Genomic DNA, 71,873 nt, shown 5'->3' with positions numbered 1-71,873 from the left:
TAAACGCCCAACTGCTGCATGTTTTGGGCGTTTAACGCCCACTTGGTGCTTGGTCTGGGCGTTTAACGCCCAGCTGTTGCTTCCAGCTGGCGTTAAACGCCAGAAACTCCTTTGTTACTGGGCGTTTTTCTGAACGCCCAGGATGCTGTAAATCTGGCATTAAACGCCCAGAAGCTGCTTCTTTCTGGCGTTTAACGCCCAGATGGCTATCTCTACTGGCGTTAAACGCCCAGTAGATGCTCCTTTTGGGCGTTTAACGCCCAATTGTGCCTCTTACTGGCGTTTTCTTGCCAGTGAGCTCCTTTTTCCTGTTTTGTGCTCTGAATCCTTCTGTAGCCCTGTGAACTTATGCAATTGATTCTTTACCTTGTTAATATTGAACTTATATGCTTTAAAAACAAATAAAATGAAGAATAGAAAAAAATAAAATAACAGAAAGAGTTTTGCTAATGGCTGGGTTGCCTCCCAGCAAGCGCTTCTTTATTGTCTTTCGCTAGACCTTGCTGAGCTTTTTAATCTAGCCTCAGCCTTGAGCATTCTTGCTCAACATTGCCTTCAAGATAATGTTTGATTCTCTGTCTATTAACAATGAACTTCTTATTAGAATCAATGTCTTGAAGCTCCACATAGCCATATGGTGACACACTTGTAATCACATATGGTCCCCTCCACCGGGATTTCAGTTTCCCGGGGAATAGCCTGAGCCTAGAGTTAAACAGCAGAACCTTCTGTCCTGGTTCAAAGACTCTAGATGACAGCTTTCTGTCATGCCATCTTTTTGCTTTCTCCTTGTAGAGTTTGGCATTTTCGAAAGCAGTGAGTCTGAATTCCTCTAGCTCATTCAGCTGGAGTAATCTTTTTTCTTCAGCTAATTTGGCATCAAAATTTAGGAATCTGGTTGCCCAGTAGGCTTTGTATTCCAGTTCCACAGGCAGATGACAGGCCTTACCATACACAAGCTGGTATGGAGAGGTCCCTATAGGAGTCTTAAATGCTGTTCTGTAGGCCCACAGAGCATCATCCAAGCTTCTTGCCCAATCCTTTCTACGGGTACTTATAGTCTATTCCAGGATTCTTTTCAGTTCTCTGTTAGAGACTTCAGCTTGTCCATTTGTCTGTGGATGATATGGAGTTGCCACTTTGTGGCTAATTCCATACCGGACCATGGCAGAGTAAAGCTGTTTGTTGCAGAAGTGAGTGCCCCATCACTGATTAGTACTCTAGGGACACCAAACCTGCTAAAGATATATTTTTGGAGGAACTTCAGCACTGTCTTAGTATCATTAGTGGGTGTGGCAATGGCCTCTACCCATTTAGATACATAGTCGACTGCAACCAGAATATAAGTGTTTGAGTATGATGGTGGGAAAGGCCCCACGAAGTCAATGCCCCATACATCAAACAACTCAATCTCCAAGATCCCTTGTTGAGGCATGGCATAACCATGAGGCAGATTACCAGCTCGCTGGCAACTGTCACAGTTACGTACAAACTCTCGGGAATCTTTATAAAGAGTAGGCCAGTAAAAACCACATTGGAGGACCTTGGTGGCTGTTCGCTCACTTCCGAAATGACCTCCATATTGTGACCCATGGCAATGCCATAAGATCTTCTGTGCTTCTTCTCTAGGCACACACCTACGGATTATTCCGTCTGCACATCTCTTAAAGAGATAAGGTTCATCTCACAAGTAGTACTTTGCATTAGTAATTAATTTTTTCTTTTGTTGCCTGCTGTACTCCTTGGGTATGAACCTTGCAGCTTTATAGTTTGCTATGTCTGCAAACCATGGTGTTTTCTGAATGGCAAATAAATGCTCATCCGAAAAGGTTTCAGAGATCTCAATAGGGGGGAAGAACGCCCCTTCTACTGGTTCTATTCGGGACAGGTGATCAGCCACTTGGTTTTCTGTCCCCTTTCTGTCTCTTATTTCTATATCAAACTCTTGCAGAAGCAACACCCATCTTATGAGCCTGGATTTTGAATCCTGCTTTGTAAGTAGATATTTAAGAGCAGCATGGTCAGTGTACACAATCACTTTTGATCCTACTAAGTATGATCTAAACTTGTCAATGGCATAAACCACTGCAAGCAATTCTTTTTCTGTGGTTGTGTAATTTTTTTGGACATCATTTAAAACACGGCTAGCATAATAAATGACATGCAGAAGCTTGTCATGCCTCTGCCCCAATACTGCACCAATGGCATGATCACTGGCATCACACATCAATTCGAATGGTAATGTCCAGTCTGGTGCAGAAATAAATGGTGCTGTGACCAGCTTAGTTTTCAGAGTTTCAAACACCTACAGACACTCTGTGTCAAACACAAATGGCGTGTCAACAGCTAGCAGATTGCTCAGAGGTTTTGCGATTTTTGAAAAATCCTTTATAAACCTCCTATAGAATCCTGCATGCCCCAGAAAGCTTCTGATTGCCTTAACATTGGCAGGTGGTGGTAATTTTTCAATTACTTCCACTTTAGCTTGATCCACCTCTATTCCCTTGTTTGAAATTTTATGCCCAAGGACAATCCCTTCAGTTACTATAAAGTGACATTTTTCCTAGTTTAAAACCAGGTTAGTCTCTTGGCATCTTTTCAGAACTAGTGTCAGGTGATCAAGACAGGAGCTGAATGAGTCTCCATATACTGAGAAGTCATCCATGAAGACTTCCAGAAATTTTTCCACCATATCAGAGAAAATAGAGAGCATGCATCTCTGAAAGGTTGCAGGTGCATTACACAGCCCAAATGGCATCCTTCTGTAGGCAAATACTCCAGATGGACATGTAAATGTAGTTTTCTCTTGATCCTGGGGATCTACTGCAATTTGGTTGTAACTTGAATAGCCATCCAAAAAGCAGTAAAAATCATGACCTGCTAGTCTCTCTAGCATCTGGTCTATGAATGGTAAAGGAAAATGATCCTTTCTGGTGGCTGTATTGAGCCTTCTGTAGTCAATACACATGCGCCACCCTGTAACTGTTCTTGTAGGAACCAGTTCATTTTTTTCATTATGAACCACTGTCATGCCTCCCTTTTTGGGGACAACTTGAACAGGGCTCACCTAGGGACTATCAGAAATAGGATAAATAATCCCAGCCTCCAGTAACTTGGTGACCTCTTTCTGCACTACTTCCTTCATGGCTGGATTTAACCACCTCTGTGGTTGAACCACTGGCTTAGCATCATCCTCCAATAGGATCTTGTGCATGCATCTAGCTGGGCTTATGCCCTTAAGGTCACTTATGGACCACCCAATAGCTGTCTTGTGTGTCCTTAGCACTTGAAGTAGTGCTTCCTCTTCCTGTGAATTCAAAGCAGAGCTTATGATCACTGGAAAAGTGTCACCTTCTCTCAGAAATGCATATTTTAGGGATGGTGGTAATAGTTTGAGCTCGGGTTTAGGAGGTTTTTCCTCTTCCTGAGGAATTTCCATAGGCTCTTTCAATTCCTCTGAATCCCCCAGATCAGGATGAACATCTTTAAAGATGTCTTCCAGCTCTGATTCGAGACTCGCAGTCATGTTGATCTCCTCTACTAAAGAGTCAATAAGATCAATTTTTATGCAGTCTTTTGGTGTGTCTGGATGCTGCATGGCTTTGACAGCATTCAACTTAAAATCATCCTCATTGACTCTCAGGGTTACTTCCCCCTTTTGGACATCAATAAGAGTTCATCCAGTTGCTAGGAAGGGTCTTCCTAGAATGAGAGTAGCACTCTTGTGCTCCTCCATTTCTAGCACTATAAAGTCAGTGGGAAAGGCGAATGGCCCAACCCTGACAATCATGTCTTCAATCACGCCTGATGGGTATTTAATGGAGCCATCAGCAAGTTGGAGACATATCCGGATTGGTTTGACTTCTTCAGTTAAACCAAGCTTTCTGATAGTGGATGCAGGTATTAGATTGATACTTGCCCCAAGATCACATAGAGCTGTCTTGGTGCAATTACCCTCTAATGTACATGGTATCATGAAGCTCCCGGGATCTTTAAGCTTTTCTGGAAAGTTTTTCAGAATGACTGCACTGCATTCTTCAGTGAGGAGAACTCTTTCAGTTTCTCTCCAATCCTTCTTATGACTCAAGATCTCTTTCAGGAACTTGGCATAAGAAGGTATTTGCTCAAGTACCTCTGCAAACGGAATCTTTATTTTAAGAGTCCTGAGATAGTCTGCAAAGCGAGCAAATTGCTTATCCTGCTTCTCTTGGCGGAGTTTTTGAGGATAAGGCATCTTGGCTTTGTATTCCTCAACCTTGGTTGCTGCAGGTTTATTTCCTACAGAGGTGGTTGGGGAAGCCTTTTTAGAGGGGTTGTTATCAGCACTTGTGTGTGTCTGATCCCTCACTGGCGTTTGAATGCCAGGGGTGGAAGCTGGATTGGCGTTGGACGCCAACTCCTTACCTGTTCCTGGCATTTGAACGCCAGAACTGAGCTTCCTTTGGGCGTTTAACGCCAGCTCTCCATCCTTTTCTGGCGTTTGAGTGCCAGAATCATTCCTCTCGGGGCTCTTACTGTCCTCAGAGGAATTTTGGATGATATTTTGCTCATCCTCTCTCAGTTGTTCTTTCCTTGGCTTTCTGCTGTTCTGAAGCGAGGTATTTAATGTTTTCCCACTTCTTAATTGAGCTGCCTGGCACTCTTCTGTTATCTGCTTTGATAACTGCTGTTTTGTCTGATTTAATTGTGCCTCCATATTTTTATTAGCATTTTTAGTGTCTTGTAGCATTTCCTTGAATTCTGCTAGCTGTTTTGTTAGAAAGCACAATTATTGATTGAGTTCAGCAACTTGTTCTGGAGGACCAAGTTCAGTAGACACTGCTTTGGCTTCTTCTTTTATGGAGGACCCATTACTTATGTACAGATGCTGGTTTCTGGCAACTATATCAATAAGCTCTTAAGCCTCATCAATAGTTTTCCTCATGTGTATAGATCCACCAGCTAAGTGGTCTAGGGAGATCTGAGCTCCTTCTGTAAGCCCATAGTAGAAGATGTCTAATTGCACCCATTCTGAAAACATTTCAGAGGGGCATTTCCTTAGCATCCCTCTGTACCTCTCCCAGGCTTTATAAAGGGATTCATCATCCTCTTGTTTAAAGCCTTGGATATCCAGCCTTAGCTGTGTTATCCTTTTTGGAGGGAAATATTGATTCAGGAATTTGTCTGATAACTATTTCCATCTCCTTATGCTTGCTGTGGGTTGGTTATTTAACCACCTTTTAGCTTAATCTTTTACAGCAAACGGAAATAGTAACAGTCTGTATACATCCTTATCTACCTCCTTGTCACGTACTGTGTCAAAAATTTGCAAGAATTGTGCCAGAAACTCAGTAGGTTCTCCTTGTAGAAGACTGGAATATTGGCAGTTTTGCTGCACCATGACAATGAGCTGACGATTTAGCTCAAAACTGCCTGCTTTGATGGAGGGTATACAGATACTACTCCCATATGCAGCAGTAGTGGGGTTAGCATATGACCCCAGAGTCCTTCTGGACTGTTCATTTCCACTTGGATCCATGACGGAGAAAGGAAGATGATGTGAATTGCAAGTAAAATATATTTTTATAAATTTTTTTTGTTTTATTTAATTAAAAATAACCGAAAAAATGAAATAAAATAAAGTAAAATAATTAGAAAATAAAATATAGATTTCGAAAATTAAAAGAAAAAGAAAATAAAAAGAAATTTGAATGTTGAATTGACTAATTAATTGAAAAGATTTGAAAAATTTTTGAATATGATTTTTGAATAAGATTTTGAATTTTGAAAAGATTTGATTTTTAAAATAAAAATCTGAATTTTTAAAGGTAATTTTCGAAAAATCAGTTAAAATAAAGGGAAAAGATATTTTTGAATTCAATGAGAAAAGAGAAAAACAATAAAAAGACACAAAACTTAAAATTTTTAGATCCAATGCTCCTTATTTTCGAAACTTTTGGAGGGAAAACACCAAGGAACACTGATGAGCGGATAATTTATACACTTTTTGGCATTGTTTTTAGTATGTTTTTAGTAGAATCTAGTTACTTTTAGGGATGTTTTCATTATTTTTTATGTTAAATTCACATTTCTGGACTTTACTATGAGTTTGTATGTTTTTCTGTGATTTTAGGTATTTTCTGGCTGAAATTGAGGGACTTGAGCAAAAATCAGATTCAGAGGTTGAAGAAGGACTGCTGATGCTGTTGGATTCTGACCTCCCTGCACTCAAAGTGGATTTTCTGGAGCTACAGAACTCGAAATGGCGCGCTTCCAATTGCGTTGGAAAGTAGACATCTAGGGCTTTCCAGCAATGTATAATAGTCCATACTTTGCCCAAGTTTAGACGACGCAAACTGGCGTTCAGCGCCAGCTCTCTGCCCAATTCTGGCGTCCAGCGCCAGAAACAAGTTGCAAAGTGGAGTTCAACGCCCAAAATGGCACAAAAGGTGGCGTTCAACTCCAAGAAGGACCTCTACACGTGCAACACTCAAAGCTCAGCCCAAGCACACACTAAGTGGGCCCCGGAAGTGGATTTATGCATCAATTACTTACTTCTGTAAACTCTAGTAGCTAGTTTATTATAAATAGGACCTTTTACTATTGTATTAGACATCCTGGATTGTAATTTGATCCTGTGATCACGTTTTGGGGGCTGGCCTCTCGGCCATGCCTGGACCTTTCACTTATATATTTTCAACGGTAGAGTTTCTGCACTCCATAGATTAAGGTGTGGAGCTCTGCTGTTCCTCAAAGATTAATGCAAAGTACTACTGTTTTCTATTCAATTCATCTTATTTCGCTTCCAAGATATTCATTCGCACTTCAATCTGAATGTGATGAACGTGACAATCATCATCATTCCCTATGAACACGTGCCTGACAACCACTTCCGTTCAACATTAGATTGAATGAGTATCTCTTAGATCTCTTAATCGGAATCTTCGTGGTGTAAGCTAGAATGATGGCGGCATTCAAGAGAATCCGGAAAGTCTAAACCTTGTCTGTGGTATTCCGAGTAGGATTCAATGATTGAATGACTGTGACGAGCTTCAAACTCGCGATTGCTGGGCGTAGTGACAGACGCAAAAGGATAGTAAATCCTATTCCAGCATGATCGAGAACCGACAGATGAATAGCCGTGCCGTGACAGGGTGCATTGACCATATTCACTGAGAGGATAGGATGCAACCATTGACAAGGGTGATGCCTCCAGACGATTAGCCGTGTCGTGACAGGGTATTTGGATCATTTTCCTGAGAGAAGACCGAAAGTAGCCATTGACAATGGTGATGCATTACATAAAGCCAGCCATGGAAAGGAGTAAGACTGATTGGATGAAGATAGCAGGAAAGCAGAGGTTCAGAGGAACGAAAGCATCTCTATTCGCTTGTCTGAAATTCTCACCAATGATTTACATAAGTATTTCTATCCTTCTTTTATTAATTATTTTCGAAAACCCCATTACTATTTTATATCCGCATGACTGAGATTTACAAGGTGACCATAGCTTGCTTCATACCAACAATCTCCGTGGGATTCGACCCTTACTCACGTAAGGTATTACTTGGACGACCCAGTGCACTTGCTGGTTAGTTGTGCGAAGTTGTGAACCATGGTATTGGCATCATGTTTTTGGCGCCATTACCAGGGAAAGAAAGAGCGATGAATTTTACATAATCAAAGTGTAATCACAATTTCTGCGCACCAAACACCAAACTTAAAAATTTTAAGATCAAAATACAAAGAAGAGTCAAGAACACCTTGAAGACTCACAAGAATAACAAGAACAAGATTCAAAGTTTCAAGAACATAAAAGGGAACATCAAACTTAAAACTTTTAGAAAACTAAGAATAGCTTTTCGAAAATTAAAGAAAAATAACAAGAAAACACCAAACTTAAAAGTTTGGCACCAGATTTAATCAAAGAAAAATTATTTTTGAAAAAATTTTAAAAGGAAAATTCCTAATTACCAGGAACATAAACACAACGCTCTAGCCAATTGAGTTATAATTTTAAAGTGTTTTAATAAGGTATTAATGTATAAAATATTTATTTTTTTTTTTTTTGAAAACTGATATTTTGAAAAAGCACAAAAAAACAAGAAAAATCACAAAACAAGAAAAACTAAAGATCAAACAAGGAAAATAAACAAGAACAACTTGAAGATTAAGAAAGAATAATGAATATAAATTCGAAAATTTAAAAAAAAATAAAAACATGAAATTGACACCAAACTTAAAATATGAAACTAAACTCAAACAGGAAAACTCAATTATTAGTTTGTAAAAATTTTTGAAAAATTTAAAAAGAGAAAATAAGAAGTTAAAAAATATTCAACCAAAAACAATGATAGAAGACTCTAAACCAAAAAAAGAAAAAATTTTCCTAATCTAAGCAACAACATAAACCGTCAGTTGTCCAAACTCAAACAATCCCCGGCAACGGCGCCAAAAACTTGGTGCACGAATTGTAAATCACACTTTTCACAACTCGTACCACTAACCAGCAAGTGCACTGGGTCGTCCAAGTAATACCTTACGTGAGTAAGGGTCGAATCCCACGGAGATTGTTGGCTTGAAGCAATCTATGGTTATCTTATAATTCTTAGTCAGGATATCAATTATAATTATCAGTTTGGATTGCAAAAAATAAAAGAGCATGAATTAAATACTTGTTATGCAGTAATGGAGAATATGTTGGAGTTTTGGAGATGCTTTGTCTTCTGAATCTCTGCTTTCCCCCTGTCTTCTTCTTCACGCATGCAAGGTTCCTCCTATGGCAAGCTGTGTGTTGGTGGATTACCGTTGTCAATGGCTACCATCCGTCCTCTCAGTGAAAATGGTCCAGATGCGCTGTCACCGCACGGCTAATCATCTGTCGGTTCTCACTCATGCTGGAATAGGATCCATTGAACCTTTTGCGTCTGTCACTACGCCCAACCCTTGTGAGTTTGAAACTCGTCACAGTCATTCAATCCCTGAATCCTACTCGGAATACCACAGACAAGGTTTAGACTTTCCAGATTCTCAAGAATGCTGCCAATGGATTCTAGCGTATACCACGAAGATTCTGATTAAGGAATCCAAGAGATACTCATTCAATCGAAGGTAGAATGGAGGTGGTTGTCAGGCACACGTTCATAGGTTGAGAATGGTGATGAGTGTCACGGATCATCATATCCATCATATTGAAGTGCGAATGAACATCTTAGATAGAAACAAGCGTGTTTGAATAGAAAACAGAAATAATTGCATTAATTCATCGGGACACAGCAGAGCTCCTCACCCGCAACAATGGAGTTTAGAGACGCATGCCGTCAAAGAGCACAAAGTTCAGATCTGAAATGTCATGAGGTACAAAATAAATCTCTAAAAGTTGTTTAAATACTAAACTAGTAACCTAGGTTTACAGAAAATGAGTAAACTAAGATAGATAGTGCAGAAATCCACTTCTGGGGCCCACTTGGTGTGTGCTGGGGCTGAGACTTGAGCTTTACACGTGCCTAGGCTGTTTCCAGAGTTAAACGCCAGGTTGTAACCTGTTTCTAAAGTTTAACTCCAACTTGAAACCTGTTTCTGGCGTTTAACGCCAGAATACAACATGGAACTGGCGTTGAACGCCAGTTTACGTCGTTTATCCTTGAGCAAAGTATGGACTATTATATATTGCTGGAAAGCCCTGGATGTTTACTTTCCAACGCAATTAAGAGCGTGCCATTTGGACTTCTGTAGCTCCAGAAAATCCATTTCGAGTGCAGGGAGGTCAGAATCCAATAGCATCTGCAGTCCTTTTTCAACCTAAATCAGATTTTTGCTCAGCTCCCTCAATTTCAGCCAGAAAATACCTGAAATCATAGAAAAACACACAAGCTCATAGTAAAGTCTAGAAATATGAATTTTTCCTAGAAACTAATAAAAATATACTAAAAACTAACTAAAACATACTAAAAACTACATGAAATTACCCTCAAAAAGCGTATAAAATATCCGCTCATCAAGGACTCGACCCCACGTTACCAAAACTCATATTCATTAATCAAATACAACAGAATACTAACGCGAGACTTTTCGAAACATAATTACTTACCGAAATAACAAAATGAAGCAGCTGCGATTCCGAATCGACCCGGCAATAGCTCCACTAATAACCCTAAGTGACAGTCGCGAGCGAAAACCCTGGTGACGGCGACTGTAACAACCACGCGGCGTTAAAAACCTTTCCGGAACCCAAAAATAATAGAAGCCAAACTTAAAACCCTTACCGGCAGCGGCCATTGACGACAGCAGTGGCGTTCTCCGGTGGCCGAGCCTCGCAGCAACTCCCGTGGTTCAGCAACAGCAGCGATGGCTCTCCGCCTCCTCTTCCGTTTGCATTTCCTCTCCCTCAGACCAGATCGGGGCAGACCTCCAGCAGTGGCGATGCAGCAGCTTCAAACGGCAAGCAACGGCGGTGGAGGACATCAGCGGTGGTGGAAGGGCAACGGAGGACCCGCGACGGCGGAGGCACGCCCGCAGAACAGGAACCCCTTCCGCCGATCTTTCTTCTCTCTTCGGACCTCCATGGATGACGAGGACTCAGACTCCGCGGTGAGGATAATATAGTAATTGAAATCCAAATTAAATTCAACACTAATTGTATATAGAAAAATTTTTCAATAAAATGTTCAAATCCAAGAATTAGAAATAATATAATTAATTTCTTTATTTTACAAAACAGCAGTACTAATATTTTAAAATATTAATTATTTAGTCCAAATCATATAAAATTCTTATTATTTCATAACTACCAATTTTTTAATTTAAATATAGAAAATAATTCAGTAATTGTAAAATTGGATAATAATCTTAATTTATTTCAAATTCAATTAATCAAAACTTGCTTTAATTATCTTTAATAAAGAAATTTCTGAAATTAAAGCTACAAAAATATTGAATTTGAAATTATATCATGATAAACCTTTTTCAAAAGTTCTAGGTCTTACATGATAGACTAGACTTAGAGGTGCAAAAATCCACTTTTCGGGGGCCCACTTGGTGAGTGTTTGGGCTGAGATAGGGGTATCTCCACGAGCTAGTACTCCTTAGGGGCGATGAATGCTGGCTTGGGACTCCCTTTTGGGCGTTGGATGCCAGCTACTCCCATTTGGGCATCCAACGCCAGGTATGGGGTAAGTGGCTAGCATTGAATGCCAATTTTGGGCCTTCATTTTCAAAGCAAAGTATAGACTATTATATATTTCTGGAAAGCCCTGGATGTTAGCTTTCTATATCCATTGAGAGCGCGCTATTTGGACTTCTGTAGCTCAATAAAAACTCCTTCGAGTGCACGGAGATCAGATCCTGACATCATCTGCAGTCCTTTCTCTGTCTCTGAATCAAACTTTTGCTCAAGCTCCTCAATTTCAGCCAGAAAATACCTGAAATTACCATAAAATACACAAACTCAAAGTAGAATCCAAAAATATGAATTTATCACTAAAATCTATGAAAACATAATAAAACTTACACAAAACATAATGAAAACTATATGAAAATGGTGTCAAAAAGCGTATAAAATATCCGCTCATCAGTACTTAAATTAGTTATTCAGTAAAAATTTGTCTAATAACTCATAAATATATATACAATGTTATTTATATTTTTAATTTAATAATCTCTAATTTAGTTACCTATTGACTTGTAATATTTAATCTAGTATTTAGATCTTTTTTAAGAAATTAAAATACATTTTTTCATGACCAAATTTTACTATTTATTAAATTCTTAATTGGATAAAGATTTTATAATAAAAAAGATCCATATAATTTGTACAATATATTTTTAAATATGAGATAAAATATAAATATTTTTGTACTATTTTTTAATCGTTGTTTTTGTGTTTAAGTTAGTTCTTTTCTAGTTTTACTCTTAAATTTTAAAATATATATTATTACTAAAATTTTATTACAAAGTTATTATTATTATTAGTCTTATAAATATATTGTCTATTCTAAATTTTTTATTTGTTAATTATTTATTTTATTTTTTATTATACAATTCATTATTTTGTTTGTCATTAGACGTTTTATATAGTGCACAGTAACAAATCTTTTAATTTATTCAATACAAAAAATATTTTAAATGAATATTATATGATAAAGATACAATATTAAAGATATAAATAGAATACTAACAATTTATATTTGCATGGCTTCTAGCATTGTTTATAGTTGGTTCATTATAAGAAATTGATTGAGCTATTGAATTAGTAGCAATGGTGTCTCGACCTATGCTTATACAAAAAAAATACAAACTTTATATGTTCTAAATATTTTTAAAAGAATTAAAAATTAGTGCTTAGAATAAAATAATTGTGTAAATTAAGTTAATTAATTTTGTTAATCTTCTATATTAAGAAGATTAAATGTGTAGGCAAAATAATTCAAATCGACGTTGTTACATGTTTTAAGCATATATGGTACGAACCAGTTAGGTCATCACTACGTCTGTTACTTGGACCAATTCTATTATCATGTGTTTTTAGACCTATATTTTTAAAGAGCAATATAGATAATAAACATAATTTGAATTCATAAGAAAAAAATTAATTATCATAATAAAATTAACTTTTATATTATGTAAAATAAAATACAGATAATTTTAATTATTTTAAATTTGTTTAATTTTAATATGTTTAATAGGATAGATCTTTATTCTGAAACAAGAGTATGTATTTTTAGAATGATACACTTTTATCATATTTTTTCTATTGATTTTTTTTAAAGGTTTGAATCTCATCTATTAATTTGTGACCTCTTTTAATTTAATTTTTTAATTTATTATGATAAATTGATAATATGATGAGTATTTGTGCACCCATTCTATTTGTTAAAGAATTATGTATCATTTCTATTGTAAATGAAATAAATAATACGACATAAAATTATAAATAATAAACTATTATTTCTATTTATGAAAGATGAAAGTACTGAATTGAAGGGAGGAGAAGAGAGAAAAATCATTCGAGTACTCCTCGTCCTTTGTCTCTCTTATTTGATGCGGTTGTTACAACGACTTCCAACCTCGTCGGTATCGCGTCACGTCTTCGATCTCCCTCTTCTTTCTCTTAGTTTGGAGTCAGTGCTATCGATGATGATGGTGGTGGTGGAGGGTATAAGTATGATGGCACTGTACATTATAGTGGTGTTGAAGATTTAGATAGGGTGTATATATGTGTGCGTAGGATAATTTGGGTTTTTCAAATAATTTTTTAGGGTTTGAATAGTTTTGTCACAAGAAATTGATTTTTCATAGGTATAACTTTAATTTTCATTTTTCATGAGTAGAAATATCAACGTTTTTATCTTTTATAGATAAAAATAATAATTTATTCAAATTATAAATTATATTTAAATTATTTATACTAATAAATAAAATATTAAAAATATTTATTAAAAATTTTTTTTTCTTTCTCAGGACTTGTGTGGAGCCTAAAGCATTCGACATAAAAAGTTCTTAATAAAATATGGGGGAATATTTTTTATTTTTTGGTTCTTTTCCTTTTATTAATAAGATTCTCAAAATCAAATCAACGGTATTAGATATTTAAAAATTTAAATAAAGTTTTAATGCCAAAAAAAATTAAGTAAAATTTAATTGAAGTTAAATCAGATATAATAAAATAATATATTTATATATAATATATATTTTTTAACAATAATTGTTTATTTTCTTATTATAAATTAGATCAATTTGATCCATTAATCGATTTTGACTAATTTTTTATGAATTAATTTTTAATGTATATCAAATTAATTTAGTGTCTAATTCTCAATAAATTCGGTTGAACTGATCAATATGATTCAATTCTTAAAATTATATTTTTTTTATTTTATTTTATATATTACGATCGTAAGACTTATATATTATATCTTTTGTTAAGTTTAAAAAGTTATAAAAGATAAAAAAAAATATTGTTATAATTTTCCTAAAATTTAAAAACTCTCCTTGGTAATAGTATCTTATGCTGTCGACGGTTTAATAAGGTATTATGTGCAATAATCTAGAATTTAGTAATATATATATCTCATTGATCACTAAAATTAATTATTAATATAAAATTTATCCACCTAAATTTCTAATCTCAACAAAAATCTTCTTTAAGCTTACGTACATTCCTATAATTATACTAGATATATATATATCTGATTGATCACTAAAATTAATTATTAATATAAAATACATAATAAAATATAAAATATATATTAAAGTTAAATAAAATTAAATTAAATGTATATTTAGTATTTTTTATTTTTATTATTTTAAAAAATTAAAAAATATTAAAAATTATTAACTTTTATTATCATTTAATTATTAGTTAAATTCTTTAATCTAATAATTCAATAATATACTTGTTCGTTACCTGAAGATCTCGGGTGCTCGATGGATCAGATGCCGATGAGGGGAAGAGGGGTAGAGACCCTGAGTCGACTTGGGCCTGAAAGGGGTGTGAACTGCGAGTTGGGAGCGCCGGAGGTAATGCGACGAAGGGGGGGAGGCCACCTGCAAGGACACTCCAACGATCAAGTAGAGTCCGTACGAAGTGATAGCCGAATTAGGTAAAAGCGTGACGTACCTTGGGGAGAGTTGTCCTCTCCCCTTATATACTGTGTTGGGCGGGTCTAGCGATGACCTAGCCCATTGGTTAAGGAGCTTGTGAGCTGTCCTAATCCACGTGGGAGGGGGTAGGTCGTCCCGGATGTAGGGTCGGGGCTTCGGACGCTGCCCCGAGGATACAGACCCGGACGATGGCATGGTTCGTACGGGTGGTAGGTCGGGCGTGCCTTGGGTCGGGTATTAGGAGCCGACCCGTTGAACTCCTTTCTGTTGAGGAGGTTTGGGCCTGGGTCGGAGGTGGTGCCCCGACTCGGCAGCTAGTTGGGCTGGACTCGACGATCCGTAACAGTGCCCCCAACGCGCCAGCCTTGAGGTTTGGAGCTCGTGGCTGGGCGCGTTTGTCCTACTCGCCGAGGTGGGATATGTTCTTCTTCTTCGGGAGCTCATCGATGGCGTTTCATGTTTCTCACGCGTGGTCACCTCAACCCTGACGCTACTTTCTTTGCTCCTGTGCTGGGCATTAAATGCCCATCATTTCATTGATTCGAAATTTGAGTGAAATGGCGATTATGCCCTGCCTTTTGGTGCTCTTCCTTGGCGGTTACGCTTTTTCCTTATTTTTGTTTCGTAACCCCTCACAACTCTACTTTTCTTTTCCTTCTCCTTCTTGCTCTCTCGCACTGTTGTTGCTTCTGCTTCTTGCTCTCGCTGCATCGATTCTCTTTTTGCTTCCAGTGCCCTTTCTTCCTCTTGGATTCTTCGTTCCTGTTCACCATTTTTGCGGAGTCTGCCTTTCTGGTATGTTTTTTATGGTTTTTCTTTTGATTACTTCTTCCTTTTAGTTTTCGCGTATTCCTCTTTGTGCCTTCCCTCTATGCATACCTGGGTTTCTGTTTTGTTCTTGTTGCTTTTTCTTCTAGAGGGGGCGCCACTGGGTTTTTCATGGGTTTTTGCTTGCATTCTGGGTTAGTGTAGGGGTGTCTAGAGGGTGATTTGGGGAGTTGTAGTTTTTGCTTTTACTATTTTGAGGGTTCACGACCTCCCGTCTTGACTAAGTGGTGCCCCCGCTGTAGGTATGGCCGAGCGCCTCGTTCTCCCGGATCAGGCTCAGCGCCCGCTAGCCGACTTTGTTGACCATTACGCCTGGGTTTCCTCCAACGTGAAGGATACCCTTTCCAAGGTCACGAAGGAGGGCCTCCAGGATCTGCGCCAGTCAGGGCTCTTATGTGGAGGTGGTCCCGAGGAAGCGTTCTACCAAGTTTACGTTCTTGCTGGTCGGGAGCGTGTATGTCAGAAGAACTTGGCCTCCCCTCGAGTTGTTGACTGGTTGTGGGTTTATGAACCCATGTTCACGACTTTGGGGGTTCGTTTACCCTTCTCCCCCTTCGTCATGGGTTTGTTGAACCGTTGTGACGTTGCTCCGTCGCAACTTCATCCGAACAGCTGGGCTGCCATCCAATGCTTCGAGATGGTTTGCGAATATCTGGAGCTCCCGACTTCGGTGAACGTTTTTCTCTATCTCTTCCTGCTTACGAACCCTTCTCGCCAGAAGAAGGCGAAGAAGGGATATATGTTCTTTAGGGCCCAACAAGGCCGTAGGATTTTTGGCCTTTTTGAGGACTCCTTCCACGGCTTCAAGTCTACTTTCTTTAAGGTTAGGCCAATTGAAGGTCATCAACCTTTCTGGCTTACTGCCGAGGGGGAAAGGCGGATCCCGACCTACTGGAGCTTCGGGGCGGGATCCGACTATTTGATAAAAATATCTTATGATTGGCTGAGTCCGGAAGATCGCAATATTGCCGATATTTTGTTGGCGATTTTTGGCGAAAAAAATCTTAACCCTCGCATGGTTATGGGGGATCAGGAGGCCGGCCGGTCGTATGTTGGTGAGTTCTTTATTTTTGTATTTTTAGTATTTTGTTCTTCTATTACTTACGCCTTTGTCTTTTTGTTTGTAATTTCCATGGCTGGTGGGAAGAAGACTTTGGCTGACCTGATGAATCTCATCCAAGGGGATGATGAGGTTGGTGATGACTCCTCGACGACCCCTTCGATGAGTCAGGACAAGGGGGATGTCGGGGAGGGCAATGGTCGGGTTGACGGGGCCGACCAAGTTCAGCTAGAGAAGGTTGAGGTTCCTCCTGAGAACACCTCGGGGAATTGGAGTGTGGAAACGGAAGCTCCTTTCGACAAGGAGGATATGGGTTTTGGTGACAATGACTTAAAGGTCGTTAGCAACCCTAAGAAGAGGAAACGGGATTCCGGGAAGGCGCTCTCAGTTATGGAGAAGAATTTCGATGCTGGGGGCTTTATTGAACCCCAGTTGCTCCCGAACACCGAAGAATTTTTCCATGATGCCGACCTTTCTGGGCAGGCGAGGTGGATCTACCGCAGTCTTCTTTGAGCTGCAGCTATTGCCAAGAAGGTGGAGCCTGTCTTGGGCAATTATCACGCTATGGAAGTGAAGTTTCGGGACTCCCAAAAAGATCTGACAGATTCGAGATCTCGGGAGGAGTCTTTGAAGACTAAATTGTTTGAGCAGGAGAAGAAGGTTGAGGATCATGCCAATGAGATCAATAGGCTAGTGGATCAAGACCTTGCCTTGATGAAAGATTTTAATACTGCTCGTGGTAAGGCTACTGCCGCTGGGAAGAAAGCCAAAGAATTTGAGGAAAAGCTGAAGTTGGCGGAGGACTTGGCAGAGGCCCCTTGCCAGGAGATAGCTTCTTTGAAGAAGAAAAACAAGGAGCTGGCAAAGGGGGCCCGGGAGGCCATGAAGCTGACCGAGGAGGGGATTAAGCTCCAGGTGGCCGTGCTGGCTCCCGACCTCGATCTTTCTTAAGTTGGGGCTTTGAAGACGGTCGAAGGCGGGAAGATCGTTGATATTTTCAAGTCTTGAGATGGATACTTCTCCCAACCTTTTCTTTATCTTTTATAACTTACTTTTATTCTGCGGCCTATTTTAAGGCGCCCTTTATTTGTAACGAACACTTTGGCTCTTTTATCTTAATTAGGCCGTTTTCTTGGTTATTTCCTGTTTTCTCAGGCCGTCGCGGCTTTGCTTTTACTATTTGTTTTGTTTACTCAGGCCGTCGCGGCCTTTTGGTTTACCGTTTTTATGGTATTTACCGTTTTTGTTTCTTGTCGCTGAGCCATTTTGCTTTTGGTCCCTTTGGTTCCCGGGGTGATCAGTCCCAGGTTCCCATTAGGTCGACCGTTCGTTATTTTTCGTCGTTTTGTTATTTCGACGTGAATCTTGCAAAAGGACAAACTTATCATATTGTTAGAACTTTGAAGCAAGGAAGTGATGCAATGCGTAATTAAGTGAAAGATAGTAAAAGTGGAATGTAAAAGAAATGTAAAAAAGGGGGGATTTGGGGTCGTCAGGTCATGTGGTCGCTTCTTCTTATGAGTAGAACCTCCTCAGGTTTGCCATGTTCCATGTTCTTGGTACCTCGCTTCCATCCAACTTCTCTAGCTTGTAACCTCCTTTGCCGAGGACCTCTCTTACCCTGTAAGGGCCTTCCCAGTTTGCGGCTAACTTGCCTTCTCCTGGGGTTGGTAGCCCTATGTCGTTGCGTCGCAAGACCAAGTCGCCTTCTTCCAGGCTTCTTTTTAGCACTTTGCCATTGTACCTTAGGGCTATCCTTTGTTTTATTTCTGTCACTTCTAGGTGCGCCATTTGTCTTGTCTTGTCGACTAGATCTTTTTCAATTGCTTCACTTCCTCCTCCGAGAAGTAACCTTGGGCTCGGTTCCCCGACCTCAACTGGGATGACTACGTCGACCCCGTATGTGAGTCGGAAGGGGGTTTTGCCAGTGGATGATTGGGGAGTGGTCCTGTAAGACCATAGGACCAAAGCTAGCTCGTCTGCCCATGAGCCCTTCTTTCCCTCAAGTCGCTTCTTTAACCCTTTTAGGATAACTTTGTTAGCTGCCTCCACCTGGCCGTTGGTTTGGGGGTGTTCGACTGAGGAGAACCTTTGCTTGATCTTTAATCCTGCTAGGAACCCTTTGAACTTCTTGTCGGTGAACTGTGTCCCGTTATCCGATATGACGGTTTCTGGAATTCCAAACTTGGTAACCACTTGCCTCCACATGAACTTTTGGCAATTCGCTGAAGATATGCTAGCCAGTGGTTCTGCTTCTACCCATTTGGTGTAATAGTCTATGGCTACTATCAAGTATTTCACTTGTCCAGGCCCAGGTGGGAATGGTCCTAAGAGGTCGACTCCCCATTGGGCGAAAGGTCGGGGGGCCATCATTAGGTTGAGTTCTTCAGGTGGTGCTTTGTGGAAGTTGGCATTTTCTTGGCATTTTTTGTATTTTTTAACGAACTCCTGGGCGTCCGACATCATTGTGGGCCAGTAATATCCTGCTCGGATAATCTTTCTTGCCAGCAATCTTCCCCCGATGTGGTGACCACAACACCCCTCGTGGACTTCACTTAGGATGTAGTCCGTCTGGTCGGGGCGCAGGCATTTGAGTAATGGTTGGTGGAGCCCTCGCTTGTACAACTGCCCTTGTATGATTATGTATTTGGGGGCTTCCCTCTTGGTGGCTCGTGCTTCTTTCTCATTTTGGGGTGTTTCTCCATGCTCTAGGTATTGGAAGATAGGGTCTATCCATGAGGGGGTTTGGCATCTGGGCTGCGCACATGATGATCGCAGGTTCGGTTGCTACCCTTGGATTAGGGATCTGTTTCCCGTCCCGGGTTTGGTGCTTGCTAGTTTAGAGAGGAGGTCGGCTCAGGCGTTTCTTTCTCTGGGGACGTGCTGAATTGTGACTTCCTCGAAGCTTTTGCATAGCTCCTTTACCTTTTCCAGGTATTTTTGTAGTAGTGCGTCCCTAGCTTGGTAGCTGCCGTTTATCTGGGAGGTGACGATCTTGGAGTCACTGCTGACTTCCATCCTTGATGCTCCGACTTCTTTGGCTAATACCAATCCTCCTATCAAGGCCTCGTATTCTGCCTGGTTGTTGGTGACCAGGAAGTCAAACTTGATGGATTGCTCATAGGCTACTCCTGCCGAATTTTTGAGAATGATTCTGGCCCCTCCGAACGTTTGGTTGGATGCTCCATCAACGTGGAGCTTCCACCGTGTGTTCGGTGTGTCGAGGGCCTCCCCTGTGACCTCTACCAGAAAATCTACCATGACTTGGGCTTTGATTGCCTGTCTGGGTTCGTATTGTAAATCATATTGGGACAGTTCTATTATCCATGCCATTATTCTTCCCGCGAGGTCGGGTTTTTGGAGGACTTGTTGAATGGCTTGGTCGGTTCTCAGGATGATCACGTGCCCTTGGAAGTACTGCTTTAGCCTTCTGGATGAGAGTAGTAGGGCATAGGCCAACTTTTCCAACTTGGTGTACCTCATCTCCGCCCCTTGGAGTACTTTGCTGATGAAGCGTATTGGGCGCTGAGTCTTGTCCTCTTCTCAGACCAAGACTGCCACCATTGCTTGCGTGGTTACATCTAAGTATAAGTATAGGGGCTCCCCTTCTTTAGGCTTGCTAAGTACGGGAGGCTCCGAGAGTATCTTTTTGAAGCGGCTGAACGCTTCTTCACACACTGGGTCCACTCGAAGGCAATCCCTTTCTTCATTAGGTTGAAGAATGGGATGGCCCTTTCTGCGGAGGCGCCGAGGAACCGGGACAAAGCCGTGAGTTTCCCAGTGAGTCGTTGTACATATTTGATGCACCCAGGGCTTGTCATTTTGAGGACGGCTTCGCATTTGTCTGGGTTGGCCTCTACCCCTCTTTGTGTTATCATGAACCCTAGGAACTTCCCTGCTTCCATGGCGAATGCGCATTTAAGTGGGTTAAGCCTCATTTTGAATTTCTTTAGCGCTTTGAAGACATCCTGGAGGTCGTCTATTAGTCTGTTTGGTTCCGCTGTTTTCACCAGGATGTCGTCAACGTATACTTCTACCGACTTGCCGATGAGGTTATGGAAGACCTTACTCATTAGTCGTTGGTAGGTGGCCCCTGCGTTCTTCAGCCCAAAAGGCATTACTTTGTAGCAATAAGTACCTCCTGGCGTTATGAATTCCGTTTTGTCTTCATCAGGTCGGTGCATCGGGATCTGGTTGTAGCCCGAGTAGGCATCCATGAAGCTGAGAAAACGATATCCTGCCGCCGAATCGACCAAGGTGTAGATGTTGGGGAGGGAGAAAGAGTCTTTTGGGCATGCTTTGTTCAAATCAGAGTAATCAACGCACATTCTCTATCTTCCGCTGGCTTTTTTGACCAGGACGACATTGGACAGCCATGTTGAGTACTCGAGTTCTTTGATGAATCCTGCTTCTAGCAACCCTGCTATTTGTCTGACAACTTCTTCGGCCCTTTCTTGCGACAACTTCCTTCACCGCTGGGCCACTGGTTTGGCATCAGGTTTTATGGCTAGTCGGTGGGACATGACCTCGGGATCCAGTCCCGGCATATCTGATGGTGTCCACGCGAAGAGGTCGCTATTTGCCCTTACAACCTCCATGAGGGGGCCCTTGAGTTCGTGGGGCAGGTTTCTGTTTACGAAGGTAAACTGATCTGCCGACTTTCCTATTTGAAACTTTTCCATGTCCCCCTCTGGCTCTGGTCTTGGGTTGTCCTCTGCCCGGGCATCCAGGTCTACCAAGAACACGCCAGCTGCCTTCTTAGATTCTTTCCTTAAGGAGAGACTGGCGCTTTCGCAGGCGACTGCCGTTTCTAGGTCTCCTCTTATGGAGCCAACTATTCCATTGTCCGTTATGAACTTCATTGTCAGGAACTTGGTGCATATTATAGCTGAGAATTCGTTGATGGATTTTCTCCCCAGGATAATGTTGTAGGTAGTGGAATCTCTTAGGACTACAAAGTCTGTCATAACTGATTTCCTGGCGCCACCGGTTTCCAAGCAAATTGGGAGAGAGATCGTCCCGTCAAGTTTAATATAGTTATTGCCTAGACCCATGACTCCGTGCTGGTGATTATTGAGGTCAGACTCTTTGAGCCCCATGGCGTCGAACACGTTTCTGAATAGAATGTTAGAATCAGCTACCGTGTCGACGAGGATTCGTCTGACTAATCCCGTCCCGACCATTGCAGTAACCACCATGGGGGGTTCTCGGGGAGATCATGAAACCATTTATCTTCCGGGCCGAAGGATATCGTGGGAGCTCTTTTGCTGGTGACGGGGCCTTCTGTCGAGATAGAGAGTACCCGAGTATCCTTTTTTGCTGCCGATTTGGATTTAGGAGGGCTGTTGCGCCCGACCACGATGTTGACCACGAAGGTTGGGGGGTTATTGCCGTCCTCCGTGAGTTCTTGCCTTCTCTTGACAGTTCGGCTGTGATCTTCTTTGGATCGTTATCGTTCTCATCTCCTCGGTTCTCTGATGAGCTGGGAGAATTCACTCAACTTTCCTTCTCTGATGGTCTACTCTAAGGCATCTTTGAGATCGAAGCAGTCTTGGATTTTGTGACCAAATCCCTTGTGATAATCACAGTAAAGACTTTTGTTGCCTCCCGTTATTTCTTTCAATGGTCTAGGTCTGGATAAGATTCCCTTGTTTGCAATTTGTTGGTAAACCTCTACTATGGGCGCCGTAAGTAGCGTGTAGTTCGTGAACCTTCCTACCCGCGGGTGGTTTGGGAGCTGCCGCTTATTGGCTGCTACAACCTAACTCACTTCCTCATCATTGATGTATTCCTTAGCCACGCTTTGGATTTCTTGCATGGACCAGACGGATTTAGTAGTGAGGTGTTTTCTAAAGTCCTCGTTCAGCAGGCTGTTCGTTAGGCAGAGACTAGCGACTGAGTCCGTGAGGCCGTCGATCTCCAAGCACTCATCGTTGAATCTGTCTAGAAACTTCCTGGTCGGCTCTTCGGGTTTTTGGTAACCCCTAATAAGTTGATTGGGTGTTTTTCCTTGGCTATGCGCGTTGTGAACCGATCCAAGAAGCTTTGGGAAATGTTTGCAAAAGCTGTGATGGATCCTTGTGGGAGGGCGTTGAACCATCGGATCGCTGGGCCAGCTAGCATTACAGGGAACGCTCGGCATCTGACAGCGTCGTCTACTCCTTCCAAGTTCATTCTTTCTTCAAAAGTTGTGAGGTGCTCCTGAGGGTCCTTGGTCCCATCGTACCTCATGTCCGTCGGCTTGTCGAAGTTCTTCGGAAGCCGGACCTTGAGGATTGAGGGGTGGAAAGGGGTGGCTCCTATGATGATGGGATCCTGTTGTTTCTTCACCCTCCCTCTTTGGGACTCCCTCTGGCTCTCGGACCTGCCCTGGGTAGGCCGGGAGGTCGCCTGTGTTTGCGCCTCGTCGTGCCTTGTTGGGCTCCTTTCTCGGCTCTCGTGTCTTCGGGAGGGGGAGCGAGTACGGGTGCGAGATCGGCTGTCGTCGCCGTGGGAGTGGCTTCTCGCTGCCAGTTCCCGCTCAAGGTTTTGTACTCAGTGTCTGAGTTCTTGCATGATCTTGGCGCTGTCGGCCCCTGTTCCTCCGAAGGGACGTCTTTCGGGGGTCTTAGTGTAGATTGGTTGGTTTGGCTGAACGGAGGATCTTGGCTGTTCGCCGGCACGAACTGTCGAGCTCGCCCTGTGATAAACCACTATTTTATGGTTTATCTTGTGCTCAATTGAGTGGTTTTTATCAACTATTTACCCACTTATTCATACTATTTGCATGGTTTTACATTTGCCTTCCTAATTATGTGCTTTGATTGAAAACATGCTTCTTTGGCCTTAAGTTCCCTATGATTAATCCTCTCTTATTACCATTAGATGCCTTGATATGTGTGTTAAGTGATTTCAGAGATTACCCTGCTCAGGCGGGCTCCACCTCCTTCTCAGAGTTCCTCCGATGTGGGGGGTCGCTCCATGCCTGCTCCAGGGTCCCACAGACGGCGCCAATGTTCGTTACCTGAAGATCTCAGGTGCTCGATGGGTCGGATGCCGATGAGGGGAGGAGGGGTAGAGACCCTGAGTCGACTTGGGGATAAAAGGGGTGTGAACTGCGAGTTGGGAGCGCCGGAGGTAATGCGACGAAGGGGGGGAGGCCACCTGCAAGGACACTCCGACGATCAAGTTAGAGTCCGTACGAAGTGATGGCCGAATTAGGTAAAAGCGTGACGTACCTTGGGGGGAGAGTTGTCCTCTCCCCTTATATACTGTGCTGGGCGGGTCTAGTGATGACCTAGCCCATTAGTTAAGGAGCTTGTGAGCTGTCCTAATCTACGTGGGAGGGGGCAGGTCATCCCGAACTTCGGGTCGAGACTTCGGACGCTATCCCGAGGATACCAACCCAGAAGATGGCATGGTTCGTACGGGTGGTAGGTCGGGCGTGCCTTAAGTCGGGTATTAGGAGCTGACCCGTTGAACTCCTTTCTATTGAGGAGGTTTGGGCCTGGGTCGGGGGTGGTGCCCCGACCCAACGGCTAATTGGGCTGGACTCGACGGTCCGTAACAATACTTTAACTTATATTTTAAATATTAATAATTAATTAATAACTAAAAATAATAAATTTTAATAATCTTCTAAATTATTTTGTGTGCTGTAGAATTTCATTGTAGCCTTATAAAAGCCACCGAAGTGGCATCGGCAAGTATCATCCAAGTGAACTACATTAATTAATTAATTTCCTTTTTGTTTTCTTTCTTTGTCCTTCACTTTCTGGCTCCCTCTTCCACAACCCCAAAGAAACAGGAACATGATAAGAATATCTTCCCCAACTGCAATATGTTTCATCATAGTGGTTCCTTTGGTTCTTCTATGGGCATGGAAGCTTCTCAATTGGCTATGGCTGAGGCCAAAGAGATTGGAGAAGCTTCTAAGAGCTCAGGGACTTCAAGGCAACAAATACAGGGTTCTTGTCGGGGATTCAATGGAGATGATCAACATGATCAAGGAAGGTGCCAAATCTCAACAACACAACACTCTTTCCAATGATAAAGATGTAGCACCACATGTCTTCTCTTTTATCCATCACACTGTTCAAAAATTTGGTAATCTTATTTATCTTTTATGTTGAAGATTTAATGTTATTTTCCTTTATGTATAGAATTTTAGATTCAAACTTCATTATTCTCAATGTAACAAGGAAAAAAAATGCTATTTTTCTTTTTTGAAAGCAGTTACTTTAGCTATTTATTTAATCCATATATCGAACTAATTTTTTATTTAAATAAAAGAAATATATGATTTTTCAATTCAAACAAAACTGGAAAAAGTTACCTATTTATGTTTCGTGATTGATATTGGTGTATTATGGAGCACAAATATGTAAACCCCCCTCCCCTCTCTTTTTCTAAATTGGATAAATTTGGTAAATCATATATTCAATTTATTTAAATAAAAAAACACCTATTAGGCAGTTGAATGAGTTATATATCACAGATCATCAAACATGTCCATGTATGTGTAGGTAAGAATTCTTTTGTCTGGGAAGGTACAACACCAAAGGTCATAATCACAAATCCTGATCAAATCAAAGAAGTCTTTAACAAGATCAATGATTTTGAGAAACCCACGTTGAACCCTCTTGTCAAGTTATTGGGCAACGGACTCGCAAACTATGACAGTGAGAAATGGCAAAAACATCGAAAGATTATCAACCCGGCTTTCCATTTTGAAAAATTAAAGGTAATATATATTTTTTTAAGAAGGATGATTTATACTCTATTCAGTGACGGACCCAGAAAATTTTAAGAGTGAGGGCAAATATATATATATATATATAAATTTTGTTAAATATTATTAATTATATGAAGATATAAAAATTAAAAAGAATTAGCGAACACTTTTATTCTTAAAATACTATTTATTATATATAATTTATAAAAATATTTTTTTATTTCTAAAATTTAAAATTAAAATATTTTAATTAAATTATAGATAACTTATTATCCTAACTAATCTTTTTATACACATTTAATAATAAAAGATTGAATTAACTGACATATTAGCGCATAATAATACATTAGTATTTATAATTTGAAATTAGAATTATATATAAATACTAGAAAAATTAAATCTTTATATAAAAAGTATGTTTATATAAAATAATAAAAACATAATTTTTATAATTTTTTTTTCTAAAATAATTAAATTTGTTATATATTTTTTAATTTAATTTTGATATAATGTTAGATAAAATATTTTATGTATCTGTTTAATTATATATTATAATTAAAATATTTTTTATCATTATTTTTAAAAATAAAAAATATATTCTAAATTAGTAAATTAATTAGTTCATTTTAAAATTTTATATGCAACATAGGTACATATAATAGAACAAAAGATAAAAAATAAGTAATAAGGATGAATAAATCGAGAATAAAATAAAATATATAAAGTCACGAAAAAAATAAAATATTAGATTGATACCTAAACTATAATTGTTTGAATTAAAAATTGCAATTGAAAATATCAAAAAGAAAAATAATGAAATTGAAAGATACATAGAGTCATGGAGAGCTATATAAAAAAATTGGAGAATTTAAAATTTACTTTTTGATGAAGAGAAGATGACCATTAGACAAGGAATAAAAAAAGAAGGTTGAAAATATAAAAATAAGAAGAGGGTTTAAGAGAATAAAGAATTGACGGTACAATAATTAAATTTGATTAGGTTAAATAATAGTCAAAATGATAAAAAAAAATAAAAAAATAAATTTAAAATTTTAGCTAATTAAATTTATTTTATTTATAGTGGGATCATTTAAAATTTGAAATGGAGACATATTATATATAACTATATCTTTTAAACAAAAATTAAAAACATCATGAAGACAAGTGACCCCTCATTTGTATGCTTGGGTCCGTTCCCTGACTCTATTTGATTACTAGATATAGAAGAATTAATTATCTTTAATATTTCGAGTCTTAAAACTATTTACTTTATTTAATATTAGGAATATGTTTTAGAAGGTTTGTTAAGTGATGAAATTAATATTTAAATTTGTCTAAGTTACACTCTTACTTCAATCTAGTTCTCAAAGTTTTGGTTTAATCAATTTAGCCTTTTAATTTGGCATTCGTGAGTCGTGACTTATATTAGTGTGTGATATTATTTTTATCACTGAATCATTAGTAGCATTTTAAAAAGGACTATAAGTTATTATATTAAATTCTCAAACGGCTATTTGACGTGGCAATTAAAATTTACTTCAAGTTATTTTTTTTTGGATTCTTTAAAATCTTAACATTAATTTTAATTAAAAATTTTAAAGGCTTTTTAGAAAATAAATTGAAGTAAAATATTTTAACTATCACATTAGATAATTATTATGAGGTTCACTGTGGTAGTCTAACCTATATCCCAGTACGCCATTAATAATTCTGCGGCAGAAATCAAGGACTAACATGAGTTATGGATATTAAATTAGGAGATCAAATTGAGAATATTAAAACTTTGGAAATCAAATTGAGGCACAACTCTAAGAATGAACTTGAGTATAAACTCGAACTCGTTAAGTGATACTCGCATTATTATTTTAATTTTTTTCATTTATACTTACACTTCACGTTTGTTGTATGATTACAAAGTAATTATTCTAAAATTATCATATATTACTTCATAGTCCATATTTGATTATTCTTTCTTTTCACCCAATCATGTCTATAGGTAATGTCATCAACCATGTTCGAATCCTGTGATAAAATGGTTAGAAAATGGGATGCGATGCTAGCTTCCGAAGGAAAATGTGAAATCGACGTATGGCCATTTCTTCAAAATTTGACTTGCGATATTATTTCCAAGACAGCATTTGGAAGCAGCTATGAAGAAGGAAAACGAATATTCGATCTTTTAAGAGAACAAGCTGGACTTATTATGAAATTACGAAATGTCTATATTCCCGGATGGTGGTAAGACTATTAATATAATAGTTACAAAAATTATCCATCTTTTTTCTTTCTTTGGTGAATATATATGTAGGAGCTAAACTTACATATACGCCTTGGAAATTAGTAGTGATTTCACACATTATTACTAGGGGTACTCCATCAATGTATACAAATTGATTTGGGAGGATAAACTAAAAAATGATACAGTACACAAATTAGAAACTCCTGCCCCTAGCAATTTAAGTGAGGAATATGTGTAATAATAATGCGGATTCTGAATTGATATCCACAAGTAATTAGGTAATTGACTGACAAGAATATAATATGTATTTAATTCTTAGGTTGATACCAACAGCTACACACAAGAGGATGAAAGAAATTGAAAAAGATATAAAAGCTTCGCTCGAGTTTATCATCAACAAAAGAGAGAAAGCAATGAAGGTAGGGAAAGTCATGAACAAAGACTTATTAGGCATACTTTTGGAATCAAATCATAGAGAAATACAAGAACATGGAAACAACAAAGCTGCTGGAATGACAAGCCAAGAAGTAATGGAGGAGTGCAATGCATTCTACCTTGCTGGCCAAGAAACCACCTCAGTTCTTCTAGTTTGGACAATGATACTATTGGGTAGGTATCCTGATTGGCAAGCACGTGCTAGAGAGGAAGTTTTGCAAGTTTTTGGCGATCAAAATCCGGATAGTGAAGGGTTAAGTCGCCTTAAAATTGTAAGTATGACATGATTCAAACCTAAAACCTTATGCATACTATTCACATACTTCAGCATTGCAAGTCCTTTAATTAACGCTTACACCTTTTCTTTCACAGATGACAATGATTTTATACGAGGTTCTAAGGTTATACCCTCCAACTGTTTACTTCAATCGTGCTGTCCACAAAGATGTGAAACTTGGCAACCTTTCCCTTCCAGCAGGAACACAAGTTTCCTTGCCAATACTCTTGATTCATCATGATCGCGATATTTGGGGCGATGATGCAACAGAGTTCAAACCGGAAAGATTCTCTGAAGGAGTTGCAAAAGCAACAAAAGGCCAAGTTTCATTCTTTCCATTCGGATGGGGACCTAGAGTATGCATTGGGCAAAATTTTGCTTTAATGGAAGTAAAGATGGCTTTGTCATTGCTCTTACAACATTTCTCATTTCAGCTCTCCCCATCTTATGCACATGCTCCAACTACTGTACTCACTCTCAATCCAAAGCATGGGGCTCATGTTATCTTACATAAATTGTAGCTCTATCGTTTTTATTCTTTTCTACAAGTATCTAGACTCTCGTATTAAGAATCGACTAATTAGGCATGAGAAGTAATTTTCCTACCATGACCAATCTGATGTGTTGGTCGTACTGTTACATAAATTCATCAATTAGGTGGCGTACCACATATTAATTTGTGTTTGTCTTTGTACTAAAATATCATATGCATATTTTTCGCATAAAATATTTTATGTATGGCGTATCGCCCAGTTGTTATCTATTGAAATGTATTGCGTTCTATGTATCCGTTGTAGTACATTTAGGAGAAGTTTTATCTTTTATGTTATTTGTTTTTTCTTGGCATGTTTTTCCTTTTAAGTATGTCTAATGTTTGAAGTCCTTATTAAACAGGCCTATAAGAGATTAAGAGAGTTTCAGGGATCTCATTAATTAAGATGAATCTGAAGTCAAATCGCAACTCGGCTTTTAACTGGTTCTATAATGACGAAGGAATAAGAATATAATAATGAATTGTAATGACAGAAAGTATTGAGCAAATTATTACCTAAATTATTTTGGAAAAGTGCAGGTACTAATAAATTAGAATAAATGACCATTTGTATTTATGATAGATGAAAACGCTGACATTTGTATCTATGATAGTCTGAAACTAAAATTATACTCATGATAGATGCCCTCCGTGTGACAAAAGTGCCCTGACTTGGATCTGAGCTTGGTTCGTGGGAATCCGATCCTAGGTGGCACTCCCTCCCTTATCTTCAACCCCCCTCTCTCTCTCTCACACTCTCTCTCTCTCTCTCTCTCTCTCTCTCTTCACTCTCCAATACCCACTCTGGCCCCTTCTTCCTCAACACTCGCTCTCTCACCATCCAATTCTACCCTAGTGCCCTCACATTCTCTACTACACTTCAATAGCCGTTACAATGTCTCTTGTGCCCAGTTTTTCAAACCAATACCCGAATACCGAACCCCAATGAACTCTTCCCACTACTAATTGCTAACCTTCTGAAACTTCAACCCTCTCGCATTATTTTTTCAAACCTCCATATGGGTTGCTGCATCAGCAAATCCCAGACCCAAAACCAAAATCCATATCACCAAAATAATCAAACCCCCAACAATACCTTACACCCTCTCTCCCCAACTCAAACCTTAACCAACAAATACCACAGTGGCAACTACCACCAGTGTTAGAGGAAGAGTCTGTGAAAGAGGTCCTATCAGAAACACCCATTGCCAAACGAAATCAAGTTCTAATTTTGAAGTCAGAATCGGACACCCTTCTGCCTCCTCTTCAAACCCCTGATGACAAAATCGAATCAAAGAACCCACATCCCATTTCCAACCCCATTATCATCAACAAAAAAGAAGGTGAAGTCTCAGAGATAGTGTCTCAGCTCTCAGAAGAACCATGCAGCATCAGCGGAAGCTTCTCCACCGCTACCACAGTTACGGAGAAGAGAGAAGAAGAAGTAACCAGCAAAAGAAGCATCAGGGAGGGAACAGCAACAGATCCCCGTCGAGGAAGCACCCTCATGCCTGTGACGGCAATGTCGCCTCCGGGAGAGAGCGGAGTGTTGAGGAAGAAGGGGCCAGAGTGGGTATTGGAGAGAGAGAGAGAGAGAGAGAGAGAGAGAGAGAGAGAGAGAGAGAGAGAGAGAGAGTGTGTGTGTGTGTGTGTGTGTGAGTGAAAGAGAGAGGGGTTGAAGATAAGGGAGGGAGTGCCACCTAGGATCGGATTCCCACGAACCAAGCTCAGATCCAAGTCAGGGCACTTTTGTCACACGGAAGGCATCTATCATGGGTATAACTTTAGTTTCAGGCTATCATAGGTACAAATGTCAACGTTTTCATCTATCATGGATACAAATGGTCATTTATTCAATAAATTATCTGTCAACTTATTACCAACAATATAATAATTAATATCAAAGATACTTCCACTAGAAGAAATATGTATAAGGAGACATATTTAAAAGATACATTCACAAAGATACTTTTATTAGACACAACCATAAAAAATATTTTTGTTAGACATATCCACAAAAACACTTGCATTAAATACAACCATAAACAAAAGTTGGCAGAAATTGGTAAAATCCTTGTTGACTACGTAGCGAGATCAAATTATTTTTTATTAGTAATAGATATAAGTTCAATTATAATTAGTTACTCACTTTAGCGTATGTCAATTAGAATAGAAATTAGTTTAGCTTCTAGTTATTGAATGTATAGTTGTAATTAATTTTATAGTCAAAGTATATAAGAAGTACATAAGGTTAAACATCTAACAAATACTTTTTTTTAGATTTTCATTTTGAAAAATTAAAAAAAAATGAGAACAGTTCATTTTCTCCCTCTCTCAACATTCACTCTTCCTCTTTTTCTTTGGTTTATCAAACCATCAACATAGTGTGGAGAACAAACAAACTATGAATCAAATTGAAAAGGTTGTGAATTGAGATCCAATCGTTGCCAATTTCATTGTTTTCTTTCTTTTCACTCTTTGAGTTGTGAAGATTTGATGGGAAAACAGTTAAGATTTTAGAGGTGTTTATTTTTTCGGATTAACAATTCTTACCAACTACTTTAATCATGCAAGATTCAATTCATGACAAACTTTAATTGATTAAAGCCTAATTTCTTAGTGATTTAATCTCCTCCAATCTAATTAACCGCCAATTCCTTAGTTACTTAAGTTAAATTAAAGGTTTAGGTCCAATTCTAATTTATTAGCCACATAAACCCTAATTACCTAAAGATAAGAGATTATATGTCACGTATGACGTTAAGTCCAGATAATCAAAGAATTATGAGAATTTACTTTCAAATTGTTATTCAAGTGAGTTAACTTTTTCAAGATTCAACAGAACTCAAGTAGAAAAAGAGTTATCTTCCAATATATTCTAATTTCTAGCTAGGATGAAGAACGAAAGTAATTCTTGAATATAAATTAGTACATTGATTAAAAGTAGAATGACAATAGTATTAATCCATAGAATAAACAAAGCTCCTAACCTTAACAGAAAAGGTTTAGTTGCTCATGGCTCAGAGAAAACTAGGGTTTCCCAAAAGTGTGTAAAGTGCGAAATGAGGAAGAGCGAAGAGAGAAGAAGCCCAAAGAGTTAAATCTTTTTCCCTTTTATATTTAACCTAATTTGATTTGAAAATAAAATAAAGTAATAAAATATGAAGTTTGGTAATAATAATAAACCAAATAAACTAAAATAAAAAAATAAAGAATAATTATTAACTAAATCTTCAACCAAGAAACCCTTCTTTAGGATCTAATTTCGCGTCATTGGCGCTAAACGCCAAGCTGAGGCAGAAAGATTTTATGGTGTTGCTGTCTTCCTGGCGCTAAACGTCAGGCTCGATATTTAGCGCCACTAGCGGGTGACTCTGGCACTGGTTACGAGGCACCTGGCGCTAAACGCCAAATCAACCCAAAAGAAGGCTTGCACACATTACGAGGTGGCTGGCGCCAATGGCAGCATCAAATTTTTTCTTTTTTCTTCTGCACGAATTTTGTCAAATTCGTTCGAATTTTTTCTGAAATAAATAAAATCACAATGCATCTCAAAGTAACATCCAAATAGGTTTCAAACACTAAAATCTAAATAAAGTCAATAAATTCATATCTAAACTAATAAAAAAATATAGAAACTATGCTCACACATCAATAGATGCCCCAAAGTAGAATCCATTGTATGAAACTGACCGTTGCCTTACCAACATAAACTCACTACGGATTAGTGATTGTCGAGTCCTAAAGCGCAGATATTCGGTCGAAAGTGGAGAAGATTGGCCCAAACATACGCATAGACTGAGGTTGATCCCTCAAAAGGTGATAACGTAACATATAGCTAAACCCTTTTAGGTAAGAACTATTTATCTGATTTTAAACTATTTTCAACAAGACTGTATCACCCATTTCCATTTTTTATCATAAGTGATGTATACAGCAAAGTCTCTTACTTCCCTAACTTGGTATATATAAATTCTCTTATTTCCGTTTTAGCTTATACTTCGAAGACAACAATATGTTTGATATGACACTAACTTTGCATGTTTTTGTGTCCTTTTTTTCTCCTAATATTTTAGTAACAATGCCGTATTCTTTGAATAAACAAGGGTATAATCATACTTTTAAGGCACATAAGGGTATAGTCATACTGCATGTCAGCATCCAAGTTACCATTTTTGCATTGTTATTTTTTGTTTTGTTTTGTATTGTAGATCCACTTTCAAAACAATTACCAGAAACAGGATGATTGGGAAGTTTGTAAAATTACCACATACCCATTTTGTCTCATAAACAGATTTATATGCTTCTGGAGTGGCACACCTTTGTTAGCTTTCATACTCTAAACTTCCCTTTCATTGCTGAAAATGTCTGGCCTATTGTTTGCAGTTCTTGGCAATGGCATATGGCTAACTCTTTATTGCTCTGGCTCTTTGGGGCATTCTTCGATTGTGCTTCTTTTATGTAGTATATATCAGCATTCTTCCATTTCTTTGTTTATAATTTATAATTGCAAGTTATATCATTTTCTAGATATCTTCCCAGTTTTCAGCTTCTATGTTAGTTATTTGCTGATGAATTACAGATTAGCAATGCTTTTTACTCCCTGATAACTGAAACACTAACAGATATTAATATATTATTAATCATACATTCATATGTACTTTACATTGTGCATATATTTCGTTGTATTCACTGGCTGAAAGTTTAATAGGCAATGCTTGACTCTTGAGGGAGTCTGAATATACTTGTGAGAAAAATATATTTTATTTCTTGTTCTCTGTGCTTAGCTTTTAACATACATTTGTTTACGCACTAAAAGATGCAAGAGATGCTACAAATTGTCATTCGATTCAGGTGTTCTTAATTTTATAGCTCATGTTCTTTAGGGCGAAAAATAATGAAAACCTCAATATTTTAATGCAAATTTCAAAGATCTATGTTACAATATCACTGATCTCCCACAACTTTTTCTTGATAAAAATATACTAGCTAACTTGTCTGGCAAAACATGAAAGTTAGTGGAAACTCACCCTGCTTGTTCTGCTTAGTTTAAAGTATAAGAATTTTAATTAGTTTCTTTGTCATACCATAGGTCTGTATTGTGTGTAATGGTCCCATTAGATATGGGAGAGAGTGTTTCCCATTAGATGCATGGAAAAGAGGGAGGAAGAATATTTCAGCTCCATATATCTGCTATGCTAGTGCATTCCGCATTTGTCTCGCAAAGAAAGAAACAGGTCAGTCTCAATCTCAGTCTCTTAACAAGTAACAACTACTAGTTATTTGAATTTTCCATGTCCTTATTTAACTACTAATACTGCATAGCAGCATAGATTCTCTATTGATTTCAATTTGTCTTCTCTTTTCTTTAATCTTATTATATACATATGCACTTTAGTAAATGTCTAATGTGAGAAGGGAGATTAATTAAAAAAAAGTATATAATACTTCAAAATGACATTCCATTGTAAATATAACGGAAATAAAACAAAGATTGATACTTTGCACTCTTCTTTAAAAGCACAGAGAAGTTATTATTTTCAGTTTTCACGCTTCTGTGTTTTATGGACAGCAAGAAAAAACTACCAGCATGCATGTGACTTAATTCTTACTACAGATAATTCACTATTTGCAGATTGCGTGGGGTGTTGCTCTATCATATAGAAAAGGATATTGGAGCAGCAAGTTCAACTTGAAAAAAGAGAGACTGAGCTAACAATCATATTTTACACAATTTATAAGGATTCATGTGCATACATTGTACTCCTTTTCTCATTGCTGATTTTGGTTTTTTGTGAATCTTGCTTGTTAGCGTGTGCTAGTGAGAGCTTATGCTTGTGAAAATTGTTCTTGGCATGCATCTGTGTGAGAGTTTGTGAGGAATTTTTTGTAATAGAAAAAGGCTGTGTGTGTTGAGTGAAAATACTAAGACAAAAAGAAAAGTCATTGTTAATGTCCCGGATTTTTGGTTCTTGGAATTGTCATTGCTTGATGAATTTGTAACTTGGATATTAATCATAGTTGAAAAATCTCACCACAAATTGTGATTGGGATCAGATGTAGGTTTCATTTTGGAGCTGAACCAAAATAAATGACTTGGACGATCTTCTTTTAACTCTTCTCCTTCATACTTTAATTAATAGTTGCATGCAGAAGTAACTGTTTTAGTTTATCTCGTGCATAGGTATGAGACAAAATTGAGCTTCAATTTTCTAAACCAAAGTGAGAACCTCAATATTTCAGAAGAACTCCAACTTAATATTTTATACTTGGAATTTTAATATTTTGTTATTGCTGCCAGTTCTTAGCATTGCCATATAGCTTAATTTATCTTCTTTATTTTTTCTTTTTTCTTTTTTGTACTAAGTTCTATTATCCCAGCATGCTCAAGTTGCACAGGAATTTCTCTTATACACTTACCTACTTCACGAGTTCTTGTGTTTAATTAGCCATGGAAGCTTTTTACTACTTTCATTCATATATATCCGTTTCTTCTCTACAAAAAAGTAAAAAAATAAAAAAATGCACCTTTACACTATGTTTGAATACAAAATAGAATATGAAAAGGATGAAAATGAGAGGAAAGAAAATGAAAAGAAAAGTGAATTTTTTGTGTGTTGTTTGGATGAAGAGAAAATGAATGAAAAAATAGGTGAAAATTTTTCTTTTTGTTTGAATTATAACAAAATAAAATTACATTAATACCCTTATCTATATTATATATAAATTATAATATATTAATGTAACACAAAAGGTAAATTTGTAATCTTACACTTGTTTACAAATTCTCCTTAGTTTTCTTCGCATGGATGGAGCGAAAAGTTGGATATGTATCCCACGTTATTTTTTTCTCTTTTCACCCAATTTTCCTTCTCATCCCATTAAAGGAAAACTAAGTTTTTCATTCATTTTCCTTTTTTCTATTTCCTTTCCTTTTAACTTATTTTGATCAAAACACAGTGTTAGAGTCTCTATTCCATAAAAGCAGTAGCTAGTTGAGATCTGTATTTTTTTATGAAACTCGAACACTTCGCTGAGTTGCTATATCCAGGTATCAGACACATTTCAGATACGATTCTCATCGACACTCGCCCGATACACGTATCTATGTCCATCTGTGTCTTCATAAAAAATAAATTCTTTTACGGACATATTTAGACACACCTAAATACCATCACAAGTCAACGTGTATGTCTAGCCTTAGTGTTCATGCATCATAGGGAAGATTCATAGTTTGAACATTGAGCAGTAAATGGGAAGATTCACTCATCTTCGTGATGTATGTTTTTAAATCTTCTCGTCCAGCAACCTTTGATGTCATCACATCTCTTTATTTAGTTGGAGTTGCCTTTCAATCTTTGTGATGTTTGTTGAGAAAGAAAAAGGTCGCTTTCCGTTGCTATTGGAAACATATCAATTTTTATGCTTTCAAGTCTGTTACATAGTTGAGATATAATGTTGTCTTCTTTGCAAATATTGCAATCATCTCCACCGCTTGTGCAGAACGTTGAATGCTATAAGATGGTCAAAATTTGCTTAACTTCCTGATTTGTGTGCAGTAATGATTCAAATTTTTTGCTTTTTTCTTTTTTTTTTCTTATTCAAAAACATAATTATTACACACCATGTTGTTGAATGCTGATAAAAGTCTATTTTACTTTTTGTTCTCTTTACTTTTAACATTCAGAAGTTTGTAGCATACTAAAAGATGCAATAGATGCTACAAAATGCAACTCCTATTCTTAAGATAAAAAAAATGAAATTCTCAATATTTTGATGCAAATTCTAAGAGACTAAGACTATGTAACAATACCATTATACTAGCTAACCATGAAAGTTAGTGAAGTAGACAATATAATTGTTTAATAAGAAACTCACCCTGCTTGTTTTTCTTAGTTTAAAGCAAAGAATTTTAACTTTCTTTCTCATACCACAGGTCTGTATATGAGGGAAGTGTTTTCTTCATATCAGTAACATTAAATTCGCACGGAGAAGCAAGAATAATAGGCCAGTCTCTGCCTCTGTCACATGTCCCTCTAACAAGTAACAAGCACTAATTATATGCGCTTTACATATCTTTATTTCAGTGCTACCATGTATTACTTCTGCGTAGCTTCTCTATTTGATTTCAATTTGTCTTCCTTTCTTCTTTAATTTTATTAAATAGGTATGCATTTTTGTACATGTCGAACGTGACTACGTGAGAAGGGTAAATTCATTATCCCTTCAAAATGCCTTTCCACGTACCTTGTGGATCCATGTGTATATATTGATTTCATCTGAAAGGAGATTGTAACAAAATCATATTTTACAGGACCAGCAACTAAATGAAGGATGAAATGGAATCACTTCCAATGGCTGTATGTAATTTCTAATATTTGGAGACTGAAAAGGACTTTCTACTACTTAATTCATAGCTGGTGTTTCAGGTTTAACTGTTGCTATGACCATTGTAACAAATGATTGTACTGATTGTGTGTTTGCATGTACCAAGTCAAATCATGTTTGTTAAGAAAAGGGAAAGCTATGGAAACCTGTTATTGCTACCATTGTCAAGGTTTGTCTAAAACATACTAAAATAAATCCTGCGAGAATGCATATTAGTTCTATACAGTTGGCAGACATATTTTGAGCAGCGGCCTATCCAACCGGTGGAGGCCAAGCAGTTTCAAGAACTTGCACACAAGCTAGGAATGATAGATATCCATCCACCAACTTGAGGGCAAGCTGAGATATGTTAATATCAATTTCCAGATTTGTTTGATTCTACTGATATGAGTCTCTGGACAGTTTAGTCCAACACAGAGATTATTCAGGAGAGAGAGAGAGAGAGAGAGAGAGAGAGAGAGAGAGAGAGAGAGAGAGAGAGAGGGAATGAAAACATAAATCTGGCAAGTCTTAAGTATACAAGAGTCAATCTCCTTCAAACTAATAGGTGGAGTGGTTATTTTAAATTTGTATTAAAAATCAAAATCCTTAAGAAACACAGATGGCATTCAGCCACACAAAACAAATCAGATTAATTATCCTGTTAAACCTCTGATCCTCTATTTTCAGTGTATGAAAAGGAGATTGTATTGGAAAAGAAATCCTAAGCTGAATGTAAATGATCTCACTGTTACAAAAGGGAGCTATGGTCCTTCAGGTGCTCTACCTTGCTAAATGCCACCTTCATGGCAACCACTGAGGCTCATCCAAGTATATTGCATTGTACCCGGATGAATGACCATAAGTTCTTCGCGATAAGCAAATGAAAAGCATCATCTATTAACCTATCACACAAATAGGTAGAAACAGGGCAGACAATACTTAGCTTTTAGACAAGAAATTATAAGTCTAGTGCTTTTATGCCGGGTAAGAAATGCTTTGATCTAAAGTGTAAGAATTCTTAGAATGGTAGCTTTCTATTTTGTGTCTTCTAAATAGCTCTAAATAAGGCCCTATAAGGATTCAACATCGGCCTTTCAACATTGTCCATTGAAGAAAAATAAGCCAGAATTATAGAATCAGTTTATTCGAAAATAAATAAAAGCAATTTCAATAACATATTTGATTTATCAGCACGGTTTCCTTTACCTCGTACTATAGGCCGTGATAAGGAAGAGAAATGGAGGCTAGTAGCAGAAAGCCGCACACTGGGTTTACCTACTAGTGGCCATTCACAAATCACAAGATTCATTCTTCCTTGTACTGTGTACAAAAGCTCACAACTATAACTATACTTACTCGTTTTTCACAAAATAAAAAATTTAACCCAAATAAAAAGTTATCTTCTTTGCCTCCAAATCAACTCAAATCTTATCCCTCCCTAAGTAATGGATATTTTCACATTACAGTACCCCAACAGGTACGTATATGGATGGAATTTGCAAAGTCAACCTTCTCATATTCAGACAATGGAGGAAAGAATCTAATAAAGTAAATTTTAAGAAACTGAATAAGATATTTGCTTTCCTGTGCTAAATTTCATAATCCAAATCAGCTCACAGTTTAGTTCTTTGTGAAAATCCTCCACTCAGAACATGAGAAGAGAGTGAAATATTTCTAAAAGATATGAACATTTGCCCGGATATGGCAATTGGTAAGCTAACATTATAATCAAGTAGAAACTAGTATTTTGAAAAAGAAAAAAAAAAGTTTTCAATACTAAAGATCACAATATCTATTTATAGACAGAAACAACTCTTTTAGAGAAAGATTGAAGATAAAGTATAAAAGGCAGAGAAATAGAAGATTTTACCTTCTTCAAAACATCTTTATTGACCCGGTACTCCAAGGCAATCAAGTGGCCAAACCTGATATTATTATTTGAAATATCATTAGCATCTCAGTTCATAGATTTTACAATATCTCACGAGGTGGAGTAAGCTAAATGGATCAAATGAGTTTCCTGTAATAGATCAATTTATAGCAATCACGTAGAACAATTTTGCACTCTCCAAATGGTTAACTAACATGAAATTTTTCTATAAGAAAAATAAACATGAAAAGATCACAAGGACCAAGTTCCATCCAGCTAAGGAAGTCTTCAGTACAATGACATATATCAAATCAATCTGGCATCTGAGGAGTCTAGATGCATTTCTCATTATGTAGACAGACAACTTTTTGTTTTTTTTTTGGGGTGGGGGGGAGGGCAGACAAACATTGTGCTCTTAAATTCTTAATAGAAAAATAATGCAGCATAAGAAACATCGAGCGACAGGCAATGCAGTACAAATACTGAAAGACCTCAAAATAAACGAGAGAAATATAATGAACCAATCCTTGAAAAGAAAATAATAAGAATATATGGAATATGGAGAAATAACACTTACCCTGAAAAACACTTTTCCTTGTATAAGGCCATAAGGAACAGGGCCGAAATGCCGTGAATCATGGGATGCAAAGATGTTATCCCCTTGAATCCAAACATGCCCCTTTGGCACCTATGGGAAAAGAGACTATAAATTAAGTAACAAATCAAACTTATTGGTGGAAGTATAAAAAAATAATAGAACAATCATTGGTGTCAAAATAAAGCAACCTGAAAACAATAGGTTTGAAGTGCACACCCGCACACAAATAATGATTATAGTGGGCTAAGACTTGATAAGTATATTCAAATTAAATGACGCTTGATCAAAATGTCACTAACCATAATAAAAGTAAACACAAGAAGATTGGTGTTCAATTTTAATTGCGATTAGATTCAAATTAAAACAATTCATCTTGGGCAAAACATATAAAAGCATACCATCAACACTCATCTCAACACTTAGGGTGCATTTGTTTACAAGGACAGGATAACGAGACATGGACACAAAAATACAAAATTGTTTGCCAGATGAAACATGGACAGAGACATTGTGTCATGGGACACTAAATTAGTGTATTTTGTGTCCTTCCTGTCAGGAAGGCCACAAAGACACTGGGCAAAGACCTATAAAGCACGGACACTTCGCCGAGTTGTCATGTCTGCGTGTTAGACACATTTCGGACACGACATTCATTTTATTACCAAAGAAAATACAAAAACACTAATTTTTGTATCTCTATCCTTTGTGTCTTATTCTCAGTATCTTGTCTCGTTCTGTTCTCAAAACCAAAAGCAGTCTTAAGTAACATGGAAACAATGTACTTCTAGTCTATAAATGTGAGAAACAACAGTACAACCCTCTACACAGTCTCCTACTCCTGCATAATCTCATTCATGATAAATGTCCACAAGACATCTAAAGTGGTTAAATAAGCATCTCAAAAACTCATCTAAGCTAAAAGCATTATTTATCTTGATAAAAACATAGAATTAAATGAATTTGTCAATGGCTTCTCAATCTCATGACCAAATAAAAAGGAATCACATTCTCCTATCCATCCTATTTGAGCAATTCCCCACTTCTTCTCACTATGATCCAATGCAAAATGTACAAAACAATCAATTGGAAAAACTCCTTCACAATCATACACAAACAAAAAATAAAAATAAATAAAATTGCATCCAAATTACAATAATAAATAATGAAACAAGAGCCAAAAGAAGAAGAAATCATAGCACACACCACAGCAACACGAGTAGCATCACCAAGCATAGGATCAAAGTAAGTAACAGTATCCCCTTCCATTCCCATAATCCTTTTGGTAAGGCACCTCTTAGGGTCCAACGGTGACCGAATCACAACCAAGTCACCATGCCGAACCTTCCCAAGCCTCTGAGACACGTGTTCAACCAAAACGATGTCGCCTACCATGTTGAGTGTGGGTAGCATACTAGGCCCATACACCTGCAAGTAGAAGAGTGAAATTTCTTTCAATTGAACCAAATGGGTGTCCGAAAATCACAAAAAGTTCGAAACTTTGCGTTACGTGAGTTGGGGAACAGAAGTAGGTGTCCGTAATGTGAAGGCAACAGAGGAACTTCACTGCTATGGCTGTTCGGTCCATAGCTTCCTTTGCAATGCCTCTCCATTGTGACATGTAACTCACCAGTTTCATCTCTCTCTCTCTCTCCCTCTCCCTCTCCCTCTCTATCTCTGTCTCTCTCTCTCTCGCTGCTTTTGTGTTATGTACTTATGTTCTCTGTTTTATTTTTTTTATTTTTATTTGTTTTGGTCGAAATGTTCTGTTATTTTAAGCTTATCTTTACTTCTAAGATGAATTTTACGGTAATTAAGTTTTGCTTAATTTATTTTTTTTAATAAATTTTAAATATTTAATAATTATTTGTTTTTATATTTTTAAAATTAAATATTAATTTTTTATTTTTTTAGTAAATTATTAAACAAACACTTTTAAACATCATAATAATTAGTTACTTTTAATATACATTATTGAAATCTTGGAACATCTAAACAATAGTAGTAATGTAGTGTACTAGTGTAAGGATGCAATTTAAAGCTTTTTCTTTTTTCCTTTGTTGGTAGATGAAATTTAGAGTCTTATATAATATGATAACAAATAGTCATGTGCTAATATTTATTAGATTTAACTGGAATATACTATTATACTGTGAATTTTTTATTTTTATAAATTAAATAAATACTAAAATTATCAAAATAAATATTTTTATGAGTATTTACCATTTTAAATAATCTTGTCATATCTTGTTTACACTATGTCAAGTATGTCGAAAACGTGTATATCTCGTTTACAGTGTGGTGCACAAAATTGTGATTCACACTTTTCACAACTCCGCAGAACTAACCAGCAAGTGCACTGGGTCGTTTAAGTAATACCTTACGTGAGTAAGGGTCGATCCCACGGAGATTGTCGGCTTGAAGCAAGCTATGGCTATTTTGTAAATCTTAGTCAGGAGATTAATGATAAGAGTGATTGTATTTATGAAAAATAAATAACATGAAATAAACGGTACTTGTGATTCAGTAATGGAGAACAGATTGAGGTTTTGGAGATGCTCTATCTTCTGAATCTCTACTTTCCTACTGTCTTCTTCTTCACGCACGCAAGTCTCCTTCCATGGCAAGCTGTATGTTGGTGGATCACCGTTGTCAATGGCTACCATCCATCCTCTCAGTGAAAATGGTCCAAATGCACTGTCACCGCACGGCTAATCATCTGTCGGTTCTCACTCATGTTGGAATAGAATCCATTGATTCTTTTGCGTCTGTCACTACGCCCAACACTCGCGAGTTTGAAACTCGTCACAGTTATCCCTTCCCAGATCCTACTCGGAATACCACAGACAAGGTTTAGACTTTCCGGATCTCAGGAATGGTCGCCAATAATTCTAGCCTATACCACGAAGACTATGATCGTGAACCAGGAGGCTAAGAGCTACACACTCAAGCTAGTGCAAATAGAACGGAGGTGGTTGTCAGGCACGCGTTCATAGGTGAGAATAATGATGAGTGTCACGGATCATCACATTCATCAGGGTGAAGTGCGAGTGAATATCTTAGAATAGAAACAAGCGTGATTGAATGAAAAACAGTAGTAATTGCATTAATTCATCGAAACACAGCAGAGCTCCTCACCCCCTACCATGGGGTTTAGAGACTCATGCCGTCAGAAATACAATGTGAAGTGTAAAAATGTCATGAGGTACATAGTAAGTCTCTAAAAGTTGTTTTTATACTAAACTAGTAGCTAGGGTTACAGAAAATAACTAACTAAGTGCAGGTAGTGCAGAAATCTTGTTCCGGGGCCCACTTGGTGTGTGCTTGGGCTGATTATTGAGCTTTACACGTGTAGAGGCTTCTCTTGGAGTTAAACGCCAGGTTGCAACTTATTTGTGGCGTTTAACTCTGGTTTGTAACCTATTTTTGGCGTTTAACTTCAGAATAGGGCAGGAATTCGGCGTTTGAACGCCAGTTTGCATCGTCAAAACTCAGGCAAAGTATGGACTATTATATATTGCTGGAAAGCCCTGGATGTCTACTTTCCAACGCAATTGATAGCGCGCCAATTGGATTTATGTAGCTCCAGAAAAACCATTTCGAGTGCAGGGATGTCAGAATCCAACAGCATCTGTAGTCCTTTTTCAGCCTCTGAATCAGATTTTTGCTCAGGTCCCTCAATTTCAGCCAGAAAATACCTGAAATCACAGAAAAACACACAAACTCATAGTAAAGTCCAGAAATTTGAATTTTGCATAAGAACTAAGAAAAACATAGTAAAAACTAACTAAATCATACTAAAAACTACCTAAAAACAATGCCAAAAAGCGTATAAATTATCCGCTCATCACAACACCAAACTTAAATTGTTGCTTGTCCCCAAGCAACTGAAAATCAAATAGGATAAAAAGAAGAGAATATACTATAAATTCCAAAATATCAATGAAACTTAGCTCCAATTAGATGAGCGGGACTAGTAGCTTTTTGCTTCTGAACAGTTTTGGCATCTCACTTTATCCTTTTGAAGTTCAGAATGGTTGGCATCTATAGGAACTTAGAATCCAGATAGTGTTATTGATTCTCCTAGTTCAGTATGTTGATTCTTGAACACAGCTACTTTATGAGTCTTGGTCGTGGCCCTAAGTACTTTGTTTTCCAGTATTACCACCGGATACATAAATGCCACAAACACATAACTGGGTGAACCTTTTCAGATTGTGACTCAACTTTGCTAGAATCCCCAATTAGAGGTGTCCAGGGTTCTTAAGCACACTCTTTTTGCTTTGGATCACGACTTTAACCGCTCAGTCTCAAGCTTTTCACTTGACACCTTCACGCCACAAGCACATGGTTAGGGACAGCTTGGTTTAGCCGCTTAGGCCAGGATTTTATTCCTGTGGGCCCTCCTATCCACTGATGCTCAAAGCCTTGGATCCTTTTTACCCTTGCCTTTTGGTTTAAAGGGTTACTGGCTTTTTGCTCTTGTCTTTTGGTTTAAAGAGCTCTTGGCTTTTTCTGCTTGCTTCTTTTTTTTTATCATTTATTTTTTTCTTTTTTTTTGCCATTTTTTTTCGCAAGCCTTTGCTTTTCACTACTTTTTCTTGCTTCAAGAATCAATTTTATGATTTTTCAAATTATCAAATAACATTTCTCCTTTTTCATCATTCTTTCAAGAGCCAACAATTTTAACATTCATAAACAACAAATTCAAAAGACATATGCACTATTCAAGCATTCATTCAGAGAAACAAAAAGTATTGTCACCACATCAAAATAATTAAACTAATTTCAAGGATGAATTCGAAATCATGTACTTCTTGTTCTTTTGTGATTAAAAATATTTTTCATTTAAGAAAGGTGATGGATTCATAGGACATTCATAGCTTTAAGGCATAGACACTAGACACCAATGATCATGTAAGAAAGAACAAATATAAATAAACATAAAGCATAGAGAACGAAAACAGAAAAAATAAATAGACAAGGAGATTAAGGAACGGGTCCACCTTAGTAAGGGTGGTGTCTTCTTCCTCTTGAAGAATCAATGGTGCTCTTGAGCTCCTCTATGTCTCTTCTTTGCCTTTGTTGCTCCTCCCTTATAGCTCTTTGATCTTCTCTAATCTCATGGAAGGTGCCATATGGTTATCGAAAATTAAAAAGCGGGACTTTTTCCACACCAAAGTTAAAATGTTTGCTCGTCCTCGAGCAAAAGAAGAAAGAAAGGAGGAGATGGAGATGTGTGGTGGGTTCGGCCAAGGGAGGGTGATAGTGTGTATGAGGGGTTTATGATGGATGGATGTGAGTGGTGAAGAGAGTATGGAAAAGAGGGTGGGGTAGGTGGGGATCCTGTGGGGTCCACAGATCCTGATGGGTCAAGGACTTAGCATCCCTGCTCCATTGAGGCGTGCAAAACGCCCTTAGAGTGCAATCCTGGCATTTAACGCCAGACTGCTGCTTTCTTCTGGTGTTAAAAGCCAGCTTTTCCCCCTTTCTTGGCGTTGAACGCCAACTTGGTGCTTGTTTCTGGCGTTAAACGCCAAGTTGTAGCCTGTTTCTGGCGTTTAACGCCAGCTTGATGCTTCTTTCTGGCGTTAAATGCCAGTCTGATGCTTCTTACTCGCATTTAAACGCCAGTAAGTCTATCCTCCAGGGTGTGCTATTTTTTATGCTGTTTGTGATTCTGCTTTAATTCTGCAGCTGTTTTTATGACTCCTCATGATCATCAACCTAAAGAAAATATGAAATAACAATGGAAAATGAAATGAAAAAGTAATTAACATAGATAAATAAGATTGGGTTGCCTCCCAATAAGCGCTTCTTTACTGTCAATAGCTTGACATTACTGAGCCTTATAGTTTGCAGTATCTGCAAACCATGGAGCTTCCTGAATAGCAAATAATTGCTCATCCAGAAAGGTTTCAGAGATCTCAGTAAGAGGGAAGGACGCTCCTGCTACTGGTTCTATCCGGGACAAGTGATCAGCTACTTGATTCTCTGTCCCTTTTCTGTCTTTTATTTCTATATCAAACTCTTGTAGAAGCAACACCCATCTTATGAGTCTGGGTTTTGAATCTTGCTTTGCAAGGAGATATTTTAGAGCAGCATGGTCAGTGTACACAATCACTTTTGATCCCACTAAATAAGATCTGAACTTGTCAATGGCATAAACCACTGCAAGCAACTCATTTTCTGTGGTTGTGTAATTCTTCTGTGCGTCATTCAAAACACGGCTAGCATAGTAAATGATGTGCAGAAGCTTGTTATGCCTCTGTCCCAATACTGCTCCAATGGCATGGTCACTGGCATCACACATTAGTTCGAATGGTAATGTCCAGTCTGGTACAGAAATGATAGGTGCTGTGACCAACTTAGCCTTCAGAGTCTCAAAGGCCTGCAAACACCCTGTGTCAAAGACAAATGGTATGTCAGCAGCTAGCAGATTGCTCAGAGGTTTTGCAATTTTTGAAAAATCCTTTATAAACCTCCTATAGAATCTCGCATGCCCCAGAAAGCTTCTGATTGCCTTAACATTGGTGGGTGGTGGTAATTTTTCAATTACCTCTACCTTAGCTTGATCCACCTCTATTCCCTTGTTCGAAATTTTATGCCCAAGGATAATTCCTTCAGACCATAAAGTGACATTTTTTCCAATTTAAAATCAGGTTAGTCTCTTGGCATCTTTTCAGAACAAGTGCTAGATGGTTAAGGCAGGAGCTAAATGAGTCTTCAAATACTGAGAAGTCATCCATGAAGACTTCCAAAAATTTCTCTACCATATCAGAGAAGATAAAGAGCATGCATCTCTGAAAGGTTGCAAGTGCATTGCACAGACCAAAAGGCATTCTTCTGTATGCAAATACTCCAGATGGACATGTGAATGCTATTTTCTCTTGGTCCTGAAGATCTACTGCAATTTGGTTATAACCTGAATAGCCATCCAAAAAGTAGTAGTATTCATGACCTGCTAGTCTCTCTAGCATCTGGTCTATGAATAGTAAAGAAAAATGATCCTTCCTGGTGGCTGTATTGAGCCTTCTGTAGTCAATACACATACGCCACCCTGTAACTGTTCTTGTAGGAACCAGTTCATTCTTTTCATTATGAACCACTGTCATTCCTCCCTTCTTAAGGACAACATGGACAGGGCTCACCCAGGGGCTATCAGAAATAGGATAAATAATTCTAGCCTCTAGTAACTTAGTGACCTCTTTCTGCACCACCTCTTTCATGGCGGGATTTAGCCGCCTCTGTGGTTGAACCACTGGCTTAGCATCATCCTCCAATAGGATCTTGTGCATGCATCTGGCTGGGCTAATGCCCTTAAGATCACTTATGGACCACCCAAGAGCTGTCTTGTGTGTCCTTAGCACTTGAATTAGTGCTTTCTCTTCCTGTGGCTCTAAAGCAGAGCTTATGATTACAGGAAAAGTGTCACCTTCTCCCAGAAATGCATATTTCAGGGATGGTGGTAGTGGTTTGAGCTCGGGTTTAGGAGGTTTCTCCTCTTCTTGAGGAGTCTTCAGAGGTTCTTTTGTTTCCTCTGGTTCCTCCAGATCAGGCTGAACATCTTTAAAATTATCCTCTAGCTCTGATTCAAGACTCTCAGTCATATTGACCTCTTCCACCAGGGAGTCAATAATATCAACGCTTAGGCAGTCTTCTGATGTGTCTGGATGCTGCATAGCTTTGACAACATTCAACCTAAACTCATCCTCATTGACTCTCAGGGTTATCTCCCCTTTTTGGACGTCAATGAGGGTTCGTCCAGTTGCTAGGAATTGTCTTCCTAGAATGAGAGTTGCACTCTTGTGCTCCTCCATTTCCAGCACTACAAATCAGTAGGGAAGGCAAATGGCCCAACCTTGACAATCATGTCCTCAATTATGCCTGATGGGTATTTAATGGAGCCATCAGCAAGTTGAAGACAGATCCGGGTTGGTTTGACCTCTTCATTCAAGCCAAGCTTTCTGATAGTGGATGCAGGGATTAGGTTGATACTTGCCCCAAGATCACATAGAGCTGTCTTGGTACAAGCACCCTCTAATGTGCCGGGTATCATAAAGCTTCCGGGATCCTTAAGCTTTTTTGGTAAGCTTGTTAGGATGACTGCACTGCATTCTTCAGTGAGAAAAACTTTTTCTGTTTCTCTCCATTCCTTCTTATGACTTAAGATCTCTTTCATGAACTTAGCATAAGAGGGTATTTGCTCAAGTGCCTCTGCAAACAGAATCTTTATTTCAAGAATCCTGAAATAGTCTGCAAAGCGGGCAAATTATTTATCCTGTTCTACTTGGTAGAGCTTCTGAGAATAAGCCATTTTGGCTTTATATTCTTCAACCTTAGTTGCTGCAAGTTTATTTTCTACAGAGGCAAGTTGAGAAGCCTTCTTGAGGGAGTTATTATCAGCACTTGCAGGTGTCTGATCCCTCACTGGCATTTGAACGCCAGAACTGGACATGGATTGGGCGTTTAACGCCAATTTTTCACCCTTTTCTGGCGTTTGAACGCCAGACTTGTTCCTCTCTGGGCTCTTACTGTCTTCAGAGGAATTTTGGGTAGCAGGTTGCTCATCCTCTGTCAGCTGTTTTTTTCTTGGCTTTCTACTACTTTGAGTTGAGGTATTTAACATTTTTCCACTTCTTAATTGAACTGCTTGGCACTCCTCTGTTATCTGTTTTGATAACTGCTGTTTTGTCTGGTTAAATTGTGATTCCATATCCTTGTTAGCAATTTTGGTTTCTTGTAGCATCTCCTTAAATTCTGCTAACTGCCTTGTTATAGAAGATAGTTGCTAATTGAGTTCAACAACTTGTTCCTGAGGACTAAAGTCAGTTGATACTGCCTTAGCTTCTTCTTTCATGGAGGACTCATCACTTATGTACAGATGCTGATTTCTGGCAACTATATCAATAAGCTCTTGAGCCTCTTCAATGGTCTTTCTCATGTGTATAGATCCACCAGCTGAATGGTCTAGAGATACCTAAGCTTTTTCTGTAAGCCCGTAGTAGAAGATGTCTAACTGCACCCACTCTGAAAATATTTCAGAGGGGCATTTCCTTAGAATCCCTCTGTACCTCTCCCAGGCGTTATAAAGGGATTCATCATCCTCTTGTTTAAAGCCTTGGATATTCAGCCTTAGCTTTGTCATCCTTTTTGGAGGGAAATATTGATTCAGGAATTTGTCTGATAACTGTTTCCATGTTCTTATGCTTGATGTAGGTTGGTTATTTAACCACCTCTTAGCTTGATCTTTTACAGCAAATGGAAACAGTAATAATCTGTAGACATCCTGATCTACTTTCTTGTCACGTACTGTGTCAGCAATTTGCAAGAACTGTGCCAGAAACTCAGTAGGTTCTTCCAGCGGAAGACCGGAATACTTGCAATTTTGCTGCACCATGACAATGAGCTGAGGATTTAGCTCAAAACTGCTTGCTCTGATGGGAGGTATACAGATACTACTCCCGTATACAGCAGTAATGGGGTTAGCATATGACCCCAGAGTCCTTCTGGACTGTTCATTTCCACTTAAGTCCATGATGGAGAAAAGGGAATTGATATGAATTACAAATAAAATATAATTTTATTTTATTTTATATAAAAAATGGACAAATAAAAAATAATTTAAAATAAAGTAATTAGAAATTAAAATATAGATTTCGAAAAGTAAAAGGAAAAGGAAAAATAAATTCGAAAACCAAATTAATTGCTTAATTAAGAAGATTTGAAAAACTTTAGATATGATTTTTGAAAAAGATTTTGAATTTTGAAATTTTAAAACTAAAATAGGAAAAAATAAAAATTTTAAAATAGAAATTTGAATTTTTTGAATGAGATTTTCAAAAATTCAATTAGTTAGAGAGAAAAGATACTTTTGAAATTAATAAGGAAAGAGAAAAACAATATAATGACACCAAACTTAGAATTTTTAGATCAAAACAGAGAAAATAAACAGGAAAACTTTGAATATCAAGATGAACACCAAAAGTAACTTTTGAAAAATTTTTAAGAAAACTAAAACACAAAGGACACCAAACTTAAAAATTTTTATACTTTGAACACTAATAATTCAAAAAAATGAAAGAAAAATAAAATCATGCAATTGACACCAAACTCAAAATATGAAACTAAACTCAAACAGAAAAACTCAATTATTAGTTTATAAAAATTTTCAAAAAATTTAAAAAGAGAAAATAAGGATTTTAAAAGAATTTCAACCAAAAACAATAATAGAAGACTCTAAACCAAAAAGAAAAATTTTTCCTAATCTAAGCAACAAAATAAACCGTCAGTTGTCCAAACTCGAACAATCCCCGGCAACGACGCCAAAAACTTGGTGCACGAAATTGTGATTCACACTTTTCACAACTCCGCACAACTAACCAGCAAGTGCACTGGGTCGTCCAAGTAATACCTTACGTGAGTAGGGTCGATCCCACGGAGATTGTCGGCTTGAAGCAAGCTATGGCTATTTTGTAAATCTTAGTCAGGAGATTAATGATAAGAGTGATTGTATTTATGAAAAATAAATAACATGAAATAAACGGTACTTGTGATTCAATATTGGAGAACAGATTGAGGTTTTGGAGATGCTCTGACTTCTGAATCTCTACTTTCCTACTGTCTTCTTCTTCACGCACGCAAGTCTCCTTCCATGGCAAGCTGTATGTTGGTGGATCACCGTTGTCAATGGCTACCATCCATCCTCTCAGTGAAAATGTTCCAAATGCGCTGTCACCGCACGACTAATCATCTGTCGGTTCTCACTCATGTTGGAATAGAATCCATTGATTCTTTTGCGTCTGTCACCACGCCCAACACTCGCGAGTTTGAAGCTCGTCACAGTCATCCCTTCCCAGATCCTAATCAGAATACCACAGACAAGGTTTAGACTTTCTGGATCTCAGGAATGGCCGCCAATAATTCTAGCCTATACCACGAAGACTATGATCGTGAACCAGGAGGCTAAGAGATACACACTCAAGCTAGTGCAAATAGAACGGAGGTGGTTGTCAGGCACGCGTTCATAGGTGAGAATGATGATGAGTATCACGGATCATCACATTCATCAGGGTGAAGTGCGAGTGAATATCTTAGAATAGAAACAAGCGTGATTGAATGAAAAATAGTAGTAATTGCATTAATTCATCGAAACACAGCAGAGCTCCTCACCCCCTACCATGGGGTTTAGAGACTCATGCCGTCAAAAATACAATGTGAAGTGTAAAAATGTCATGAGGTACATAGTAAGTCTCTAAAAGTTGTTTTTATACTAAACTAGTAGCTAGGGTTACAAAAAATAAGTAACTAAGTGCAGGTAGTGCAGAAATCCACTTCCGGGGTCCACTTGGTGTGTGCTTGGGCAGATCATTGAGCTTTATACATGTAGAGGCTTCTCTTGGAGTTAAACGCCAGGTTTCAATCTGTTTGTGGCGTTTAACTCTAGTTCGTAACCTGTTTTTGGCGTTTAACTTCAAAATAGGGCAGGAAGTCAGCATTTGAACGCCAGTTTGCGTCATCAAAACTCAGGCAAAGTATGAACTATTATATATTGCTGGAAAGCCCCGGATGTCTACTTTCCAACACAATTGAGAGTGCGCCAATTGGGTTTCTATATCTCTAGAAAATCTATTTTGCGTGCAGCGAGGTTAGAATCCAACAACATCTGTAGTCCTTTTTCAGCCTCTGAATCATATTTTTGCTCAGGTCCCTCAATTTCAGCCAGAAAATACCTGAAATCACAGAAAAACACACAAACTCATAGTAAAGTCCAGAAAAGTGAATTTTGCATAAAAACTAATAAAAACATAGTAAAAACTAACTAAATCATACTAAAAACTACCTAAAAATAATGCCAAAAAGCGTATAAATTATCCACTCATCACAACACCAAACTTAAATTATTGCTTGTCCCCAAGCAACTGAAAATCAAATAGGATAAAAAGAAGAGAATATACTATAAATTCTAAAATATCAATGAAACTTAGCTCCAATTAGATGAGCGGGACTAGTAGCTTTTTGCTTCTGAACAGTTTTGGCATCTCACTTTATCCTTTTGAAGTTCAGAATGGTTGGCATCTATAGGAACTCAGAATCCAGATAGTGTTATTGATTCTTCTAGTTCAGTATGTTGATTCTTGAACACAGCTACTTTATGAGTCTTGGCCGTGGCCCTAAGCACTTTGTTTTCCAATATTACCACCGGATATATAAATGCCACAGACACATAACTGGGTGAACCTTTTCAGATTGTGACTCAGCTTTGCTAGAGTCCCCAATTAGAGGTGTCCAGGGTTCTTAAGCACACTCTTTTTGCTTTGGATCACAACTTTAACCGCTCAGTCTCAAGCTTTTTACTTGACACCTTCACGCCACAAGCACATGGTTAAGGACAGCTTGGTTTAGCCGCTTAGGCCAGGATTTTATTCCTGTGGGCCCTCCTATCCACTGATACTCAAAGCCTTGGATCCTTTTTACCCTTGCCTTTTTGTTTAAAGGGTTACTGACTTTTTGCTCTTGCCTTTTGGTTTAAAGAGCTCTTGACTTTTTCCGCTTGCTTCTTTTTTTATCATTTATTTTTTTTTCTTTTTTTTCTTTTTTTTGCTATTTTTTTTCGCAAGCCTTTGCTTTTCACTACTTTTTCTTGCTTCAAGAATCAATTTTATGATTTTTCAGATTATCAAATAACATTTCTCCTTTTTCATCATTCTTTCAAGAGCCAACAATTTTAACATTCATAAACAACAAATTCAAAAGACATATGCACTATTCAAGCATTCATTCAGAGAAACAAAAAGTATTGTCACCACATCAAAATAATTAAACTAATTTCAAGGATGAATTCGAAATCATGTACTTCTTGTTCTTTTGTGATTAAAAACATTTTTCATTTAAGAAAGGTGATGGATTCATAGGACATTCATAGCTTTAAGGCATAGACACTAGACACTAATGATCATGTAAGAAAGACACAAACATAAATAAACATAAAGTATAGAGAACGAAAATAGAAAAAATAAATTGACAAGGAGATTAAGGAACGGGTCCACCTTAGTAAGGGTGGTGTCTTCTTCCTCTTGAAGAACCAATGCTGCTCTTGAGCTCCTCTATGTCTCTTCCTTACCTTTGTTGCTCCTCCCTTATAGCTCTTTGATCTTCTCTAATCTCATGGAAGGTGCCATATGGTTATGGAAAATTAAAAAGTGGGTCTTTTTCCACACCAAACTTAAAATGTTTGCTCGTCCTCGAGTAAAAGAAGAAAGAAAGGAGGAGATGGAGATGTGTGGTGGGTTCGGCCAAGGGAGGGTGATAGTGTGTATGAGGGGTTTATGATGGATGGATGTGAGTGATGAAGAGAGTATGGAAAAGAGGGTGGGGTAGGTGGGGATCCTGTGGGGTCCACAGATCCTGAGGGGTCAAGGACTTAGCATCCCTGCTCCATTGAGGCGTGCAAAACGCCCTTAGAGTGCAATCCTGGCGTTTAACGCCAGACTGCTGCTTGCTTCTGGCGTTAAACGCCGGCTTTTCCCCCTTTCTTGGTGTTGAACGCCTACTTGGTGCTTGTTTTTGGCGTTAAACGCCAAGCTGTAGCCTGTTTCTGGCGTTTAACGCCAGCTTGATGCTTCTTTCTGGCGTTAAATGCCAGTCTGATGCTTCTTACTGGCGTTTAAACGCCAGTAAGTCTATCCTCCAGGGTGTGCTATTTTTTATGCTGTTTTTGATTATGCTTTAATTCTGCAGCTGTTTTTATGACTCCACATGATCATCAACCTAAAGAAAACATAAAATAACAATGGAAAATGAAATGAAAAAGTAATTAACATAGATATATAAGATTGGGTTGCCTCCCAATAAGCGCTTCTTTACTGTCAATAGCTTGACATTATTGAGCCTTACAGTTTGCAGTGTTTGCAAACCACGGAGCTTCCTGAATAGCAAACAATTGCTCATCCAGAAAGGTTTCAGAGATCTCAGTAAGAGGGAGGGACACTCCTGCTATTGGTTCTATCCGGGACAGGTGATCAGCTACTTGATTCTCTGTCCCTTTTCTATCTCTTATTTCTATATCAAACTCTTGCAGAAGCAACACCCATTTTATAAGTCTGGGTTTTGAATCCTGCTTTGCGAGGAGATATTTTAGAGCAGCATGGTCAGTGTACACAATCACTTTTGATCCCACTAAATAAGATTTGAACTTGTCAATGGCATAAACCACTGCAAGAAACTCCTTTTCTGTGGTTGTGTAATTCTTCTGTGCGTCATTCGAAACACGGCTAGCATAGTAAATGATGTGCAGAAGCTTGTTATGCCTCTGTTCCAATACTGCACCAATGGCATGGTCACTGGCATCACACATTAGTTCGAATGGTAATGTCCAGTCTGGTACAGAAATGACAGGTGCTGTGACCAACTTAGCCTTTAGAGTCTCAAAGGCCTGCAAACACCCTGTGTCAAAGACAAATGGTATGTCAGCAGCTAGCAGATTGCTCAGAGGTTTTGCGATTTTTGAAAAATCCTTTATAAACCTCCTATAGAATCCCGCATGCCCCAGAAAGCTTCTGATTGCCTTAACATTGGTGGGTGGTGGTAATTTTTTAATTACCTCTACCTTAGCTTGATCCACCTCTATTCTCTTGTTCAAAATTTTATGCCCAAGGACAATTCCTTCAGTCACCATAAAGTGACATTTTTTCCAATTTAAAACCAGGTTAGTCTCTTGGCATATTTTCAGAACAAGTGCTAGATGGTTAAGACAGGAGCTAAATGAGTCTCCAAATACTGAGAAGTCATCTATGAAGACTTCCAGAAATTTTTCTACCATATCAGAGAAGATAGAGAGCATGCACCTCTGAAAGGTTGCAGGTGCATTGCACAGACCAAAAGGCATTCTTCTGTATGCAAATACTCCAGATGGACATGTGAATGCTGTTTTCTCTTGGTCCTGAGGATCTACTGCAATTTGGTTGTAACCTGAATAGTCATCCAAAAGCAGTAGTATTCATGACCTGCTAGTCTCTCTAGCATCTGGTCTATGAATGGTAAAGGAAAATGATCCTTCCTGGTGGCTGTATTGAGCCTTCTGTAGTCAATACACATACGCCACCCTGTAACTGGTCTTGTAGGAACCAGTTCATTCTTTTCATTATGAACCACTGTCATTCCTCCCTTCTTAGGGACAACATGGATAGGGCTCACCCAAGGGCTATCAGAAATAGGATAAATAATCTCAGCCTCTAGTAACTTAGTGACCTCTTACTACACCACGTCCTTCATGGCGGGATTTAGCCGCCTCTGTGGTTGAACCACTGGCTTAGCATCATCCTCCATAGGATCTTGTGCATGCATTTGGCTGGGCTAATGCCCTTAAGATCACTTATGGACCACCCAAGAGCTGTCTTGTGTGTCCTTAGCAACTGAATTAGTGCTTTCTCTTCCTGTGGCTCTAAAGCAGAGCTTATGATTACAGGAAAAGTGTCACTTTCTCCCAGAAATGCATATTTCAGGGATGGTGGTAGTGGTTTGAGTTCGGGTTTAGGAGGTTTCTCCTCTTCCTGAGGAGTCTTCAGAGGTTCTTTTATTTCCTCTGGTTCCTTCAGATCAGGCTGAACATCTTTAAAAATGTCCTCTAGCTCTTATTCGAGACTCTCAGTCATATTGACCTCTTCCACCAGGGAGTCAATAATATCAACGCTCAGGCAGTCTTCTGATGTGTATGGATGCTGCATAGCTTTGACAACATTCAACCTAAACTCATCCTCATTGACTCTCAGGGTTATCTTCCCTTTTTGGACGTCAATGAGAGTTTGTCCAGTTGCTAGGAATGGTCTTCCTAGAATGAGAGTTGTACTCTTGTGCTCCTCTATTTCCAGCACTACAAAGTCAGTAGGGAAGACAAATGGCCTAACCTTGACAATCATGTCTTCAATTATGCCTGATGGGTATTTAACGGAGCCATCAGCAAGTTGAAGACAGATCTGGGTTGGTTTGACCTCTTCAGTCAAGCCAAGCTTTCTGATAGTGGATGCAGGGATTAGGTTGATACGTGTCCCAAGATCACATAGAGCTGTCTTGGTACAAGCACCCTCTAATGTACATGGTATCATAAAGCTTCCGGGAACCTTAAGCTTTTCTCGTAAGCTTGTTAGGATGACTGTACTGCATTCTTCAGTGAGAAAAACTTTTTCTGTTTCTTTCCAAGCCTTCTTATGACTTAAGATCTCTTTCATGAACTTAGCATAAGAGGGTATTTGCTCAAGTACCTCTACAAATGGAATCTTTATTTCAAGAGTCCTGAGATAGTTTACAAAGCGGGCAAATTATTTATCCTGTTCTGCTTGGCAGAACTTCTGAGGATAAGGCATTTTGACTTTATATTCTTCAACCTTAGTTGCTGAAGGTTTATTTCCTACAGAGGCAGGTTGAGAAGCCTTCTTGAGGGAGTTATTATCAGCACTTGCAGGTGTCTGATCCCTCACTGGCGTTTGAACGCCAGAACTGGACATGGATTGGGCGTTTAACGCCAATTTTTCACCCTTTTCTGGCGTTTGAACGCCAGACTTGTTCCTCTCTGGGCTCTTACTGTCCTCAGAGGGATTTTGGGTAGCAGGTTACTCATCCTCTGTCAGCTGTTCTTTTCTTGGCTTTCTGCTGTTTTAAGTTGAGGTATTTAGCGTTTTTCTACTTCTTAATTGATCTGCTTGGCACTCCTCTGTTATGTGTTTTGATAACTGCTATTTTGTCTGATTAAATTGTGATTTCATATCCTTGTTAGCAATTTTGGTTTCTTGTAGCATCTCCTTAAATTCTGCTAACTGCCTTGTTATAGAAGATAGTTGCTGATTGAGTTCAGCAACTTGTTCCTGAGGACTAAAGTCAGTTGATACTGCCTTAGCTTCTTCTTTCATGGAGGACTCATCACTTATGTACAGATGTTGATTTCTAGCAACTATATCAATAAGCTCTTGAGCCTCTTCAATGGTCTTTCTCATGTGTATAGATCCACCAGCTGAGTGGTCTAGAGATACCTGAGCTTTTTTTGTAAGCCCGTAGTAGAAGATGTCTAACTGCACCCACTCTGAAAATATTTCAGAGGGGCATTTCCTTAGAATCCCTCTGTACCTCTCCCAGGCGTTATAAAGGGATTCATCATCCTCTTGTTTAAAGCCTTGGATGTCCAGCCTTAGTTGTGTCATCCTTTTTGGAGGAAAATATTGATTCAGGAATTTATCTGATAACTGTTTCCATGTTCTTATGCTTGCTGTAGGTTGGTTATTTAACCACCTCTTAGCTTGATCTTTTATAGCAAATAGAAACAGTAATAATCTGTAGACATCCTGATCTACTTTCTTGTCACGTACTGTGTCAGTAATTTGCAAGAACTGTGCCAGAAACTCAGTAGGTTCTTCCTGCGGAAGACCAGAATACTGGCAATTTTGCTGCACCATGACAATGAGTTGAGGATTTAGCTCAAAACTGCTTGCTCTGATGGGAGGTATACAGATACTACTCTCGTATGCAGCAATAATGGGGTTAGCATATGACCCCAAAGTCCTTTTGGACTGTTCATTTCCACTTAAGTCCATGATGGAGAAAAGGGAATTGATATGAATTGCAAATAAAATATAATTTTATTTTATTTTATATAAAAAAATGGACAAATAAAAATAATTTAAAATAAAGTAATTAGAAATTAAAATATAGATTTCGAAAAGTAAAAGAAAAAGAAAAAATAAATTCGAAAACCAAATTAATTGCTTAATTAAGAAGATTTGAAAAACTTTAGATATGATTTTTGAAAAAGATTTTGAATTTTGAAATTTTAAAACTAAAATAGGAAAAAATAAAAATTTTAAAATAGAAATTTGAAGTTTTTGAATGAGATTTTCGAAAATTCAATTAGTTAGAGAGAAAAGATATTTTTGAAATTAATGAGGAAAGAGAAAAATAATAAAATGACACCAAACTTAGAATTTTTAGATCAAAACAGAGAAAATAAACAGGAAAACTTTGAATATCAAGATGAACACCAAAAGTAACTTTTGAAAAATTTTAAAGAAAACTAAAACACAAAGGACACGAAACTTAAAAATTTTTATACTTTGAACACTAATAATACAAAAAAATGAAAGAAAAATAAAACTCATGCAATTGACACCAAACTTAAAATATGAAACTAAACTCAAACAGAAAAACTCAATTATTAGTTTATAAAAATTTTCAAAAAATTTAAAAAGAGAAAATAAGGATTTTAAAAGAATTTCAACCAAAAACAATAATAGAAGACTCTAAACCAAAAAGAAAAATTTTTCCTAATCTAAGCAACAAAATAAACCGTCAGTTGTCCAAACTCGAACAATCCCCGGCAACGACGCCAGAAACTTGGTGCACGAAATTGTGATTCACATTTTTCTCAACTCCGCACAACTAACCAGCAAGTGCACTGGGTCGTCCAAGTAATACCTTACGTGAGTAAGGGTCGATCCCACGGAGATTGTCGGCTTGAAGCAAGCTATGGCTATTTTGTAAATCTTAGTCAGGAGATTAATGATAAGAGTGATTGTATTTATGAAAAATAAATAACATGAAATAAACGGTACTTGTGATTCAGTAATGGAGAACAGATGGAGGATTTGGAGATGCTCTGTCTTCTGAATCTCTGCTTTCCTACTGTCTTCTTCTTCACGCACGCAAGTCTCCTTCCATGGCAAGTTGTATGTTGGTGGATCACCGTTCTCAATGGCTACCATCCATCCTCTCAGTGAAAATGGTCCAAATGCGCTGTCACCGCACGGCTAATCATCTATCGGTTCTCACTCATGTTGGAATAGAATCCATTGATTCTTTTGCGTCTATCTCTACGCCCAACACTCACGAGTTTGAAGCTCGTCACAGTCATCCCTTCCCAGATCCTACTCGGAATACCACAGACAAGGTTTAGACTTTCTGGATCTCAGGAATGGCCGCCAATAATTCTAGCCTATACCACGAAGACTATGATCGTGAACCAGGAGGCTAAGAGATACACACTCAAGCTAGTGCAAATAGAACGGAGGTGGTTGTCAGGCACGCGTTCATAGGTGAGAATAATGATGAGTGTCACGGATCATCACATTCATCAGGGTGAAGTGCGAGTGAATATCTTACAATAGAAACAAGCGTGATTGAATGAAAAACAGTAGTAATTGCATTAATTCATCAAAACACAGTAGAGCTCCTCCCCCCCAACCATGGGGTTTAGAGACTCATGCCGTCAGAAATACAATGTGAAGTGTAAAAATGTCATGAGGTACATAGTAAGTCTCTAAAAGTTGTTTTTATACTAAACTATTAGCTAGGGTTACGGAAAATAAGCAACTAAGTGCAGGTAGTGCAGAAATCTACTTCCGGGGCCCACTTGGTGTGTGCTTGGGCTGATTATTGAGCTTTACACGTGTAGAGGCTTCTCTTGGAGTTAAACGCCAGGTTGCAACCTGTTTGTGGCGTTTAACTCTGGTTTGTAACCTGTTTTTGGCGTTTAACTTCAGAATAGGGCAGGAAGTCGGCGTTTGAACGCCGGTTTGCATCATCAAAACTCAAGCAAAGTATGGACTATTATATATTTCTGGAAAGCCCTGGATGTCTACTTTCCAACGCAATTGAAAGCGCACCAATTGGGTTTCTGTAGCTCCAGAAAATTTATTTCGCGTGCAGGGAGGTCAGAATCCAACAGCATCTGTAGTCCTTTTTCAGCCTCTGAATCAAATTTTTGCTCAGGTCCCTCAATTTCAGCCAGAAAATACCTGAAATCATAGAAAAACACACAAACTCATAGTAAAGTCCAGAAAAGTGAATTTTGCATAAAAACTAATAAAAACATAGTAAAAACTAACTAAATCATACTAAAAACTACCTAAAAACAATGCCAAAAAGCATATAAATTATCCGCTCATCACAACACCAAACATAAATTATTGCTTGTCCCCAAGCAACTGAAAATCAAATAGGATAAAAAGAAGAGAATATACTATAAATTCCAAAATATCAATGAAACTTAGCTCCAATTAGATGAGCGGGACTAGTAGCTTTTTGCTTCTGAACAGTTTTGGCATCTCACTTTATCCTTTGAAGTTCAGAATGGTTGGCATCTATAGGAACTCAGAATTCAGATAGTGTTTTTGATTCTCTTAGTTCGGTATGTTGATTCTTGAACACAACTACTTTATGAGTCTTGTCCGTGGCCCTAAGCACTTTGTTTTCCAGTATTACCACCGGATACATAAATGCCACAAACACATAACTGGGTGAACCTTTTCAGATTGGGACTCAGCTTTGCTAGAGTCCCCAATTAGAGGTGTCCAGGGTTCTTAAGCACACTCTTTTTGCTTTCAATCACAACTTTAACCGCTCAGTCTCAAGCTTTTTACTTGACACCTTCACGCCACAAGCACATGGTTAAAGACAGCTTGGTTTAGCCGCTTAGGCCAGGATTTTATTCCTGTGGGCCCTCCTATCCACTGATGCTCAAAGCCTTGGATCCTTTTTACCCTTGCCTTTTGGTTTAAAGGGTTACTGGCTTTTTGCTCTTGCCTTTTGGTTTAAAGAGCTCTTGGCTTTTTCTGCTTGCTTCTTTTTTTATCATTTATTTTTTTCTTTTTTTTTTTGCCATTTTTTTTGCAAGCCTTTGCTTTTCACTACTTTTTCTTGCTTCAAGAATCAATTTTATGATTTTTCAGATTATCAAATAACATTTTTCCTTTTTCGTCATTCTTTCAAGAGCCAACAATTTTAACATTCATAAATAATAAATTCAAAAGACATATGCATTTTTGGCGTTTAACTTCAGAATAGGACAGGAAGTCGGCATTTGAATGCCAGTTTGCGTCATCAAAACTCAGGCAAAGTATGGACTATTATATATTGCTGGAAAGCCCTGGATGTCTACTTTTCAACGCAATTGAGAGCGCACCAATTGGGTTTCTGTAGCTCCAGAAAATCCATTTCGAGTGCAAGGAGGTCAGAATCCAACAGCATCTGCAGTCCTTTTTCAGCTTCTGAATCAGATTTTTGCTCAGGTCCCTCAATTTCAGCCAAAAAATACCTGAAATCACAGAAAAACACACAAACTCATAGTAAAGTCCAGAAATTTGAATTTTGCATAAAGCCTAATAAAAACATAGTAAAAACTAACTAAATCACATTAAAAACTACCTAAAAATAATACCAAAAAGCGTATAAATTATCCGCTCATCACAGTGTAAACGATATATATATATATATATATATAGAACTATATCATCAATCTCACCTATCATGATTTACCAGGGTGCTTGATACCTGCTGCTCTCCATTGAACTGCCGTTTCACCCGATCTACGTGGTGAAAATGGATGATATTGAAGCATACTAGGGAGACGGCTGACAACCATGTCCCCCACTCCTCCTCCTCACGAAACCATGGCGGACACAGAGCCTGCAGGGCAGGGTCATCATAGACTCTCCACGCAAACTGAAGAAAAAAAAAGTATTAGACGAAAAGTTTCGAATTATACATATAATAACAATACAAAAGAACACGATTTCTATGTAATTATCCAAAATAAAAAACGAGCTTATTTTACAACTAACCTCGTCGAAATGTAGCAGGTCAAGGGAAACCCTCCAACGCAGGACCCTAACCTCATGTAATTATCCCTGCTCTACTGCGGCAATCCAATCAACCTAACACATCGAAAGCCGAGTATATACGGTTCGCTAAGTAACATACCAACAGTTCTGGGAAACTTATTTAACTCAAATAGATACAAAGACATTTCTCACCTCGCAGCCAGTGGGTACAGGTAGACGCCTCTATCTGGCGAACACCACTGGAGAAATCTCTGATAGATCCAGGACATCAACAACGGAGTGCAGCCAGCGATGTCTGTGACGCCCCGCTGAGCCGCCAGAGATAGGGACTGATACGTCCAGGCCAGCACAGCCGAGCCCCACGACAACACTCTACACTCCGTAAAGTCCCGGAGTAGCGGTAGCCAACGAAGGTGCACCAGATTGTTGGACTTGTCGGTCATCAGATACCCTCCGATCAATAACATGATATAACACCTGGCGTACTGTCGGAGGGTCTCGGGATCGTCTATCTAGAGTATTTGGCGAACATGATCCCGTAGCCACACAAGCTTCAACGTGAACAACTCCTTCCTCTGAGCTGCCTGCTGTGCTGCCACGGGAGGCCGGGCGCCGAGCAGCTGCTCCACCAATGCCCACGTCTCCGTACCGTACCACCTACCAAAGTCACGGAGGTACCCCCACGGGGTTACCATGGGCGCGTAGGCCCAAGTGGTACGCCATGTGCGTCTCTGGACGCCATCGCTCCACCAGTACCGAAATCAGGGAGTTGTCAAAAGTAAAATCCCTGAGTGACACGGTGTCGTCGAATCTGGCCTCAGCCAAATACGGGACGATGACATCCGGTGGAGGTAAAGTATGGCTCACTCGCCGGGACAGTAGCAGGCGAGACCTCTGATTAATTACAAAAAAAAAATTAATATTTAAAATATGTACAATCAATTATAACTTATAATTTTTTTTAACATTTAAAAAGTTTAATTTTACCTTCGATAATATTTATCTCCCAAAAGTTTTAAGATCAATTATTTTTATTATTAATTTTACTACAAATTAAATAACATAATACAACAAAATAAGTCCTAAATTTCTTATAAAATAAAAATAGAAAACCTTAATAACATAAACAGTTCTAAATTAAGTCTACAGATAACATTTATGTCATACAAACCTAGCACAAGCGGATAGAGTTCTAAATTAAGTCTACAGAACTAACTCCTAACTCATACACCAACATTCCAGATATACATGACTACCTTAACGATGTCAAAATCATTAAAATTAACAACCATAACGAAACTAATCTCGAAGTCGGCCGCCCCGACGTAATGTGTCATCTCATTCAACCTGTTTATGTCCTAGTCATTCCCCACTTGGCGCGCCATCACCGCTCGGGTCAAAGGTATAAGCAGAGAGGGTTAAAAGAGAAGAAAAGGATGTCAAAAAAGTGAAACTGGGACCCGAAAGTCAGCTGTAAACAACTTCCATATATAGGGGCGTACTGGCCATATCTCGTTTATAGTGTAAACAAGATGGCATTACACGTATCTCGTTTACACTGTAAACGAGATATACACGTGTCACGCTAACGTGTCATATCTCGTTTACAGTGTAAACGAGATACGTGTAATGCCATCTCGTTTACACTTTAAACGAGATATGGCAGGAAAATTTATTTCGGTAATTTCTCTAAAAAATGTTTATTTTTGAAAATATTATATTTATTTTATTTATAAAAATAAAAAATCCATTATACTGTTACTCACTATAAAAAAATGAAAAATTTTGTTGCCCAAGACTCTTCTAAAAAAATGATGATATTTTGTTGATCAACTTTTTTATTAACAATTATTCTCTACGTACAAATCATTTTACGAAATAAATCTATACAAGTTATTTATATTCACGTGCATACGTTCTTTTTCGTACTGCTGCTGTACGTTTTTCTTCTTCTTTTTCTTCTTCTTCATTATTTTTCTCTTTCGTTATCGACGTCATTAACACCACCAACTCCTCCTCCTCTTCGTTATTTTTCTCTTTCGTTATCATCGTCATTAACACCACCATATCCTTCTCCTCTTCTTCCTTCTTTTTTTATTAGAATTTCTTCTCCTCCTTTCTTTTCCTCCTTCTCCTCCATCATCTTCATCATCATGATCATCGTCATTACAGTCATCATCTTCTTCTTCTTATTGAAAGAAATGGCTTAATCGCTTTAGTAAAAATAGTAATTTTAAGTGCCTGGAGTAGATTCAAAATTTAAAAATTTTAATTTGAAAATATAAAGGTGAAATTTGATTTCAATGAATTTTTTTGAGTTGGAAAATGTATCTTTTTTAAAAGGTTTTTGTAAAAATGCGTACTGTCGCTTAAGCGACAGTACCGGCTCTAGTCTGCCCAGTACCACGTATTTTAGAAAAGAAGATTTTCAAAATTGATTTATTGTTTTGAAAGGAAAAAATAATATAGAATCGAAAATCGGGCACTAATCTTAAAGGTTTTGGCCCAAAATGGGCCAAATGGACCTAAAACGCTAACGGGTTGGATCGGGCCCAAGTTGGGTCCAAGCCCAACATATATAAGTGAGTTATGAAGCCATCTGGCCTCATTTTTTTCAGAAACAAGAGAGAGAGGGGCGGTGAGAAGAGAGAAGAGAGAAGAGAAGGGTTGGGGTTTCACTATTCACCATAACCTTATTTTGATCATATCTTGAGCTACGGAACTTTGATTGACGAGCCGTTTGCGGCCACGTGAAGCTCTCGTCGAGCTCTTCATTTCTATCTAAGAAAATCTGGTAAAAACTCTAAGCTCAAGCTCCAGTTTCCAGCCCTAGATTTCTACATTTTTGGGTTAGAGTTTTTGAGTAGATTTTGTGATTTTGCTTGTTTAGGTGATCTCTAGTAGCGGGTAATTATCGGACTTTGCCCCAATCACCGTTGGATAAGGTAAAAAACCTCTATATCATTGTGGTTTAGTGTAGTGTGAGCTTTAGTTGTTAATGCATGGTTATGTTGTATGTGTGAAGCTTGTTTTTGGAGTTGATTGTGGCTTTTAGTTTGGCTTTGGTGGTTTGGAGTTTGATAGAAGCTTGTTAGAGCCAAGCTTTTAGGTGTTTGCGCATATTGAAAATCGACCAAGGTATGGTTTCGGTTTCTTTTATGTAATATGTAATGTTTCTAGACACTTAGGCAAGTGAACCATATGATAGGATTGAATTGGATATATGGTTGTTTGTAGTATATGCATGATGATGGAGATTGAGAAAAATGTACATGTTGGGGTATGGTTGTGGTGGATTCTAATATGATGATGGATTGATATTAATTGCCAGTGGTTATTGATTTTTATGGGTGATGGTGATTGTTGAGGAATTATTAGTGCTAATGATATATTATGATGTTGGTTGATGTTGATGAGTGTGTATATTGATTGTGGAAATATGAATATTGATGTTGATGACAATTGGTGAAGGATGTGTGAGGATAATTTGAAGAATAAAGATTATGATGGATTTGGTTAATGTTAGATATTTTTTGGTGATGATTGTTGAAATTGATGAGGATTTGTAGTGGTTGTTGATGTTGTTGTTGGTTGATGATGATTATGAGTGTGGATTTATGATTGAATTGAAAATTTTGGATTGGTAGTGATATATGATGTAATGGTTGAGTGGTTTAGGTGTGAAATTGAGGAAATGATATGAAATGGTAAGATGTTGTGTGTGGTGGTATTTTATGATGATTGAGTAGGCTTTGATTTGGTTTTGAATTAAGACACTACAAGAAAAATACCCATTCAGCCACACTTTTTTTAGACTACATTTGAAAAGCGTAGCCTATTCTAGGAATAGGCTACGCTTTTCTCTATGTTTCCTTTTTGTAGGAGAATAGAAAACACATTTGTGGCATCACTTGAAAAGTGTCTCCTTAGATATTATAAATATCACTTATAAATGTAGCCTTATCTTAAGAGCTATGGGTTCACTTTTTACACCAAAGAGTGCACTTTTGAAGGGTAACTTATTTGTCAGGTTTCATGTGCGCTTTAAAAATGTTGCCTAATGTATCTCAGGTCAAATGTCCAACACTTAATAATTTTTTTTTCACTTTACAGCAAATAATAATATACAAATTAAACCCATCAAAAAAATAATATACAAATTAAACACAGCCAAATCAGATGAAACCAACGCGTAACCCTCACCCTCTTTAGCTGTTTTTACCTTCTTCTTCGCGCCCCTCATCTCCCCAAAATAGAGAAGACTCTGCACTCACCACTCCAGGAAGACTCCGCCATCACCACTCACCACTCACGGCGTCACCACTCTAGGAAGTCTTTGCACTCACTCATCTTCACCATTCACGACGTCGTCACTCATCTTCACCATACCGACGCTTCTCTTCTCTATGCGCTCACATCAGAACGACGCTACGCTCAACTGAAAGCCTCTCTTCATTCGGTCACCATCGTCGAGAAGGTATGCATCCAACTTCATTTGGTTTCTGAAATTTGAGAGAGTAGAGTTCTGATTTTAGGGTTTCAATTTAGGGGTTTGGTACCATAATCTGTGAACTTATGATTTGATAAACTGCAACGTAGGAGAACTCATTCTTGTATGTTCGTTCACCACAAACCCTAGGTCCGTTCTTCTATTGTCTTAGCTTGCGATTTTTTCAGCTACATTTCGATTTAGTTCATACTTTTCTGTGATTAACTTTATGGCCCATTTCATTTTTCGATCATTTAACGGCTTGAAAAATGATTAAAACTTAAATTTGTATCCTTTTATTTATTTTACTTGCTGATTGGGGTTGTTGTTAATGCAAAAATTCATCGACTTTGTTATTTTTTTCTTGATCAAATGAACCTATTCAGACATCTGGTGGCCGAATTTGTGTTTTTTTTATTATATATTTTTCTAATGGAATATTTGAATGTAGATGTTTTATGCTGAAGCAAATTGATGCTGAAGCAGTTAAAAAGCAGAGAGTGAAATAGAGTTTCTCTGAAAAATTTAATCATGTGAATTTGGTAGATTATATAATTGAATTCTGAATCTAACTTGCATCCATATCTACAATTACCATTTCTTGAACAATTTGGTGGATTGAGTTTAGAATTTTTAACATGCATTGTTGACTTCCCAGGAAGTGATTAGATGTATCCAAGTTAGTTTTAAAACTTGTTGGTTTTTTCTGATTTGAATTCTTCTTTTTTTTTCTTGCGAGATTCATGGTTTGGATTGAAATTTTGGGCTGTGGTCAGATTTAATTAGTATAGATACTATGCGAATTTAATTTTTTTATTCCAACTATTTGATCATTTGCTTGTTCCTGATTTAAGCTACAATAGTCAATAGGTTATTGAATTTAGAATGCTAAGTAATGCCATTCAAATAAATTTAATGAATATCTCATATCGTTGTTTCTGAATTGTGACTTCAACTCTTTAGAATTTTTTATCACTTGAGAAATTATACTATGTTATAGTTGGTGTTCTGAAGAAAAAACCAAAGTATGGACTCTATTTGGTTTGTGCATTGCTTCAAAACTTGTTGATTTGTTCTACTTTGGATTCTTCTTCTTTTTACCTCGTGAGATTCATGCTTTGGATTTGAATTTTGGGCTGTTATCAGATTGCTTGAGAATAGATACTATATAAATTAGAATTTTTTTAATCCAACTGTTTGATCATTTGCTTGTTCCAGATTTGAGCTACAATAGTCAATAGGTTATTGAATTTAGAATGCTAAGTAATGTTATTTAAATAAGCTTAATGAATATCTCATAAAGTAGTTTCACCTTCTTTAATTTCTCGTCTCTGAATGCCGTTATTAATTACTTTTTCACTTTTATTTGGGCCTTACACACACAATCTTCTGCCATTTGTGGACTCCCTAATTGACCCCTTTTCCGACGCCCATGAGTCACCCCTATCCTGCTGCTTCTATAGTTATAATTGACCCATTTCCCTAATCTGATTTTATAGGCACAATTTTAATTCCACTTTACATCTTCTGTTCTATCCTTTTTTTTTAGGTGCTCTCTCTATCATTTGGATTTGCTTCCTTTTGCTGCAGTTCATTTTGTGTTTTATTTAATTTTTTCTCCTTAAAATTCTCCTTTTGTTCTTGGTTCTTTTGGACATAAAATTATTATGAAAAAGATTTGAGATGTGTGATGCAGTAGCATCTATAATTTTTAGCTTTTTTTTCTGACATTTCACTTTGATTTGTGTATGTCCTATTATTTTCTAAATAAGTTACTGACCTAAATTGAATTTTGAAAAGCAAGATTTCTTCCTTTTATTTTCAGTTACTCAGTTACTCATGCTTTGGATTTGAATTTTGGGCAGTTATCAGATTGCTTGAGAAATAGATACTATACAAATTAAAATATTTTTATTCCAACTGTTTGATCATTTGCTTGTTCCTGATTTGAGCTACAATAGTCAATAGGTGACTTGTTGTATCCCCTGAATGTGATTGTTATTTTAAAGCAAAATACTTTGGTTTATTTAATTATTTATTCAAGCATAGTATGGTTTTGTTTTTTATTTTATGTTTTTGGTGATATGAAAAGAAGAGTAGTTTCAATTATCCTATGCTGCTCGGATATTGTATGTGTTATTAATATGTTAATTACTTTTTTCTTGTTATACTTTTTTAAATTATAATTATTTTTCTATATAATTATGCAGGATAATCCTGAAGATGCGAGTGAAGATTGAGATGCTTATCATGATGGTTTATTGACAAAGATGAAAATTGAAAGATGTATGGTTGATGATGATGTCTTTTATTAGAAGCAAAGATACATTTATATGATATAATATTTTGGTTTTTCCTAGTTTATTAGTAATAAACTCTAAGTGCATTATATGAGTATACTTATTCTAGTTTGAGATGTATGAATACTCAAAATTATGATTATCCCAATATTTTTGGTTCATTATATAATTATATTTTATTTCAGTATAATTTTTATTATTTAAAAATTATTGTATGGTATTATTATATATATATTCATTTTTATTTTATAATAATTAACTAATTTAATTAAAAATACAAGATTATATATATAATTATATTCTCAAATATTAGATTTTAGATAAAAAAATTGTTAGAAATTTCTGTTTATATATATATATATATATATATATAAATAGAAATTTAAAAAAAATGAGGGACAAAAGGCTACACTTATTTAGAGTAGCTATAGGTATACTATTTGCTACATTTATAAAGTGATGCAGTAGCCTTGAAAAGTGTAGCCTATTCTTTAGAATTATGGTAACCATTAGTGCTGAAAAGTGTAGCCTTAGGTCATGAACAACATCACTTAAAAAGCGTACTCTATTCTCAAAGGCCAGAAGCGTAGCCTTTGATACAGAAAAGCGTAGCCTTTGAGAATAGGAAACACTAGTATAGGCATCGCCTACAAAAGTGTCTCCGAAGCCTAAAAAGCGTAGCCTTTTCCTAAGGCATCATTTTTTTTCGTTTTTGGCTACACTTTTCAAGTGTACCTGAATGGGTGTTTTTCTTATAGTGAGAGTTGGTTAAAATTGAGGTTTAGAAATTTTTGGTAAAAATAGATTTTTGGCAAACTTTGACAGATCATAACTTGAGCCTCAAAGCTTAAATTTGCATGAAACTTATTTTAAATTAAAGATGGCTTTGAGAGCTTTAAGTTGATATAAAGTTTGTAGAGAATAGATTTTTGTAAGGGAAGTTATGATCAATCAAAGTTTGGTTTTGAAATCTGAATTCTGTGAATGCTGCAAAATTTGTGATTTCTGGTTTGTGTGCCCACGCACATCTTGTGTATTTTTGAAAGTGTGCGGATGCACAGCCTTGTGCGCATGCACACACAGGGGAAGGCTTGGTGATGAGAGCATTAGCACACCCTGTGTGCACACACAACCAATGAGGTTTTGCAAACTGTGCGTACGCACAGTCCTGTGCGCACGCACATGTTGGAAGTTGCACTCTATTGAGGGCGTTTGCATGCCTTGTATGGATGAACAGAGTCAAAATTTTTACCATCTGTGCGTACGCACACATTTAAAAACTTTCCTGGGCGTGCACACGCATATCCCTGTGCGTATGCACACTGCCCTGTTTTTCAATAAAAACCTTGTTTTAAGGTTTTGAATCAAGGGAGAAAATAATAAAGTAATAAATAGGGGTATTATTAGTTATGAGTTTAGAGCCGGTGACATAGGTTTAGAATGTTTGTGTACTGTCTAGCTTGAATTAGTGAATGTTGAGTTGTGAAGTGTTTGAAGAGATTTATGAGGAATGGGAACGCTTATGATGAATTTGAAAAGTTGAAAACCGGTGATGGTATGGTTATGATGAGTTGAGAACTTAGAAAGGAATGATTATGGTTAATGAAATGAGTATGAGCGAAAGTGTGCTATGAGCAGTGGCCTCTGAGATTGAATATGTGATTACGATATGCATTGTTCTCCGTCTTAGGGGCTGTGGCAGTCTCCCGCCTACGTTCGGGTGTGAGGCTTGAAGCTGGACTTCTCACTCATATTTATCGCTCAAGAGGAAGGTGGTAGGGCACTATCCCTCGGAACGTTTCCCTCTGAAAGGAGAAGGTGATAGGGCACTCATCCCTCGGAATTTTTCCTCCTGAGCATGGGTTTCTCTCTGGTTGCAAGGTGGTAGGGCACTAACCCATGGAATCATGTGGCATCCAGAGGAAGGTGGTAGGGCACTTATCCCTCGAAATTATTCCTCTTAAGTATGCGCAACAAAGAGACTAATCCGGGAGTTGCCGACCGGATTTTGTGTCAGGTTTGGCAATATAACCGACATGTGATATCACAGCCAATATGACAGATATTCATCATGTGCATTTTCTATATGCTTGTTTGCTTTGATTACTTGAGTTTGCCTAATTATATAACACGCCTACTTGCTTCTTAAATTACTTGTTATATATGAATATTATCTGTGTTTTACTTGCTTGCATTAATTGTGATTGTCTGGTGCTGAGGAGGTTAGGTAGGCGGTGGCTATGGGATCACACGGAGGTTAGGTTGGCGAAGGCTGTGGGATACAGCGGTGTGATTAGTATTAGTTAGAATTCTCCTAAGTTTAGATAACCTGGTTTATGGTTTAAGTTCTTTATTTATTTATTTTATTCTAAGCTTGAATATCCCTATTCGATGTGAAGTTCTAGGATTGCCTTCGGCGTCCCGAAGCCTTACATCTTACATATTGGTCACTGTTACCATACTGAGAACCTCCGGTTCTCATTCCATACTTTGTTGTTATTTTTCATATGCAGGTCGTAATTCACCTCAGTGAAATTGCGGACATGGTGGCAGAGTGGAGTATGGTTTCTTCCTGGTTTATTTCTATTTTATTTTGTTGTAGTACTTTCTCTCACCCTTTTTGTTTAAGACTTTATGGCCTTAGATGCTTATTTGAGATATAAGTTGTATAAGTTGTTTTAACTCCAAAACTCTGTATTTTTCTGTTTGTAACTAGTCGGTTTCAATTCCTCAAGCTGCAACTAGTTCTCTATGATTATTATACTCTTATATCTATATATGTTTTATTCTCTTGCATCTACACCTTGTATCTTGTGCATTAGCTTCGTATGAACGTTTTGTGCTTTTTGTAATTCTATTTTTGAGCTTAATCCTTCATCGGGCTTCTAGAATATATTATTTTCTTCTATATAAATATGTATAAGCCTTAGAATTGTCGTAACCTTTAGTTAACCTTTACTTTACAGATAGAGGTAATGCTTAGGGTAATTAGGGTGTTACACTTATACGTATCGTCATTATCATTATCGTAGAATTTCGGCCATATTGATGACGTTGCCTGATTCAAAATTAAAGAAAATATTTTTGTGCATTTGTAGTAAAATTTCGATGTAGGATTTCTGAATTTGAATTGTTATTGTGATGAATATGCTCCATTTTCATTTTGGTGTATTTTGAAAACTTTGAGTATATTTTAGAAATCTTACGGTGTATTTTGAAAATATTTCGGTGTATTTTTATTCTGATAAGTTCTGCATAATTCAAAACTCTTTCTCTTCTTCATTCTCATCTTCTGCTGCTTCTTCTTCTTTTTCATTATCATCATCATCTTTTTTTTCTTATTCATATTTTTCTTCTTATTTTACCTTCTCAAGTTTCTTTTTGTTTTACTCTATTAATAAGAATGAAAACAAAAAAATCAAATAAATAAATAGAAGAAACAAATAATGCTCCAAAATTACTTAGAAGACGATGAACATACATTCATTCAACTAAAAGAAAGAAAGAAATAAGAAAAAAGAAGAAGAAAAAAATACATTAAAGAAAATATTTTTCTGCATTTGTAGCAAATTTTGATGTAGGAGTTCGAAATCTAAATTGTTATTGTGATGAATTTGTTCTATTATCGTTTCGGTGTATTTTGGAAAACTTTCAGTGTATTTTGAAAATTTTGCGGTGTATTTTGGAAATATTTCAGTATATTTTTTATTATGATAAGTTCTGCATAATTTAAAACTCTTCCTCTTCCTTCTCCTCACCTTCTGCTGCTACTTCTTCTTTTTCATTATCAACATCATCTTCTTTTTTTATTCATATTTTTCTTTTTGTTTTACTTTCTCAAGTTTCTTCTTGTTTTACTCTTTTAACAAGAATGAAAACAAAAAAATCAAACAAAGAAGAAAAAAACACACATAATGCTGTAAAATTACTTGAAAGAGAATGAACCTACATTCATTCAACTAAAAGAAAGAAAAAATAAGGAA

The 71,873-nt window shown here is 37.5% G+C and overlaps 4 protein-coding genes and 2 pseudogenes across 8 annotated transcripts; 3 read left to right on the top strand and 3 right to left on the bottom strand.

Annotated features, from left to right (window-relative positions):
* Positions 1-16,423: 16,423 nt before the first annotated feature.
* LOC148547877 (uncharacterized) lies at positions 16,424-17,419 on the top strand (annotated as a pseudogene).
* A 1,905-nt stretch (positions 17,420-19,324) lies between these two features.
* Positions 19,325-19,951, bottom strand: LOC148547876 (uncharacterized). The gene has a single exon (XM_088495560.1). It carries the CDS (start codon positions 19,949-19,951, stop codon positions 19,325-19,327), a length of 627 nt encoding a protein of 208 aa, XP_088351686.1.
* Positions 19,952-20,937: 986 nt separating this feature from the next.
* On the bottom strand, positions 20,938-21,666 carry LOC148547875 (uncharacterized). The gene has a single exon (XM_088495559.1). The coding sequence runs from the start codon at positions 21,664-21,666 to the stop codon at positions 20,938-20,940; it is 729 nt and encodes a 242-aa protein (XP_088351685.1).
* Positions 21,667-24,117: 2,451 nt separating this feature from the next.
* LOC107613581 (11-oxo-beta-amyrin 30-oxidase-like) lies at positions 24,118-28,950 on the top strand. The gene is made up of 5 exons (XM_088496517.1): positions 24,118-24,553; positions 24,973-25,190; positions 27,178-27,419; positions 27,740-28,127; positions 28,228-28,950. Exons 1-5 carry the CDS (start codon positions 24,259-24,261, stop codon positions 28,651-28,653), a joined length of 1,569 nt encoding a protein of 522 aa, XP_088352643.1. The 5' UTR covers positions 24,118-24,258; the 3' UTR covers positions 28,654-28,950.
* Positions 28,951-29,514: 564 nt separating this feature from the next.
* LOC148547874 (uncharacterized) lies at positions 29,515-32,910 on the top strand (annotated as a pseudogene).
* Positions 32,911-36,526: 3,616 nt separating this feature from the next.
* On the bottom strand, positions 36,527-41,216 carry LOC107614342 (Peptidase S24/S26A/S26B/S26C family protein). 5 transcript variants are annotated; one of them, XR_002352404.2, is made up of 6 exons: positions 41,010-41,216; positions 40,706-40,927; positions 39,482-39,592; positions 38,905-38,959; positions 38,241-38,354; positions 37,532-37,936 (listed from the first exon to the last, which is right to left on the bottom strand). XR_002352404.2 is itself a non-coding variant. In XM_016316556.3 (5 exons), the coding sequence occupies exons 1-4, from the start codon at positions 41,136-41,138 to the stop codon at positions 38,921-38,923; spliced, it is 501 nt and encodes a 166-aa protein (XP_016172042.1). In that variant the 5' UTR covers positions 41,139-41,216; the 3' UTR covers positions 36,527-36,943; positions 38,905-38,920. The 5 variants fall into 5 exon arrangements, 2 of the variants coding, with proteins under 2 accessions (XP_016172042.1, XP_016172040.1); XR_001614396.3 differs by having other exon boundaries at positions 38,241-38,312; XR_002352405.2 differs by having other exon boundaries at positions 38,241-38,309.
* Positions 41,217-71,873: the final 30,657 nt, after the last annotated feature.

Source organism: Arachis ipaensis, chromosome B8, assembly GCF_059453495.1.
Source record: "Arachis ipaensis isolate K30076 ecotype BB chromosome B8, ASM5945349v1, whole genome shotgun sequence".
In the NCBI taxonomy this organism is placed as follows: Eukaryota; Viridiplantae; Streptophyta; class Magnoliopsida; order Fabales; family Fabaceae; genus Arachis; species Arachis ipaensis.
The sequence above is the reverse complement of the archived record's forward strand: the minus strand, read 5'-3'. Positions and strand labels throughout refer to the sequence as shown.

Coding starts and splice junctions, on each gene's coding strand:
- LOC148547876 (XM_088495560.1), bottom strand. CDS start 19,951: ATGAGGTACACCAAGTTGGAAAAGTTGGCCTATGCCCTACTACTCTCA.
- LOC107614342 (XM_016316556.3), bottom strand. CDS start 41,138: ATGAAACTGGTGAGTTACATGTCACAATGGAGAGGCATTGCAAAGGAA. Junction 40,928..41,009: donor ACTTCTGTTCCCCAACTCAC/GTAACGCAAAGT, acceptor TTCTACTTGCAG/GTGTATGGGCCTAGTATGCT. Junction 38,960..39,481: donor AAGGAAAAGTGTTTTTCAGG/GTAAGTGTTATT, acceptor TAATAATATCAG/GTTTGGCCACTTGATTGCCT.
- LOC148547875 (XM_088495559.1), bottom strand. CDS start 21,666: ATGGTGGTTACTGCAATGGTCGGGACGGGATTAGTCAGACGAATCCTC.
- LOC107613581 (XM_088496517.1), top strand. CDS start 24,259: ATGATAAGAATATCTTCCCCAACTGCAATATGTTTCATCATAGTGGTT. Junction 24,554..24,972: donor TCACACTGTTCAAAAATTTG/GTAATCTTATTT, acceptor ATGTATGTGTAG/GTAAGAATTCTTTTGTCTGG. Junction 25,191..27,177: donor TCCATTTTGAAAAATTAAAG/GTAATATATATT, acceptor TCATGTCTATAG/GTAATGTCATCAACCATGTT.